General features: G+C 38.4%; 1 protein-coding gene across 3 annotated transcripts; it reads left to right on the top strand.

Moving 5' to 3' along the window:
- Positions 1 to 24,147: 24,147 nt before the first annotated feature.
- PKIA (cAMP-dependent protein kinase inhibitor alpha) lies at positions 24,148 to 68,115 on the top strand. Of its 3 annotated transcripts, none has more exons than XM_056332602.1 (3): positions 24,148 to 24,267; positions 60,325 to 60,502; positions 65,584 to 68,115. In XM_056332602.1, exons 2-3 carry the CDS (start codon positions 60,352 to 60,354, stop codon positions 65,661 to 65,663), a joined length of 231 nt encoding a protein of 76 aa, XP_056188577.1. In that variant the 5' UTR covers positions 24,148 to 24,267; positions 60,325 to 60,351; the 3' UTR covers positions 65,664 to 68,115. The 3 variants fall into 3 exon arrangements, with proteins under 3 accessions (XP_056188577.1, XP_056188575.1, XP_056188576.1); XM_056332600.1 differs by lacking the exon at positions 24,148 to 24,267 and adding an exon at positions 24,409 to 24,630 and having other exon boundaries at positions 65,584 to 67,580; XM_056332601.1 differs by lacking the exon at positions 24,148 to 24,267 and adding an exon at positions 26,432 to 26,601.
- The last annotated feature ends 3,974 nt before the right edge of the window (positions 68,116 to 72,089 follow it).

Genomic DNA, 72,089 nt, shown 5'->3' with positions numbered 1-72,089 from the left:
CATCCTGCCCCCCTCTCTGGCTGAGCAGGGCAGGGATCCACCAGTGAAAAAAGATAAATGCACGTGTGCAAGGTGGATCCCTGCAGTAACTGGGTTCAGACAGTCTCCTGGATCCCAGTCTCCCCAGTTGCTGGCACCTGGGCATACAAGCCCCTGAGGCTGCAGCCCCGCTCCAGTTGCTGGTACAGACCATCACACTCTCCCACATGCACACACACAGAGACACACCGAGCTGGCCAGGGCTCTCCCTGGTCCCATAGCTGATGCCCTGTGCTTTCCCACCTGGAGACGTGCGTAGGCACTCTCAGGCTCACAGCTGGCCCTTGCAGACCCACTCGTCCCTTTGCTCCCAGACCACTTCACCTACGCCCCAGCTCGTCTGGCTGATCATCACTAGCACCATGCACGCATTTGCATACCCGCACTCACTCCGGACACTGCAGCACAGATACACAGGACCTCCAGCCCATGGCCTGACTCCGGGTGCTGCACTCATACGCACAGGGATTTAATAAGAGGACAGGGCAGACTGCACTGCCTGAAGGCACAGGACGTGGCTGGAGAAGTGCACCAACTAGCCAAATCGTATATTTTACCAATCTTTTTTATTCCCTTATCCATCTATTTCCCACACTTGCTCCTCCCCAAGTCACCTAAATCCCTCCCTTTTTCACCTTTGGTTCCTCTCTGAAACCCCATAAGGACTCCTGTGTGATCCCAAGATGTGTCCCACCACCAGGTAGCAACTCCCTCGTTAGTCTGAAAGATGATCTGGAGACTTGCTTCCAAGGACTCATGGTAATGGGTTTCACACCTGGATATCCAGGCTGAGGGTCTCCCGGGGCACTGGGGCAGTCCTGGGGGGGGGTGGGGTGGGGTGGGGGGGGGTGGGGCGCCAAGGCATTTGCTTCTCCAGAATCCTCCTGCCTCCCATTGTGCCTCTGTGCTTCTCCAGGTTTGTGAAGATGGGTCTTTGCTGGGCTGATGGCTCCTGTGATGGGCCTGACAGTAGCCCAGCAGGGTATTATTTGGGGTCCCCCAGCCTACCATGGCCTCTCTGTGATCTTTGTGGGTGGGAAGATGAGTGTCTATCACATAACCTGACATAAAACAGCATAATGGGACATCAAGCCTCTTGGATGCATAACAACATCTGGTGCATAATAGCAGCTTTTGAGTGTCTCAGTACAAAAGACTGTGATTGAAAATCTTACCACCTTAATTTTATTTCCCCCACAAACATATATATACAGTGTTGTTTGCATGCTAATGCCATTTGCCTCATTTCAGTGTTTAGATTACTAGAAACTAGATTTACTGTAATTTTGACCAGGCTATTTCTTAATTACGAATTGATGCTTCTGCAAGGTGTTCTGATGCTATTAGAAATAATACAAATGCAATGAACCCTGAAGTTTTACTTTCTGTTGTTGAAAGTGAGGCGAGGTCCAGAAAGACTAACGTTCAACCATTAGAGACAAGGAAAGCCCACAAAACAGCTTATGCCAGTTTCGAACACAGGTATATTTAACAACGATCGGCTGATAAGAGGAATATGAAGTGAATCTATAATGAATAGATTATTCAATGGACTGCACTTTCTATTGAAGCATTGCTATCTGCTTGGAATCTATTCATTTCTCTAGATTCTGCAACATCATTATTTTTTCTCATGCTTCTACCTAATCTGTGTTGCTCAGCAGTCACAACAAGCTGGAGCAGCCAAGAGCTCTGCTCCACTTGCCAGCCACATTGTAAATGATGAGTTTTATTTAACATATGCTTCAGCAAAGAATAACAACAATTTTTTAATTGGCTTATGGCACAGATACTTAAATTATGGCTCCTTCCAGCTTTCCTTCCCTGCTGATTTAAATTCACGTAAGGCCTGTCAATTCAGTGGGGTCTGTAGCAGTAGGACGAGGGGTTATGGTTTTATACTGAAAGAGAGCAGATTCAAACTAGGTATAAGGAAGACATTTTTTACAGTGAGGGTGGTGAAACACTGGAACAGGTTGCCCAGAGAGGTGGTGGATGCCCCATCGCTGGAAACATTCAAGGTCAGGTTGGACGGGGTTTTGAACAACCTGATTGAGATGAAGATGTCCCTGCTCACTGCAGGGGAGTTGGACTACATGACTTTAAAGGTCCCTTTCAACCCAAACCATTCTATGGTTCTATGAATTAATAAAACCAAATAACTAATATTTGTGACCATACTGTTAGCTGAACTAAAGCGTGCTACAGTGTGGCTTGCAAAGTGCCCTAACTAGCTACCCTTTATTTGAAGGACTCATCCTTATTTCAAGAGATCACTTGTATATCCTTTGTTGGTAGCATGAAGGGAAAAATCACACTTTTCAGGGTAGCATTATACACTATTATAGAGGAAATCAGCCTAAGGAAACCTAGTCCCTTAATAAAAATCAAATGCAAAGCTCTAAAAAATGTTCTCCTTTTATGTTGTCTTAAATCTGTACCTAAAACAAAAACCATTGATGTGGCTCCCTGGTTTGAGACTCTGCATGTAAGAACTTGGTTTTGCCCCAAGGTTCTGGTTTTTTTATATTTGTAACCAAGGTAAGGAAACTGGCATATAAAAAGAAAAAAAAAACTGGAAAGGTTAATAAATCACTGTGTAAACAGCTGGTATGAACAATTGTACATTTCACTACAAATGTGTAGTGAGTATCACATATAGGGTAAAACTTTGAAGAGGCTACAGGAGGACCTCAGTCTCCTGGGACAGCCTCCACCGTCTTGTGTGAAACTACTGAAGAATCAAAGGACTTCAAAACCAGGTACTGGAACCAGGCAAGAGGCGTTCTTTCCTTGGGCTCACAACTAAGACTAAGTGTGTGTTACAAGAGATTTTTAAAGACAATTTGAGATGGAAGACTACTTCCCTCCTACTCTCCACTGTTGCAACTGGTCAAGAACTGACAATCTGGCTGGTGAAGCAAAGAACTAGGGAAAAATGGTGCTGTCTATCTTAAGTGAGGCAGAGGCCCCTCTGACAGGCTGCATCTAGGCTGTTTTAGCCAGTGACTACACCATTTTACAAACAAATATGGTACTCGATATCAAGTACTTCACGTGCATACATCTCTAAAGGACAGGAAACCTTCAATTTCTTTAGCTTTTTTTTTTTTTTAACAGAAATTATTAAATCCATCATTAAAAAAGATTCTTTTAAAGATACATTTCCAGAATACAAATCTGTAAGTGGGATAACCCAATACATTCGGCTAGTTAGTGAGTAAAGATTTCTTTTTTTGTATTTATCATAGGGTAAACGTTATCCATTATAGACTACACTGTCTGGGGACTCTCTCTCTAGTATCAATCAATTACAGAGACTGGCATGGCAGTAAGAATCAAGGTAAAGCCAGTTATTATTTATTTTTATCTCCTCAAGTTACACCATGGATGATGAATATGACGTTGATGAAATATTATGAAGTGATGCCCCAATGAGAAGATATACTTTCACGTGACTATACTTTACTCTTTCAGTAATGACAAACATTTTGTGATGTGTATGGCTATACTTTTTACTGTACTGTATGCAGCAGTTTCACTGTTGCTCACAGGGACTGTTTGGAGTAGGACAGCATGCAGGCAATGCAAATCCTCCAAATAATTCCTACAGCATCAAGGAACAAGCTCTTGGTTTTGTGTGTTGGTTATTGATAAAAAATGTGACAATGCAGAAGCTCACAAGGTGGCTGCTGCAAAAACAACTAAGTTTACCACCATATCATTTGGAGTCATCCATATGAATGACTTGATTATAATAATAAAGTAGCATGGTTTTCTAAGAGCACCCGTGTCCAAAATGTTACCTCTTCATATGACAGAGCTTTCTTTATTGCCAGTTTTCTTTTAACTAAGAAACTCATTTAGAATATTTGAAAAAAAAACCTGTTTTCCTTACTGGATATTGGTACTTCAAACAATAAATCTATCAAAATAATTTCTGATAGTCCTAACTTATTACTATTTAAAAAACCCAAACACCAACAACCAAACCAAAAAAAAAACACACACACACAAAAAAATCCCAAACCAACCACAAATCCACTATTTGATGGATTACTTTCTTAAAAAACTATGAAACTGCAGCTAAAATTTTGAAAAAATAAAAAGCATTGTGCATTCAAATGGTCTACCCTTTGACAGAGAATTATTGTCTCCAGCTGATAGTGGCAATATCAACTCTGTGAGATATCTGCCTGCAAATTAATGGAGAATAAAACCAAATATTCACTTCCAGCTAATTGTCCATTTCCTTCAGAGCAAAATACACCATAAGACGTAAAACGATCCTGACAATGATGCAACAATACATTTCATCTTCCTTTCTCATCTTCCAAATTTTCAGGATAATGGGAGCTACGTCATTTTGTTAGTTTTAGATACTTAGAAATATTGTGCATATCCCTTTATCTCTACGGCTGAAAGCAGCTTAAAAATGTTTTGTCACTTTCTAATATTGCATTTGTGTCATGAGAAGAAACTGTAATTTTAAGTCTTTCTAAAGATTAATAAAACAGATTGGAAGAAACTTTCCATGACTGAGAACTATTCTTATTTCTTTAATGACATAATGTGTTAATTGATGGTTAAGTTCCAAAGGAAAGTTAATGACAAATTATTTTTTCACAAATTTAATACAACTTGAAAAACATACAGAAAAACAGCAACAAGAACAAAAGGCAAAGAGATTTATGTTAGCAATATACAGTAGCTCTCAAACTTAAGATTCAGTTGTTTAGCAAAAAAAAAATTCAAAACCAAACTTTAATATAATGTAACCATATTATTTTAAAAGTATTCAATATTTATTTTACTTCTCATGAAACTATTAGGATTATTATAGGGCTGAAGCCTGACAAAAGGACTTACTATGGATTTTTTGTGTAAGGAATATTTTAACTGTGATTCAGAAGAGTATGAAAATCAGGAAATGAATAATTGTCTATCTTTAAATAAGATTTTCTCAAGTTCTTAAAAAGTTTAAAATTTACATCTATTCCTACCTCAAATGCAGGGCCAAAAATATTTATTTTCCTAGTCAATAGTCCTGGAAAAATTGCAGAAACTTGCTAAATATTAATTGTGTTAAAGCTGAACATCAAACTGATTTCCACTACATGTGAGTTATTAACTATTTTGAGTTTTTAAAGGTTTGAAATATATTACAACTGGAAACCATTTTAAATAGCAATTTGAGAAGTGTGACTTGTATATATAGGAGGAAGAAAAAAATAGATATAAGATAAAAAGTCTTAATACCCTGGAGGAAATGGTGGATTTTCCATAAGGACCTTTTAAACATAATCTAGTCTTCAAATTTCTTTGTATCTTTTCACTTTTTTCTCATCTCCCTGGAAGTCTCCCTGGGACCTCAGCAAGACCTCAGTATCTCTGACAGCAATTCCTAATCACACAGACACTGATTTTCAGTGTTCTGTGAATTAAGAATCAGTCAATGACTCTTCGTTACTGCTATATTGTAACTTAGCAACATTAATTATAGATCAGGAATCTGATTTTACACCTTTTTTTCTCTTTAATACCAATGTCCATCTGCTTACTTGGTTATAGGTAATAGGGATGAGCGTTTTACCTCAAAGGACATGTTCATTGCTCCTTTCAGCCAATACAAACCAACCAATTCAAGTCCAATTTTTCTCAAAGTGCCATCAGTATCAGCTCCTGACTTTGTCTCAGTTTTTGGCATATGCATAGGCATACATGTTTTAGTACCGCCATTCATTTGATGTCACAACAGAAATACTATGAATATTATATTTTTCAATCTTCAAGAAAGTTACAGGAATAAAATCTCATATACCTCCCTGCAACAGTGTAGGGATCTCCAGGCTTGCTCTTTTCAGTAAAGTTGCGGATAATATAAGGAGCTTAAAATGTCAATATGGGCTGAGACCATGCTGAGTGCTTTTGGGTTTATACCTAAATAGACAGCTTTGTCCTCTTTCTGACATTACCTAGGGAGTGTACTGATTCTTTCATTTTTTCACACTTTCTTTGAATACCAAAGGCAGCAGACATCTATCCATTAGTTTCTGCATTACAAAAAAGGAAAACCTCCTGAGAACATGAACTGAGAAATTGGAGGATTTCATCGGCTACACTCTGGGGAAGCAACATTTTCACAGCAAGTCCACTACTCTGCTCTTGCTGTCCTTTTGCAAAAATTGTAATCAAATAGTAACTAAGGTTTTGAGAGTCCAGCTAAATGTTACTTCCTATTACAGCCATACAAGCATATGGACTATGAACACAATAGCAAACTTACTATGTAAGTATATATTTTACCATTAAAAAAAAAATAATCTTGTTAATGAGCAAATAAAACTAATCAAAGCTATGGTGTATTAGGTTTATAACATTTATAAATGTTTATTCAGCACATTTGTAAGCTAACCACTAAGAAAGTTTTCAAATCAATTTTCCATATTAATGAGGTTTGGCTGTATTTTCTATAATTTTCACAAAGGTATATGTTTGAAAATACCACATGCATATTGACAAAGGAGACATAAAACTGAAGTTTAAGGATTACTAAACATGATGCAAGATATATAACCAGTGACTTTAATTTACAAATATATACATCAATTAATTGCCTTGGAATAAATAGATATTTCAAGGCCTTAGTCAGAGAAGAAGGTGGTTTAAAAAGAGGCATTTCAGGCTACACCTAACCCACCAGAGAAAAATCTTGTGATAGAAGAACCACAAAGGCTTTTGCTTTGTTAGAAAGTTAATTTTAGTATACTAGTAAAATATGTAGTATTTTACAACTTACTTCCTAGAATAACTTAGCAAATTTCCTGAAGCAGTGAATGTTATTAAGAAGCAGCTGGCCTGTTTCTATGCTGTCTTTATATAGCTTTCTAAAGTGTGTCTTGTTAATGAGACCAAAAAGAAATTGTCATATTTTAATTCTAAAAGTTGAGTTTCTCTGCTTCTCCCCACCACTGAACTTCTTCATCATTATTTTTCTTTATATTTTGGATATTATATTTATCCACATATTTCATTTAAATGCTCCAATAATATGTGTAACTCTACTGCAATAACAAGCATACCTTTTCCACAGTAAACTGAAAAAGTATTTGTGTTGTGGGTTTTTGTCTTTTACTGCACACATTATATCTCTCTGAGGTAAATAGGATTCTTCTAGCAACATGGGCCCATTAATTAAATATGATTTTTTTAAAGCTAGTCTAATTGCTTTTTGCTGCACTGGTGCTAATCTTCCCAAGGTATCTTCTGAGCTGGAAGATTCTCTTTTGTCTATGGTATACATACTCTGCTGACTCTTGTAGTTATGCTACCATTTCACAGACACCAATATTGGCTGATCTTATGTTGATCGGTGTGATTTTGTCAACAGAACTTTCTTGGACTCCAAATTTGAGTTTTCCTTCCCTTTTTTATTCCTGATTCTCTTTTCTGCTTGGGGATACTTTTTTTTTTTTTTTTTTTTTGTATTCTCTCATATTCATGCTACCCAAGAATTTAACTTTCTTCAGTACATTTTCCTGTGGGTTGACAAATTTCCTTTGCTTGGCAAATTTTAATTACTTCAACAAAAATTGGTTCTTTGTGTTTGAGATCTGGGACAAGTCACAACCTGATCTTTTATAAAACCCCCAGCATTCTTGCATCATTAGGTCAGCTGTATCCCCTTTTTCTATCTTGCTTTTATACAGAGTTTTAAAAGGTTCAATTTTATGTATACCATTCTAGTTTTCCATTACCTGAAAAAAAAAAAAAAAAAAAGAAAAGAAACCCAACCCACCAAAGTGCATATAAACTATTTTTCCATTTTTATATATGGCATTCCTAGAGGAGTCAACAGCTCCATGTATGGCACCTTTGAAGCAGGAACAGATCACAAATGTTACTCTATACCTCCTAACTTTTCTTTGCTGCTGCCTGCTCATTGTGCTCTTTTACACTGCAAGCTGGTGTGAGGGATGCACCCACTCTACGTGAGAGAACAGCGCTGTGGTTCAGTTCATCATCGACACGTAGGCCTGCCTGAAAGCAGCCCTGCTGTGCAAACCAGGAGAACTGTGCTCGGCTGCATCTTCTCAGGAGCTAATGAGTCTAGGCCACATCCACCAGGAGCCAAGAGCAGAAGCCTGAACTGGGACTAGACAGAATTTAAACTGCTACAGCTGCACACCTGCACGTACACCAACGGGCTGGGTGGGGGGTGCCTACAAGTCAGTCGCTTCATGCTACAAAAACCTGCAGCCCCTCCAAGCCCCCTGAGCTCTCCTGTACAGCAGCAGGCTGTACGGTGGCAACCTCCTCCTGAAGCAGGGATACCTCTCAAGGTTACTTCTTGAGGTTGAGAGATCCTGGCATCTGATATCTATAACAAGGTAATCGACATTTTACGTCAGTCCTAGAAGTATATTGTATGCTAGTGACATTTGAATATATACCCAGCTATAGCTTAATTATTAGAAGTCTAGTAAGTAGCAGAGTGTTTGACTGCTGTCTGAATCGTTGTCTCAGTTATCACCTAATCAGTCTAAATTATCATTTAAATCACTGTCAGCTCATTCTCAAAACATTTTTAAATCACTGTTCAACTAACATTATATTATTGCTTAGTGACCATTTCATTACCATTTGATTTTCATTCATTAATCATTGATTAATTACCATTTGATCATCATTCAATCATTAATAAAACCCTTTTCGTTAAAATTGTAACAATGACTTCTCTTAATATTTACCTGCAACAGACATTTTTTTGAAACAGACTGATAATTTAGCTTTTCTTATTTTACTAGATGCCCCAGGCAAAATAAAACCTTTAGCCAAAATATGAATTTATAGTGTGTGTTGCTACCAGACACAAGGTGTTTTTCATGATTATTTTGCTCCTTTCCCTGAGGCTTTTATACAAAGGTTAGCAATAAAATATAGATTCTGATGCATTTTAAACCTTCAGAATAATAAAGCACTGGATCTACAGAGTTCAAGACAGACAAGGCATCCACTGTAAAAATATTCATGCAAAATGTTCAGACAATACATATATTGTAAATCAAACAAGGGAGGAAAGAAATAGAGCTGCCCAGTCCATTCTAAGAGAAAAAACATGCTATTGTTTTCCCATGGCATTGTTAGAGACAAAGAATGCTAAGTGATGAACTTAGCTTTTGTGTGATTAAGTGCACCAGCTGTATTTCCGAATTTCAACAGTCAACTGCATGATTTGCAGAAACTTTTGTAATTAAACATTTGCCTTAATTCTTCGATGATGTTTTCACACAATGTAGATTTGAATAGCCACATAGAGCAGCTACCTATTCTAGAACAAGTGAGAGGTTTTTAATGTTGTGTTGCTTCAAATCAACATCATTTGAGATATCAGGCATCACTGAAATTATGCTTATGGAATATGATACATCATAAATTAATGCAGAACAGCCTAAAAAATATCAGTTTTCTGAGTCTTTTTATTACATGTTACTGGCATTATCAAAATAGGCTAGGACTTTCCTGTATAAAATCAGGAGAAACAGCCCTTCCCAAAGGGCTATTTCTCTGAACAGTAAATAAACAGAGAAATGGAAGAAAACAAACCTGACTACACAGGAGAAATAAAATTGTCAGGGAATGTTCCCCACACAAATAGGGTTCACAAATTATTCACATATACAGGTACACAAATACTGCATAATATTAATTCTATCACAACAATTTTTTTACTTGCTTAGGTTTAGTTTCCTCAGTTGAAGGCATTTCCTGACAAAGGAAAGAAAGAACACCATAAAGCTCCCTGGTAACTTACAGGGAGAAACATCTTTTCTCCAAGGGGAAGAATGGCTACATTTAATTAGCTGAAGGCCTGCTGGTTCCAAGGCTTGTTTTTCATATGCAGAATGAGGATAGAGATCCTTCACTGTAACCCTCTTATATAAATGTTTCCTTCCCTGAGGCAGTATTCAATTTAGAACTGGAATAATGAAAAGCCAATAGAGGTCTGACAGGGACAGGCACACATGGATAAATTTCTGCCCTGACATTATTTTAGTTTTGGTGAAGCTTTGAGAAAGCTTTTGGAAAAGCTTTAAATTCACACCCAGACATCATATCTATTTAGAATAGCAAGCTGAAGCAGACTTTTCCAGCAGATTCCAAACTGCTGAACCCCCATCAAAAACACAGAAGCAATGCGAATGCCAGTTACCTTGTACAAAAATAAGGACTGGTTCAGGCTTGCCTCTGCTTCCTGGGACAGCCTAAATATCTATGCCAATGCCGAAGTGATGCATTTGATGAAAAAAAATCTTTGAATGATGGAAGACACTTTATTAGCAAAAACAACCATTTGGGGGGGTAAAGTGAGGACCTACCTTCTGATTTGCTGTGCCTTGAAATAACACAGTAATATCATGCTTTATCAGAATTACTTCAAATAAAATCAGACACTTATCTAATTCTTAAGATTTACTAACTAAAATTAAAACTCTTCATACACAATTGGATTGCATGAGCTAAATAAAATGAAAGAACTTCCCACATATTCAGGTTTGGTTGCTTTTTCTTTAAAATGAAGTTGATACAAATCTATTCTGCTACTTAGCCATATACTACAAGGGGGGATCTTATTCATAGTAAAAGTCTCACCAATAGAGAAATCTGATATGTGTTGAAAAAAAGTGATTATAGAAGCCTCAAAAGTTGTGTTTTTAGTAGAAGATAACACAGTTCATAATTCTTCCTTCTTTTTGTGAATTGTTAAAAATTTGAGATGAGATTGGTTCAATAAATTATAAATTCCCTCTATAAAAACCACCTCCCAAAGCTATCACCTCTCTCTCAGAACACTGTTTGAACAGCTTTGTATATCATAAGGAACAAGCACTCAACAATCTTTTGATAACTGTTCTCCATCTGGAAATGAAGACCAGCTCCACAATATTGTCTTTCATTGCTGCAAAAACAGCAGCTGTTGAAAAACTCAAATTTAAACAGTAATGCAAATAGAATTTAGGGTGAAGAAGAAAAACAAGTAATCTTTTGACAAGCATGAGAGTGGGGAAAAAAATCACACACTTAACAAAAAATAGAGTGGTTAAGGCACTCAAAACTCTCAGTTAAATTTCCAGCTTCTTCACAGACTTTTTATTTGACCTTGCTCAAATTTCAGTGTGCTCCAGTCCTCTATTTTTGAAGTAGAAAGAAAGAATCATTTTTTCCTTTCTTCTACCCTGCTGTGCATGAATGATTCAGACAAGAAGATATTAGAGAGATACATATACACCTGTATATACATCATACATACACTAATCACTTTGTATAGCTGCATGAGGTGGGTACCATGGTCTACTTTTTAGTGATGTCAGTGCTGTCAGCACCAGTTAGCTGTTCTCCAGGGCGTAAGATTGAATTACTTTAGAGCTAAGAGCTTCCCTCTTAGCAAGGAAATCTTTCTCTTGAAACTGAAGTTTCATAATGAATATATGTTTGCTGAGATAAGGTTTGTGGGAGAACTTTGTTTCATATACTGTTGAAAATACAGCTAGCTGAGCATATTTCAGAGTATTTCCTTTCTCTCTTCAGTGGGGGCAAAGGGTTGAAGTGTTCTCTGTGGAAAAGAAACATAATGTACTTTTTTTTTTTTCCCTCCAGAAGCTCCAGGTGACAAGTCCTTGAAGGATGCAGAAGTAGCTGTGTGCCAGTAGACACAAACTCTAGACTGAGTAGGGCTTAGGCAAAAGCCAAGGATCTCTGAGCTCAGTCAGGGTTTCTCCTAAGTATCTGCAGGCCCTAATTTTAGGTATACAAGGAATTCCAAGGACGGTCAAGGAGGATGAGTAGTCTGTGGAAAGCCACTCCACCTCAGACTTGAGCAAAATTTAGATACTGAGGGTCAAGGTAAGGCAGAATCTAGGTGACATGGATGTCAGTTTTACTATTATGTGTATGTACAACATCCAAGACATTGTGGGGTCCAGACTTCTTTTGAGAACTCCTCACACTGCAAGAAATTAATAGTTCTCACCAACAAAGACTATCAATGTACTTTTACTTTCCGGTGCATATTTTACCTCACATCATGAATATGTGGGGATTTGTAGTTGCACACCAGGAAATTAAATTTATAATTTTGGTTCTATAAATTAAATTGCTTAGACATTGCCTACTCTGAGATTTAGACAATATCTCAAAGTCTGCCCAACACAGTTCTCTCTCAATGAAGATTGCAGCCATAATGTCAAATGTCTACCAATTAGTCTCTTTTTAGATTAAAAGTACAACTAACCATCTATCTTAATGAAGACTGTTGTAGCTACAAAATTAACAAAAGGACATTATCTGTGCAAAACGTTCACATATAACCAGCGTTAAACACTTAAGGTGTAGAAACGTTGCTGTTGCTGTTTGTAAAAGGATTTTTGTAAATGTATTCATTTTCTGATACAGTTCTTTGACATTTCATAATTAAGCATTGTAAAGCCCATACTACAAATATACGCTCCATTTTGGATGTAGTTTTAATTTTGAAAATGTTTTCTACAGTAATTAAGTGGATGATCATAAGTCTCTTAGAGTCATTTGAAATAAAATAAGTGTAAAAATTGAGAGTTTATCCCCATCTAAGGACAGCTTTCAGCTGAAAAGCCCTGCACTATACTGGTAATAGATCTGCTAAATCTCTGAAAACTCCGATTTTAGAGCAAGCTTAAAAACAAATGGTATTATCAATGTATGCAGTAGTTGTTAAGAAACCAAAGGCAGGGAATTTTTAGGGGAAAAAAACCCTAGGAAAGACCAAGCTTCTGCTTTGTCCTCTGACCACTCTACCAAAATCTCAAAAACAGTATTTCCTCATCCCCACTGACTTTTAACCTGCTGCCTGTGCAATCATGTCCTTTCTTCATTTTTGTGAAGCAGTGTTCTTGGTCTCTTCCCAACTTTTATAGGATGTTCTTTAAAGTAGATTGCTTAACTCCTGTCTTTACCTTCCTAGAGTTCTGTCCTTACTCTCCTTCTGTTGTCCTTCTATATCTTATTTCAACCATGGCTCCATGGTCTCTCTTCAAAACATTTCTAAAATACTGGGGGGGTTGGTTGGGTTTTTTTCTCTGCTTAGCCATGCAATCAAAAATTTCATTAATGCTCTTATGAATTACCACAACATTCTTTTTTGGCTTTGGCACATGCCCTGCTTGTTCAAAGTCAGAGTATTGTTAAAATAATAAACTTTCTATCCCATCACCTTGATCGCATCATTAATTTCTCTGCAGTCCTGTATTTGTGGTTTCACATGCAAACCTTCTAGACCTGAGATGGGGCATCTTTACAACTCATCTTATTACCATCCACTTTCCCTTTCTTTTTATGAAGTCTTTAAAAAATGAGTATTTAGGCTTTGTCTATGTTACAATTCTTGCATATTGGGGAAGACCAGGACTGAATTACCCAACTGTGTTCTACTGTCCATTGTCTTGATCCTTTGAATGTAAGCTGCACAAGAAAACATCTTGTTCTGCGGCTGTTTTTGTACTGTGCCTAGCCTAATCAGATCCTGATCTAGGATCAAAGCTTTTTCATGCTATTCTAATTCAAATCACATTTTTATTGATATTTCTAGCAAAATTCCAGTTTCAAAAAGGAGGTAGTTTTGATTATGTGTACTGATTATATTCTGTTTAAAGAATGCTGAGAACTGTAGTTGCTTATGAAACCAGAGTGAATAAAACGGTCACTTTGGACATCAGCTTCAAAGGTCTGCTTTAGCAAAAGCAGAAGTAAGACACATTTGGCCTACAAATTGCAAGTTACAAGTCTGTGCTATTCAGCCACTTATCTACTTAATTAAACTTTTATTGCCTTGAGATAGCTAGCATACACTGTCCAAAGGCTCTTTTCAGATGGAGTATGCTCTGCTGCTCCACTGTCATATAATTGCATACCGCCTCTGGAAGGTGGATATTCAAGAGTCATTTTATATAATTTTATCTGTCTGAGTGTTCATATCTCTACAAGTACAATGAAATTCTACACAGCATAAAATGTCAATGTTTAACCTATTGTACAATTTTATTCCCCTGTTTATCACAATAATATCTGAGCTCATTGGAAAAGCAACTAAATCTCTTACAGGTTCTTCTTTGGTAATACTTTCTTTCTTGACTGAAGAAAATGTTTGCAGAAGGATTTTGTGAAAGTTGTACCTTCCATTTAGTTCTTGCCTAAATTTGTGCTGTTTTTGCAGTCTCCTTTTTCTTCCCATCCTACAAAACAATACCCCATTAACCTATGGTTGAGAAAGTCATCCCTGAAAGATTATTGTTTCTTATGTTTTTTGACTGACACAGTTCTCCCTAGGAACATAAACAGACAAAAAAATCCACAGTCACAACAGAAAATTGACCTGAAAGTGGGATTCCTATGGAGGCATTGAGCTTGTGAGTGGGCAGGCACAAGGAACAGTTACAGAATCTTCCAACATACACTCAGAAATAAAACAGCAAAACTAAACAACAACAACAACAAAAAAATTACTATCAATTACTTCTCATAAAACTAGTTTTTGGAGGAAAAGATTCACTATCATTGATACAGAATCACTAAATTACTTGGTTTAGGAAATAAATATTTTTAAGCAGAAAGCACCAATACCCCAACTGCATTAATCAAAACCACAGACCAGCTTTGGGCACAGCACTTATAAGTAATGAATTTGCTTCTTTTAGACTGTCGGGGAAAAAAAATAATCATCAAATATACACATAGTACAACAATGAAAATATTTCTCAGTAAACAGGCAGCTGACTTAAACTCAAACTCCAAATGTTCAATGTTGCCCTGACTGCACTAGTCAGGAATTACATTCAAACAGGAAAAGGCAGGAGCAGGGACCTAAACAAAAGTTTCAGTAGATGGTATCCAAAGAAAAAACTGAGAACTCTAAATGCCTTGAAAACCAGGAAAACTGCATATGTTTAACTGCCACCTACTCACCAACATTTAAAAAAACTACAAGCAACCCACAAGCTTCTGTTATTTGGAAAACTATAATTAGCCACCATCCAAAATTGAATATTTTTTTTTTAATTCCGAACTGATAATTGTTACCCAAGAATACTGAACAGAAAGAGATACAGAAAGGGAAACAGGAAGTAAAGCTAATATACAGAAACACAACAGGCATTCCTGAGTTTTAGAAATTGCTTTAGAGAAAGTTTTAGAGGTGCTGGCACAATACCGAGAAATCTGCCTAAAACCCAACTCAAGGGTTGTGCTAGATTTGGGATTAGGAAAAGATGTATTTTCTTTGGTTAGACAGACAGGGCTCTTGTGTTTCTTGGCTGGTTAAAACTGCTTTGGCAGTGAAAGATAAAGTACACAGGATGACTGTGGCACATTTTTTCTGTCAAATTCTCTGCATCTGCAAAGGCACCAGGTTTTGGCAACTCTCACAGTCTGCTTCTCTCTTCCCTGCTATACACTGTAAGTTTTGGTAGTAATTTTAGTAAAAAAAAAATAATAAATTAAAGATCTGTGTTGAAAGAAGGTCTCTGCTGCATTGCAGAATGAAGAGCGGAGAGGACAGTTTTTGGACAAATCTCTGCTTAAAGGTTTGTACATAATAGTAAACACCTGGACTTACTGACTCCAGTCTTAGATGGGTTCCACTCAAAGAGGTGTGAAGGAAAAAACCTGAAAGAAAGTCAGGATTAAAACCTTACAAAATTTTAAGTCTGTATCAATGACAGTCAAAGAAATACAGGCTGTACATTAAATACAAAATATGGCTGCAGGCTGAACCCCTGGGAGTATTAGTAAGACAGAAAGGCATCAAACTAAAAATGAAAAGTGGACATTGCACACAGATATATACTGAGAGTAGCCTATCTATTATAGGGGTTACTCACCACTTTGGACAGGACATTTTCAGTCTTGGTTATAACTGCCCATGTTAACCATTTGACCTCTACATTTCAGAATCGTGTGAGCTTCAAAATGTACTTTAATGTCACAAGAAAATTATTTTTTCCAAAAGTTGTCAGGGTAACTCCAACCAGAATAAAAATAAATCTGATGGGATCTCTTTAGTACACATGCTTTGGATGAGGAACTGAACTAGCCACTGAGATTTAAATGTATTCAAAACCTTAAAAGTCTGAAAACTACACATGCTTAGAGAGAACAGGGGAGCTTTAGCAACAACCACTTCTGAGATCTCATTCTCACAAAGCACACTTCAGAGCAGAACCAGTAGGACTTGTCACTAACTACTTAGCTGGTACCAGCCCTGGAAACCCGAAGTTTTCACCTCTTTTGCTCTCTGACAGCCAACTCTATCTGGCACCAGACTGCATGGAAGAGGAAGATGCAAAGTTCAAATGCAAAGGAGACATAAGCAAGGGTAGGGTTCTGCTGAGAGGAGGACATTGGCTCAGGCTGTTCAAAAAGAGATGAAGAGATATGGTGACAAGCCAAAATTACACTTGGCAGTTTTCAAGAGATGAAGTGAGATTGGATTGAGCCTCTGATTTCTTTGTTCCACCATATATTATTAGAAAGCGGCAAATCCCATGATCCAGAGAGGAGCTATGTTGAATACTAGCAGAAAGAATGAAGGACAACTAACATCTGTGGGGACTGCCATGAGAAACGTGAAGACGGGAATTGGGTTGAAGATCCAAGAGGATGAAAAGATGGAGTTAGAAGAGGGCATGAACAACATATGTCAAGATTCTCCAATTTTTGGTTTTCCACTGTTGACAAATAGTTGTGGAATCAAGAGGTAAAATAATATCGTAGTCATAAAGTGGGTTGGGTTGGAATGGCCCTTTATAGATCAACTAGTCCAACCCCTCTGCCATGGGCAGGAACAACTTTCACTAGATCACTAGATATCCATTCACATAAGTAAACACACTGAAGACCTATGTAGGTATCAGAAATGTCACATGACAGTATTTTTTTTTCTTTAAAATGAACAGATTCCATATACCATAAATAAAAAATGTAAAGAAGCTAAGGCTGACAAGTCAAGCACTCAGAAAAAATTATGGTTAATGCCAGAATTCAAGATGTTAGTGCAATCTTAATTTATTCCCTTATGGCATATGCATTATAATAGCATTATATTATTGCAATCTATTTTTCCTACTTGGAAGGAAGCTTTATATTACAACATTAGTAATGTATTTTTAAGCACAGAAAATGCTACTATGGGACTATTATTCCTACAAAGTTTAGAAAATGTATAAGCAAGCAATGAAGCTGACAGTGGAAAATGAGAAAACCCAAACATGTTGCTATTAAAGCGCTAAGAAAATCAGACTTCTTTGTACTAAGACAATGCTAGAAGCCCCAAGGGAGAAAAAAGGAGAACACATCTGTTCCTATTGACGTCAGGAGGCTAAGGGCCAGGCTCTACCCCTGTACACGCACAACTTCCATTACCTTCAGCTGAAACAACTTGTAACTTAGGGTAGAACTGGGTCTGGCACATAAAAGTCAAAACATCATTGTAGAGACACAAGTGTCATAAATTATTATCAGTGCATTTTGCAAGCACCTAACAACATTGTACAAACTGAAACATTGACAGTTCCTGCCCTGAAAACCTGAGTATCCTAGTCTAAGAAAACAGGCAACTAGCATTAAGAGGAGGATCCTGAGAAGCACTGTCAGAGGCTGTCTGCACCCAGAGTTTGGTTATTCTGAATTGTTTACAACAGGATCATGTTACTTGAAAATGCCTGTTGCTGAATATTAGAAACTAATGTACTGAATGCAGCATGACTTGTTTGCTTTTTAATTCATATTATTTTGACAGTTATCAAGTAATCAATCAGAATTTACTTAAATAAATATTCCCTCCCAAATGGTTTGGAAATGATTGTAGATATATTTTCTTGATGATGGTTTTAGTTATAAGAAAGTCTATTGCAGGGGTCCTCAAACTACGGCCGGTGGGCCAGATACGGCCCCCCAGGGTCCTCAATCCGGCCCCCGGTATTTACAGACACACACCCCCGGGGACTGGGGGGGGAAACCAAGCAGCCGCAGATGACTGCCTGCCACTGGATCCGCGCGCCGGCCCCCTGGTTAAAAAGTTTGAGGACACCTGGTCTATTGGGTATTGTTGACATTGCAGTTCCCCTTGCAATGTTCTTCATCATCACACTGCTTTTGGGTCACTACTTCCACCATACACATTGCACCTTATAAATGCAACCAACTGAAAAAAAGGTATTAATTTACTTAATTTACTTAAACGCGTATCTATACATAACAATCTATAATGGCAATGAAAGAATAAAGGAAGAAAGAGTAAGGAATTGAAACACTGGTCATGCAGAGACAGCTTAGTCTGTCTTTAAAAAGTAGCTGTTGAAACAATACTTCAAACACCAACATTTGTAAGCACTGCTTCTGTTTGATTTATTTAATTAATTTTATTAATTAAGGAAATAATTTCATCTGTGGGACCTGAAATTGTTTCATCTAAATGGTGTCAGACGGATGAGGTGGACATTAACTTATTAAGAGGGATAACTTAGCGTTCTTATGATGCATCCTTACATTGCATTTTAGATTAAGATTGTTCTGATATCCAATAGGGACTGTACTTAACTATATTCCCCATGGGAATTGTAAAGCAATGTTCAGTATTACACTTCCATTACACTGCTAGTGACACATGGCAATTGTTTTTTCTGTCAGTTTTTTGTATGCTAATGTAAAATTTTTCCCCAAATCTTTTACAAAAACTTGTAACATTTCATTATGGCAAACTACAATAAATAAATAGAATATATAATGTTCTCCAGGAAACAGCACATTGGCTTGCGCTGCAGAGACTCCAAAAGCATTATAATAATGGAACACACAAAAAGAACCTAACATAGGTAACTGCCACAGGTCCATAGGAGGTAGGTTATTTAGGTGGCAAAAAGTGGATGGGAGATCAGAGCTCTTTTTTATACTCAGTACAATTGTTTTTCTTTGTTTCAGGAATATAAACTTAAAAGAAGCCTTTGTGCAGTGGTCTTCATATCTTCTTATGTTCTTGTATTACTTCTGGCTGGGGTAGAGTTAATTTTCTTCATAATGGCTTGTATGGTGCTATGGTTTGGATTTGAAATCAAAATAGCATCAATACCACAGAGATGCTTTAGTTATTGCTGAGCAGTGCTTATACAGCATCAAGGCCTTTTCTGTTTCTCACCCCACTCCACCAGTGCATAGGCTGAGGGTGCACAAGAAGTTTGGAGGGCACCCAGCCAGGACAGCTGTCCCCAACTGGCCAAAGGGATATTCCTTACCGTATTATGTTGTGCTGAGCAATAAAAGCTGGGAGAAAGAAGGAAGAAGGGATGACGTTTGGAGTTATGGCATTTGTCCTCCTGAGGAACTGTTACATGTGATGGAGCCCGGCTTTCCTGGAGATGGCTGTACACCTGCCTGTCATTGGCAAGTAGTGAACGAATTCCTTGTTTTGCTTTGCTTGCATGCACAACTTTTGCTTTACTGTCTTTATCTCAACTGTCAAGTTGCTTCACTTTTACCCTTTCAATTCTCGTAAGAGAATCCCATTGTGAGGGGTCGTGAGTGAACACTGTGTGGGGCTGAGCTGCCTACCTGGGCCCAACCACAACAGATCTCCACATAATATATGTACTTCATTAGTACAACGTCTTGTAAATCAGATCTACTTTTACCAACTTTCATGGTCTGTGCTGCTTTTACCACCGATACCAAGCAAAGTGGTAAAAAAGCAAAGTCAGCTCCAGGAGACTTCTTTTTATTAGGAACTTCCTGGAGCTCCTAATGCTCATGAAAAGTCTGACATACTTTCTACATAAGTATATGCTCACATATGTATATGTGAGCAAGAGTATGATGAAGTATTTCCTAACAGGAGAGCTTCAGAAAGCACCCACAAGCTATTAAATACTGCTATACAATCTAGGGCATATATTTTTGATGCATTAAATGCCTAGGTAAAATTGAAATGAAAAGTAGGCCCATGGGAGTTTTACTTTACTCTGTCTCTGAACAAAGACCAAGAACTGAGGAAATAGACACACATTCTCTAAGTTACAAAGACACTGAAGTCAAACCCAGAGGCAATATAAATGAAGGGATCTTCTCCACTTTACTGTTAAAATTCACGGCTCATGTATACATGCATACTTGTCCTGTTTACACACTTCCTACGAATTATTCTGTGAATGGACTTGCTTCTTGCCATTTTTTCTTATTTTTCAAATTAGTGTACAGCTGGCCACATATTTACCATTTGGCCACTTGATCTAAGTGTGTGCAAGCCACTGTTTAATCCCCCCAAAAAATAGCTTTCTGTAAAGCTATTTGTTAATTGTAACACACTTTCTACTGAGAAGTGTCACTGCAGCAAACTCAAACAGGTAAGCAGAGATACAGCTAGGTCAACAGAATTCCGTATCTACACTAGCCTCAGTTGATACGTGAGAAAAATACATTTTCCTTTCCCAACACTTACGACACAGCTAGCTCAGAATCATCCTATGATCATGTAATAGTTCTGAATCTTTCTTTCTTTTCCTTTGTGATTTCCATCTGATGAGTCTCTAGTGTATAGTTAATATTTCTGGCTTTTTTTTCCCATTAAAACTTCATCCCAGTCCTGTGATTTTACTCCTCACCCAGTTAGTATGTTATTCAGAACATCCTGTAGATTGATAGCGTTTCTTAACCAAATTTAATTAATTTCTACTTACTTGCCAAGACTACTATGGCAATGCTAAATAAAATCAAATCCAAGATCACTCTTTCTGAAATGCTACCCCTGATTTTTCTCCAGGATGATATCTTGCCTTAAGAGGACAACTTTTTGCCATCCCTCGTATTCTTTTACTCGTACACTATACCTGCCTCACACCTATCCCTATATTCTGTACCTTATCAAATGAGTTCCATAGTAAAAGCATCCCTGAATTTCAAGGTTACATGCTACCACCAACTACCTCATGTAAATGAAATTTCCTATGTCCGTTCTCATTTCTTAAATACTGGTACTGTCTGACAATTTCCAGGAATAGGCTTACAAAATTTTCTTGAGATTTCATACCATATTTTTTCCATTACATTTAGATGGAGATTTACTCCTCTGACTTGAACACCCTCTTTTAATTTCACTGTGAAAACACTAACATCCATTTTTAGACATTCATTCATTCACCTCTACCCTTTACTACAGCCAGCAATTATCAGGAAAGCAAACTACTCCATTTGAGGGATAGAGCCTAGATTTTTTCACCCTATCCTCACTAAGAAAGACTCAACCTTCTTTATATTTTTACAAGTGATGCACTTTTTACTATTTATTATTTATTTTCACAAGCTAATCTAATTTGAATGTCGGCAAATCTCACCCCACCCTTGCTATTTCTAACCTCTAAGACACAATTTTCTCTTCATTTGTTGGTTGACAGCCTAACTCTAACATTTTGTTTGAAGTCACCCCCTTTGCACTTGTCTGGAGTTCTTCTCACTTATTAAAGAAATTTCCAAGCCTTCCCCATACTCAGCTCTTCAATTGATTTCACTAACTAGTTCCTTCCATTTCCCCGGCAGAGTACCTTTTTATGGTTGAAATGCTTAGATTTCAATCAGTTTGAATTTATATTTGCATTTATTTTAAACTATTGAATCCATGATTAATAAATTTAAGATTATATTCTCTGAGCAAAACAGGGTCTCTGAATGTTGCTAAATGATGCACACCTATATGTTTTTCTACTAAGATAAAATTCTATACGTCTCACCTGTGTCCTTCCTTTTTTTTTTTTAATTATGTATATGGAATAGTGCTAATCAAAATTCTTAGGCCAGGAGCATTTACTTCTCTTAACTCTGGAATTTAGTGCTACCAAAGAAATAATAATAATTTAATAAATTTTTTTTTAAATTTGCACTTTTTGCATAGATCAAGGATTTTCTAGCACATTAATCATTTAATGGATTGTGTTAGGAGTTGCTGAACCATGTAACCCAACAGAAGAGAGGCTGCCATGTCTCCATTTTCCTAGGTCTAGTCAGTAGCAAGTCTGAGCACATATTCGAAAAAGGCACACACACACAGTGTATGTATACACAAATATATATACACATATAAATATGCACATGGCCAACCACACAGATCAACATAGACACAAACCTTCAAGCAAACACAGATGGCATGAATGGTGTAGTCCTGTCCTCCTCTCTGGCATGCATCCCTATGACTTGAGGTGTGACTCTTGCTGCTGGCACTTACTACCCCATACACACACATGCAGTGAGAACAGGGAGTACTCTTACCGAGTAAGTCAGAAACACAGTTTAGGAAGAAGACAGAAGAGTCTGTGCTGACCAGGCACAGGGCATAGCCAGACAAGAGTACTGACCAGCAGCCTGTTTACACAGGGCTAGCCCTATTTACCTCCTCATCCCACTGTTTCTCACACTGGCTCGTTCCCATATCACCTTGATCCCTTCCCTTCCTCAACTTTTCTTCCCCCCAATAAGCCTTGTACAATCCCCAAACGCTCTTCCTATTATGCGTTCAACAACATGTCCTGTACCCTTGGGCAGTAACCCCCTCAATCTGTGAGGCGACAGACACACAGAGCTTTTTGGTTGACTGCTGGGTGTGTGGCCCCCGTCCCCTGGGAGGGGCTTCAGGGGGTCCCTTTCTCCTCTGACCTGGTTATTGGAGCTCCCCCACCTGTCCACATGCCCCTGAGCTCCTCTGTGTATGTGGAGATAAGCCTTTCATCACCTAACCTAACACACTGTAAACAGAGATTAAATACCACTGCTGAAATGCTGCCAGTGCTGTGCATCCAGGTCTGCAATGCCAATCAACAGAAGAGGTTCCAGGCAGGGAGTAAACAGGAGCAGCCCAAAATTAGTGCAACTGTAGGACTGCACAGGCAGGAATCAAATCAAAGACACTGGCACAGTTTGAAGCCTTACCATAAACACTACAAAAATAAACACAATGACTTTCCAAAAAGGAACTCAGGCTCTGAGGGTTTATATTTCATCTCAGAGACAGAAACTAAGATCCTTACCTTAACAGACATTACCCTCCCCTTTCCTGCTTTCCTCCAACACCACAGGCGACCTTCCCATCCATGCCCAGGCCACTGTAGCAGCCTTTCTCCCGTTTCAGACCCCATCACCATGGAAAATACCAAAGTTTCCAACTCGGGTCTACTCCAAAATCTTGCTCAGGCACCACTGGCCTACCCAGTCAACAGAGCAGGTGCAACACCTTGGAAACACCTCTGCTCACAGCATCTGAGTTTTCCCAGGTTGTCCAGTAGGATTTTTCTTGAACAGACACAACCCTGCCTTGCCTGTGAAATACGAAGAGCTCTGAGAGGACAACAATTTGGTGACAGGCTTTATCTATCTGATCGGGCCTGCCTGGTGTTATTTATGCAGCAGCATAGCTGTGCTCGTCCTGCACACGGGATGGGTACATGGGATTGTAAACTGTGACAGGAATCCAGCCTTCTTTATGAGCCTGTCAGTTACCCAGCGCATGCACAGCGCTCTGTGAGTAACAAAAATAGACATGCTGCCTTCTGGTGGACCTTAAAAATATCAGGACGCCCTTGGTAAGGGAAAAGTGTGTCCTGGTGACCTTGAACGCCGTGCCTTTCCCATGGTCTCCCCTCCCAGGCACAGAGCAAGAGCCACCGGCAAAGAAACTCCCCCCCCCCCCCCCAACCCTGGAACAGCTGCATTTTTCAGGGCGACATGCTGCGGAGGGCTTGCCCGCCCCGAGGCCGGGAGGGGAGGGGGAGAGCTGGGCGCCCACACACCAGCACGGAGCTTTACAGCGGATTTTCCTTCATAACAGACCCCCACCCCCGGGGGGAGGCTCTCCTCTGACTCCGGCCTTGCGGCGCTGCGGGACCCGGCCGGCCCCCCCGTTCCTCGCCGCTTAGCCCGGTACGCCCAGGTGGTGCAGGGCGGCCAGGCCTCGGTCCGGGACACCGGGACGGCGGTTGGCGCTGGCCGTACGCCACGGGCCGTTGAGCGGCAGCACCGCGCTGCCCGCTGAGGGGACTCCCGGGAGGGGAAGGCTGGCGCGGGGCGGAGCGGCCCATCACGCTGCTGCGCCCAGGGAGAGACCCCCGGCCCGCAGCCGCGCCGCCGCGGGTCTGTGCCGCCCCTCGCGGCCTCCCGGGCAGCAGGGTACGTGTAGAGCAGCGGGAGCGCCGGTCCCTGCGGCGAGAGCGGAGCGCCAGGGCCCTGCGGGGCTCGGCCGGGCGGGCGGCGGGGCCGTCCCCCCCTCCGCGGCGGGAGCGGAGTGCGGCGGCCCGGGGAGGGGGCGGGGAGGATGACTTCATGCCGCCGGAGCGCCGTGAATTTAGTAGCAGCAGCTGCCGCCGCGGCCGGCGGCGGGATGTGGGGGTGAGGTGACAGCGGGAGCCGCCGCCGGCTGAGGGAGGGGCAGCGCCGGGCATCCCGCTCCGCCGAGCCCAGGGGCTCTGGGCCGCCACAAGCAGCCGCTGCGGGAGGGAGGGAGGAAAATGCGCTGAGCCGGTCACTGGAAAGGTGAGCGGGAGCTGCCGCGGGCGTGTGCGGGGGCAGGCGGCGAGCGCTGCGGTGCTGCCCGGCTGGGGGGCCGCGATGTTGCCGCCTTCAGCCGCCCGCCCCGGCTCGCCCGGCCGCCGGGGCCGCTGCCCGCCCGCTGCGAGCGCGGGCAAGGCCGAGCTGGGGAGGCAGCCGCCGTGCTGCCTGCGCGCAGGCAGGCTCTGGAGCCGTGCTGGGGCATGTAGCTGCCTTCTCCTGCGGTTCCCTCCTAAAGCAGAAGGGCTGCCCTCCAGGAGCGCCACGGCGTTGCGTTTTATCTCATATTGCCAGGATGTGCAGTGGCTCGGCGCCAGCGCTCCGCTCAGGGCCGGGCTGCTGGCTCTGCGCCGGCTGGAGGGGTTCGCCGCCGCGGCGGGGCCGTTCGCCTGTGGCGTAGCGCAGGCCGGGCGCCAGCGCGGGAAGGAGCGCGGCGACAGGTGCGGGACCGCGCTCCCGCGGCCCTCTTGCTCCACCCGGCCCGATGTGCGTCCCTCAGGTGGCGGGGAAGACATCTTAGGGCAGACGGGTTTCGAGGAACGGAAGCAAAAAAGCATGTCGTCTCCTTCGCGTTTCTGGATTTGGAAGTCGCTTCGCAGAAAACTGAAGGGAATGTAGAAGTTGGAGGACCAGCCCTTATACCAGAATGGATTCTGTTGACTTTTTGGGGGGACTTCTGTGTCTGTGTGTTTTCCCTTTTTCCGTTTTTATCATCTAGCACAAGGTTTGGGGCAAACAAAATAGCAGCAAAGTTCAAATGCCTTTTTGTGCTAAATGAAAGAATTAGTAAGTTGCTCTTCCACCATATCACCTGTAGAAGTGGAAAAATTAGTACTTGCAGCATTGTAGCTTGGCCATTGACATTGCACATTGTTTGTGGTATGTACACAGGTCTTAACATTAGAGGAATGGTCTTTTGAAATTGAGTAGAAGGGAAGAATCTGCCTGGCCTATGTCCCTGTCTAATACGCTGGTGATGTTTGGGTCTGTTTTTCTAGAGCAGAACAAAGAAAAAGGTTGTTTTAAAGCAGGCATGTCAATACAGGAGGCTAGGGTTGGCATGCAGAGGCAGATCATTAGAACAAGCACTATTTGCGTGTAGTAATGGTTAACGGCTCTATGTGGTTTGGATTGGAAGCAAAAACTGGTTGTGCCTTTGTAAGAAAAGGATAGGGTATTAATGTGTCTTTAATGAAAAAGGAAGCAGGATATTGGAAGCTGAAGGTTATTTTATTCAGTGTCTTATTTGCTTATATGTTCGTCTTAAAGGATCCTGTTATCCCATACATTCACAGAGCAGCTCATGTAGTTGTGGGATCCCCAGTTGCGGTTGAAGCCTCTGGTCATGGTGCTAGAGCAATAGAAGTAATACTTGAGGAGGTAACTAGCAGCTGTCTGGCCTGTTGTCGTTATTTATGGGAAGATTTTTAATTCATTTATTTGCCTCAGTACTGTTGCTGGGGATACAGAAGGCAAATGATGGCTACAGAGGCAGGAAATATGTATAAAAGACAACTGAGGCTTCACAAGGCTGAAACAGAGTGAGTGGTGAATTGCAGTGTCAGGAATCAGTTCAACAGACAGATCTTTGCTCATTAACTATGAGCCTATATAAGCTTGTTCCTTTTAAGCGCTCTAGGGCACATCCTATGTATTCATTTCAAGCTAGAAAAAAAATCTCTTCTATCAAACCTGTATCTTTTCTCTACCAAAGATTTACTTTGTTCCTGTAAAACACATGGGAGTGTGAGGTAGGACATCTCTACCACTGTTTTTTCCCTCCTAGAAGAGAGCGTGACTGGATGTCTCCGCAGTTGCAACGTTGTAGTCATTTGCTGATTTCTCCTCCAATTGCCTTTGCCTGGAAAAAGAAACAATGTAGCTGACTTCAGATACTTCTCAAATTAGTCCACCCATTTTATATAAAGTAAATTTCTTCACTGAAGACTGCATCAGGTAATTGTCTCCCATTCTACTGTTGCAAATACAGGGTAGTATCAACAACTAATGTTGATGCAACGTTAGCCCAGTAAAGTTAGCTGTTTGGGCTTCCTGGCAAACCTAAATAATGTTTCAAAAGACTGTTGGTTAACAGTTTTTAAAACAAGGTAGTGGCAGGGGTAAAGGAGGAGTTGACCAAGAGCCATGCATTATCATAGATACGACTGTACCCCTGATCGGTTTGACACTGAAAACTTGAATTGCTTTTGTTTTTATCTTATCTGTCCTCCAAAGATAGATGGTATAGTCATGTAAAATGCAGGACATGTGCACGTGTCCATAGAAAAAAGTATATATCTAATTATCAGTGTGAATTTAATTCAATGGAATAACTGATGTAAATCCACTTCCTGCAGACTTCTCTCTCAGAACTCCTCTTCCTCCTGTTACAGTAACTTCCATACCTCTGCCAGGCAAAGTGTCTTTATTGTGGTTAATCTGGGGCAACAGCCCCGCTGACTGGAGGAACAGCCTAGTTGGCCAGCTGGTTGAAGCCAGACAGACTGGGTAGCAGCTGAGATTTAGTTGCCTTTTCCTCAGAGGGTCTGCTATTTTGGAACTCTTCATCTGGGTTACTACTTCAAATTTGTAAGAGCTTAATTATATTTGAGAATTCTAGACTGCAGTCAGCCTTTGAACCATCAGGTTAATTTGACCAAATTTATGAGTGGGGGCCAGATGGGTATATTTGCGTAAGGCTTGTTTCCTTAGGAGAACAAACTGGAAAACCCAGTAACCTTGAATGCACTTAAAGTTGCAGAGATTTGATTTCACTTGTGGTCCTTTCCAAGGGTTGAAACAAAACAGTTCAGTTAAATATATTTTCTATTATTATGAGAATGTTTAAAGTTGATGTTTCTAAGCGCTGGTTGAACTAGCTGAAACAACCACATTCCAGAGCAAGCATGTAATTTTTCAGTTTTGTTGTTACTAGGTTTTGAGTTGGAGTGTTTTCCCTAAATTAAGAATTCCTTAAAGGAAGGCTTGAGCAGGGTGTGAGTGGATAGATATTATACAGTGAACTTAAAACTATGTACTTCAGCATGTGCAAACAATCAAGAGTATTTTAGCAGTAGTGACACCATTTTTTCCTTCTGAAGAGCAAGTGTATTGACACTTTCCAAATGCATGGCCTTTATGTGCAGTAGCTAATATTTCTAGGTAAGAAAATTTCTGAGAAATAAATGCCAGGCATAAACTTAAATTTCGGCTCCTACTATCAAATGGATTTCATGTTGGACTCTTTCGTTATTGTCACTAGAAGATCTTTGTGTGAGTGGCCAGTCAACTGCAAAGGTAGCAATTGTTAAGGAGAACTAAGGGTTTTATCCATTTATAATGTATTAGTGGTGAGAACAAGACAGGCATTGAGTATCTTTTTATCTTGAATTCAATCTAATCAAGTAAGTCAGCACTACAACCAAAGTAATGAGCCCCTGAGTTGAATACCTGAAGTCTGGAGATAGAAGGGCAGAGTTCAAGTATGCTTCCTGCAAAAGCAAGCTGATTTAAGCCCTCCTCTTGAAGAGGACTGCATGTGACAGCAACACAAGCATGAACCCATTTATATGTATTAGTTTCATGATGCATTGAGAGACTAGTTTCAAGACAGTCATCATATTGTATATTCTTACAAAATGACTGTATTAAAACATGATAAAAGAAAGGATCTGATTCTTCAAGAACTGTAAGCTAATAGTATATTTCCCTGTCTTTAAATATGAACATATCAAAGGAGAAAGTAACACAAAATGGACCGTCTCATAGGAGAATTGCTGCAACTATCCCACCGAAGTGACAGATCAAATAATTCCATTTTTTTTCCTTTAATTTTTATGGTAGAACCAATAAGATATGATAGTGGGTTTTGTCCTCCCTAACATACTGATGGTACGCTGCATTTCTGCATTGCTGCAGTGGTAAAATAATTCCAGGGTATCTCTGCCCTTCTTCCCTGGGTGAACCAATCACAAAGCGTGAACTCCGCAGAAGAGCTGTAGTGGAAGAATTTCCAGTCAGCCAGGGTGTAGTTCTCTCTAGTATAATATGTTTTGTTTTCTGACCTTTATTAAAATTTTAAAATTGGCTACTTTGCCCATGAGTCCTGTAAAGCCAAAGAACAGCAATTTAACCTGCCTTGTGTTCAGAAGTACTTTAAAGCGACTGGTAGGTCTTTGCACAGTTATGCATCCCTTTATGCACTCATGTCCCAGTGATTCATCAGATGTGATAGGCAAATAGGTCTAATTCCAACATGCAATTTTTGTTTCGCTGACTACTTTTTTTGTCACATCTTTGTTCTAGCAACTATTCCAAAGGTATATCAAAGTTATATTGGCAGCTGTTAACTAGCCTGTAAAATGTGCTGCAGCTTTAATGAGATCATATACATCTTAATATATCTATATAATTATATATATTATATAATATATATATATTTGCTAACTATTCACTCATTTGCCTTCTACCTCCTACAGAATTTCCACTTACACATATGGTGAGCACATAACTGTGGTGAAACGATCTCACCACCTGTTGTTTTAAAATAGCACAGATGCTTATTAATGGTCCTTCCATGATACTGTTTATAGTACATGTTAAACCTCACTGAAAATACTGTGGATCATATTGGTAAGGGATATTATTACTCCAGGAACAGCCTTAAATTGGTTCTTGTTGAGCATCTCTACTTGTTGATTGTTTGTAGATAGGAGAGAGGTAAACTTCATAGGAGAGTCAAAGCTATGATGCTTAGTGAGAAAGCTGTCAGTGAATCCTGTATAAGGTGTTCCGTGAAAATGGCTGCTGCTGTTTGGATAGCTGATCAACCTGAAGAACCTGAAAAAGTATGAGTGCATAGATTCTTTACACTCAGAAGTCTTGAGCTCAGTTGATGTGAACTCCTTGAGGCCAAGGCTCAAAAGCAGTTTTCTCACACTTCAAAGCAAGGGAAAGTAAATAATAGCAGAAATTGAACCTTGATCAAGTGTGCCTCCTAGTACTTTTCTTTTTTTTTTTTTTTTAATGGAAAACTCAGTTTTAAAATGACTAAACTAAATTTAAGTAAACAAATGTTCTATTAGTTACTGGGGGTTTTTGTCCAATTTAAAGAGTGATTTGGATTCTCAGCTTTGCTTTCGAAGGATTTCTAGAGTTCTGCCTAATATTTCTGGACTGTAACTCTGGATTTGTCTTCAAGTTATTTTTGGTTTTTTTGTCTACCCTGGTCAAAGTAGAAATTAAAAATGTATTTCTACTTTGAAATAGTCTGTCCACAAGTGGACCAAGAAAAACAAAGACAAATTATTGATGTTAAGTGGCAGTTCACTATCATTGTCACTTCACTGACATGTAAATTTAAAAGGGCAATCAGGATAAACAGAGTCCACTACTTCTAAACTTCCCAAGTGCTTCCATGAAGCTGAGAAAGTTCTTGATATCTGCCTGTTGCTATTGAATTCTAAGAAAACACTATTATACACTGCAAAAAATACATAACAAAAAAAGGAATGAAAGATGTGTCTTATTTAAGTTTTTAAGTTTAGCAAAAGCTCTTAGGAGCATTTTTTTGTGATTTTTTTTTTTTAATGAAATACGTGTAGAGACTTTATAATTTTTTCCTGTGGTCCATGGAAAGTGTCATTGGTCAGTTTTGTTTAGTGTAGCTAGTAAGTTAAAAAAGTAGTTGCTTGCACTGGAATGATGACTGTCAGATGCCTATTAAAACTGTACAGAATGGACAAAACCCTCTTATTCAGAAAAGATATGTGGCATATTACAGATGTAGCCTGTAAGAATATAATCTGCTATTAAAATAAAACCACTGGTGAAATTCCAGTAAAGGAAGCTTAGAGAAATAATGCATAAATTAAATGGAGTCATCATCTGTTAATAGAGTCTCCCAGTGTTTGGTGCTCTGCATTGCTTAGGAGTTCCCTGAGCATAATGTTTGCGCAATTATGTTTAATTGCAGGGGGCATTGTGTCCTCACTGAATGTGTTCGGTTGATCTTATTTATATTCTCAGCCTCCACTGTACCTTTGGCAGTTATATGATTCAGTGTATGTGGAGCACATGTCTCTTTGTTTTGCCTTAAAATTTGTTGCCTAATGATTTAATTGGGCACCCTTTTAATTGTCATCATGTGAGAAATCTTAAACAACTGTTTCCTTTTCAGTTTCTCACAGGTCATGATTTCACATATGTATCACATTCTCTTTTTCTTCAACAACAGAGTTGTCTTGGTCTACTTACTCTTTCTGTATATATAGACTCTGTTCCATGTCTAATCCATTCTTTGCCACTTTTTTATATACTTCCTACAAATTTTTCTGATGTGCAATGGTCAGAACTTAGGAACTCGGTTTAGTAGTATTATGATTTCTATTTCTCTTCCATTAGTTTCCCAGGTTTCTTACTATGCATGTTTTTTCCAGTTACTAATTACATGTTTCATTTGGGCTGATCTGTTGTGTCCCTGTAAGGTTAATTTTCATTGTAGGATCAGTACAATAATGTGTTTGTATGACTGGAATGAACTGGTGTCATTAGCAGGAGACATAAATGTTGATAGCTGGGTATAAAAAAAATGTGTAATTTAAATAGAAGAAAGACCAAACTATAGTATGTAGCTTTATAGATCAAGAGGGATTCAGTCATAAACCCTTCCTTTGTTTTGTGTTACTCTTGTTTTAAAATAATGGGATGATGGCAGCTTTACTGACTTGGGCTAGTGTTTGTGAGTTCAGACATGGCAAGTAGAAAATAAAAGAGAATAGGATTTGTTAATGTATATAAGAATTGGAGCATGTGAAAAAATTTCAGACTCTAAAAGGCAGGCATAATGTGAAACACTTTGTTTTGTTGGGTATTTTTTCTAATAGAAACAACAAAACAAACAAAAACCTCAACCCGAAAAACAGACTGCTGCATTTTGAGTAACTGTTACTTGTAAGGTCTCATGGGGTCAAATCGTGATAAGAGATGTGAGTGGAGCATGCATGAATATAGAAGCTGTGTGACTTGAGAAAGAGGCATAGTTTATCAAAATTGATTACAGCATGCCTTAAAAGCCTAAGGAAACCACAGCTTTTTGTCAGTGAAGTAAGCCCATTTTATCATATATTTGTTTATGTACAGGCTGCTAATGTTTATGTTCAGTTCTTAGAAAAACCTTTCCAAGCAAAATATTTATCCTGAGTGGGGGGTCCTCTAAGTTATCCTGAATAGCTAGAGGTGTTGTTGAACACCGTTTTAGTTTTTCTTTTTCTTTTTTTTTTTTTTTAATGTTTATTTGCCTACAGGGAGTTCAGGTGTTTATCTGTTGAATAGCAAAGGTAGTAAAGAATTGTATAATAGCACTGTCATTCACTCTTGAATGACAATGTGCAAAAATAATGCCACCACTGCTGCGTGTCCTTTTAGAGTGTAATTTTTGTAACTATACCTAATGTGGTACTACTAGGACCTGACTGGGGCAATGACAATGTTCTCTTTAATTTTACAAAAGCAAACCCACTCATAAATGGTGAAAAACAGATGCAAAGCCTTCACCCGTCCCCAACACACACACAAAGCATCTCCAGAACAAATGAAGTCTGCATGGGTATTTATAGAATATGAACATGATAACCACGCACTCAAAGGAACACAGATACTGTATAAAAAATTTAAGCATGTCACATCACTTCCTCACTGATACTTCGGTATTCATTATATGTTCGTGTAACAATAGATTTTTAATACATAGAAAGCTAATCATGAGGAATGATTTCATTAGCACATAAGGAAGGAATTGCATGAGAGTATTTTGCATGGTATGATACATTACCTAATTGTCACTCTAGAAAAAGATACTTTTCAATTGTACACTCTGCACATTTATACAATTGCCGTACAGCCCAAAGAGCAAGAAGCAGCATTTCTGTTACCCTCTTTTTCTCAGATACTGGGGAAATTTATTATTTACGTAGCACCTTCCATCATGGAAGACCTCAAAACACTTTAAAGCACTTCCATATTCATTGACAACATTTGCAAGTAAGGATGAAAGCTGTTATTTTTGTGTAGCTGATAAGACTGCAGATAAGGGAGTTACTTGTTTATGCTAATCTCTAGAAAAAGTTACTGGTTTCTGATCACTGCTGCAGCACACTGAACCATGCTGTTCCCTTCCAAGCAGAAAATTCCATTTCCTGTCACTTTTGTGCCTCATAGAAGCAATTTTTGAAGGCTGTTCATCCGTTACAGACTGCAGCCCTGCTTCTTAAGCAGTGTTTCTAGTGGGACAACACACTGTGCTGTAAGTCCACTCTTTGTTAGCATTTCTGTTCTTCCATCCTCCTCTAGCCATCTTGGTCTAATTAAGCCATGCATTTTGCAAGTTTTGCAAGTGTATTTTTTTTTTTTTACTGAATTTTGTCGGTTTATAGTTTGATGTCTCTTGGTAGCACAGTATTTTATAAATATGTGTTCTTAAATACTGTCATATGTTTATTTGTAGACTTAACAGGTTGCATACCTTAAACAAATGCATGTGACTTCTTAAGCAAAGTACAAGTCAGAATCTAGAAAGAAAATTTTAGCACTGTTCAGGGTTCAGCATCCACATGACAGTCTGTCTTCTTGTGGTGGTATGTTGCATTGATTTCCTACTGCAATGGGAGGAAAAAGTGTCAAAAACATTCCAGTTCTCCCCTGCTTTCCAAGCAGTGTAATATGAGCCAATTACTGAACATGGTGTGTTCTTTGAGCCTTAGGCAGCACTTGAGCACCTTGTTTTGGTGTCTAGGCATACTTTGGGCAAGTATGCTCTTATATCCAGCTCCTCCTGAGAGGAGCAGTTGCATGTGTCTCTGCACTTAGTAGTGACGCGTTACATTTTCCTCTCAGGGCTGCTTTTCAGCATCTTCTTTAATAATTCTATTCTTGTATGAATTTTGTTGACAAGTGTGGGGGATTTGGGGGTTTTTTGTTTCTATGGAATGGGTATCGGCAGGATCAAACTTGCAGTCTTCGCTTTAAGGTAAAACAGTGTCTGTGAATACTACTGAGCACTGGAACAGTTTCATATACAACTTGTTAAACCATTGCCAAGGATTTTGGCACATTTTTGGCTTGTGTCAACTCATTCTTCTGACCAAGTCCAAAACTTGGTCTGGGAATTGGTATGGGTTAGGTGCTACTTCCTGGGGGGTAATTTGACTGTTGTTTAGAAAATAAATTCTTCTATTGGAAGGTTTTTAGTTTACCTGACTTTCCCTTGATGTAATTGCCATTGAGGTAGGCCAGATTTTCAGTGAATTTATCTGACTTTTCTCTGTTCAAAGTGATGGAAACAGTGGAAGCTTTCTATGTGTCCTGTGAGAGATGTTCCTTCTGTGACGCTCTTCTTGAACATGTACTAATCACATCTGCTGTTTGTTCTGTTGAAGAAATTTCGGTTTCCCATCCCCCTTTCTGAAGTATTCCTGTCCTGCTCAGAGAGCAGTAATTCTAGTGAAGTGTTCTAATTTAACTCTAATCTCTGAGCACATTTGAAGGCCTTGTCAAAGAAGGCAGATATACAGAAATAATTTGGAGTATCGTGGCTTTCATAGTAACCATTGTAGAGGCTTTCAATAGTTTTACTGTCTACACATGTTAGTTTTATGTTAAGGATGATGGGAAAATCCAAGAGAAGTCATAGTTTAGCACCTCGGTTTTGTTGATTCTCCCTTTGTAGTGGTAATTTATAAAAGTAATTAACATTCTGATAACAGTGGCCAGAATATACTAGGCTTTTATTTTCACCAAGGGTTGTCTCAAGAGATTCATGTCTAAGTAAGGACATAGATATGGACAAGTTGGAAAGGATAACACAAATAGGAGTTAACTGCTACCACAAGAATGGGAGGGTGGATCTAGTGAGGGTCTTTCTTGGTAAGTCAAATACAGAACTTACCAATATTAGTATGGATATACAAATAAGATGGTTTTATGTCAGTTGTTTGTTCAGTGGATAAGTTTTTCCCTCTTCCACACAAAGTGCCTTCTGTGTGGAGCTAATGACTGTGAGACCAGTATAAGGGAGTAGTAGTTCCTTTTATAAAGATTAGTAATAGCAAAATTCCAGTAACCAAAAGTAAAGGTAGCTGTGATCTCTACTCTGAACTTTTCTTCTCCTTTTTCTTTTCTGCATGTGCATGTACTTGGGTAATAGTCAGGTTCTTCTATCTTACAGTTTAAGGATTTCTTTACAAACTGAGGAACAAAGGCTTCTGTGTTGGACTTTGTTTTGTTTTGTTTTTTTCTTTTAGTTTCCCACTTTCCTCCCCAACTAGCCAGCTCATTTAAAGCTAAAGTCTTACACTTGGCATGGAGGCTGTTTATATTCAACTCAGCTGATGTATTGCTAAATCAAAAAGTATTCAGGGAAGCATGAAAATATTCAGTAGGATTAAATAGAAAAGCATAAGTGTTTATTCCGTGCAGGAGCAGCCTTTGAAAGCTAAAAAGTAAGCTAAAGAAAGGCATTAATTGTGAGAGGTTAACATGTAAAATGGGAATCAGAAGAGAAGATTCTTCAAATCCTTTCAGCTACTGAAAGCATTGAACCGGAGGTCTTCAGTTTACAAGTGATCAAGTGTAAAGAGAGACAGAAAAGAAGCCTAATAAGGGTAGAGCAAAGAGAAATTGCTGAAGTCGCTATTAGGTACCTCCCCATAATCATTTGTCTGTGAAAAGGGTCTCTTCTTTCTTACCCTGTGGTGTGGTTTTAGACATATTTGATGAAAATTGTTTGTTATTTAAGGTGGTATGGATGACAACTGAGAGTGAGACACAGATGAAGTCAGTATCCATGTGCTTCTATAAATAAAGATTGCATGCAAGGCCTTGCTGAAGGCTGTCTTGTCTGTCAACTGAAAGGGCTAACTAATCACAAGTTTGATCCAAGTCTTCTTCCTTCAAGTGCTTTTGGTTGTTCAAAACCTAACCAAAGCAGAACATAGGTCACTTTCTCTTTGTTTCTCTCCTTCTGTATTTACTGACTGCTTTGAGACCTTCACATAGAACTTAATGAAAACACATTCTGTTTTTTGTAGTCATGCACACAACTATATCTGATAAGAACCAGTTACTCCTGAAGGATCCTTTTTTGTCCTCTAGAAATCCTTTTGTCTCTGAACACAAGAGCAATAACCCAAGACTGGAATAGGCTGTAAAATGCCAAGCAGAGTGCCTCACCATCTGCACTTGAATCGTCCACAGCACACCTACTTGGACTGCACAAGTAAATTTCCTTTCCATGGAAACTGGAATGGTGATGCAGAGAATGGGAATATCTAGGGCTCATCCTGACATTTAATCATGACAAATCTGCAAAGTACTTGTGAAACATACAACTTCAGTGTAACTAGGATCTCTTTTTTTGGTTTCGCTAACTGGCATGTTTTGCTGCTTTTTCTACGGGCAAGGTTTTTTTTAGTTTCTTCTCATCTCAAAATGACAGGAGCTACTCTACTACCTGCACCGAGCAATTAGCCCTTTTATTTGCAGGAGCAGCTGCAGCAGGATCTATCAGACAGTATGGCTTAGCCCTAGCCTTCTGATGAAAATACCTGTTTTGGCAAGTGTTTTCTATTTCTGCAGTTGCTTGGAAGAGGATGTGCTTGGTGTTTTCTCATCTGTCTAAAGCAGAAGGAAAAGTACATACACATGTGAGGCTTGTCTCAACATGCAAATGTTCTGCCAAGTGCTTTGAGGGAGCTAAAATAGCTTTACTTCAGATAACTGATTTTGGAAAGAAACTGGTTTACCAACTTGTCATTTATAGTCATCACTATTTGAAGTGCCTTTCTGACAAGATACTTCATGTAATAACTGAAATAATTTTGACTCCCTCATTAAGCTTCTTAGGAGAAGGCATAGGCAAGAAAGAATTTTTATCTCCAAGGGGGACTTTTCTACAAGCCTTTGATGAAGTCCATTTATTTTTGTGGAACTTCTATGGCATCCTTCTTATTTTCTAATGACAATCTGCTAGTCTATTTCTGTTAACTATGCTTGTATAAGCTACCAAAAGAGTGGAATTAGTTTGTCCCACATTGTTGGGTACAACTTGTTCCAAAACAGCCAACAATGCCACTCAAATTTAAATTAAACCTTTCAGCATTCCTTCTTCCATGTTCCTGTACTCTTCGCTCAAATATTTTGGAATAGCAGGGGAATTACAGCAGTCAAAAGAAAGCTAATATATATCCTTTAATAAAAAGGATAAATATAGTGACTTAGTTACTGAGGTCTATTGATCTGTTATGAGTCCCAGGCAAAACAGTTGAAAGTGTGATATACTTTTCACTTATAGCTTTGAAGGACAGGATTATAATTAATGCAAACCACTGATGATTAATGGAAAAGAAAGGTCCTGTCAGAGACTCTGACATGCTGGATTTATCTAGTTTGGAGGTTACAAGTTTTGCTAAAGGAAATAGGCTTAATAGTGTGTTTGACTCAATGAAAACTGAAGTTAATGAGATTTCATGCCTGCCAACTGAAACACCTTTTGTATGTTACCTGCCAGGTTTGCTAGTCAGTTCCAAATGCCAAGCAACATGGTCATAGATAGTCACAGCAGAACATATGTGTTGAGTTCATACCTACATCTTACCCACTGGAACTGTTTTGTACCTGTCATATAGATAGGTGTGATGAATGTTTTTCCCAACAAAATCATGGTAGTGTTTAGATCAGTACTGGCCCAGACTGTAAGCAGCTGCTTCTGAGTTCGCTGTGAAAAGGTTTCTAAAAGATGGAGTAGTTACAAGAGTTTTACCTGCTCAGAAAATGCCAAAAATCTTGTGACAAGTATCTATCTGACAAAGAGTATCTGGTATTCCCTTTCTTGCTCAGTCTCTGCAATGGTCTGCAATACTTGTGGGTGTTCTCTTACCTTCCTCTGTCCTCCCTGACCTCCCCACACACCAAGAAAGGCAAGGGTGAAGTTTTTCCTATAGTTGAAAGTAGAAATGGAATCCAGAAGTGCTCTAAAGAGCTGTGAGTTTCTGGAAAACTACATGATTTCATGCAGTTTCCATATTTTGCCAATGGAAAAATTTGTTTTCCTATTGATAACTTACCTTGACACATAAACATTCAGTCTTTCTCCTAAAATAAAACTTTGAAACCAAAGAAATGCAAATTAAATTTACTTGTTCAAAAGAATTGGTAGTCAGAACGTTGTTTATATGTAGCAAATTTGTTAACAGTACCCTGGAATACCTCTTCATAAGGCTCTTAGATTAATTCAAAGACAGGACAAAGAGGATTAAGGGTTCTACCATGCCATCTTAAAGACCTTTCTGACTAGTGCTTTTTTGGCTGTTTATATGCAAGGCATCTGTCTTCATGTTCACTGCAAATTTATGTGTGAAATCCACTGAAATGATCACTTTCTTGCTGGAAGACTATGAAACTGTTGAAACACTGAAACTGGGCATTCCTGTTTCTTTCCGTATGACTCATCACTTTTGTTTGCCTCATTTAAATGAGGCAAAACCTCATTCATTCCTTGTGATTACATTGTGTGTCTTGGTTCTTTCTACTTTGTTTGTATTGGACAATATGAACTTTGTCTTTTTGCATTTTGAACTTTGGTACATACTGTTCTCCGTTACAGCTCCTTTTTCCATCTACAACAGGGTAAGGTTCTTCCAGAAATCAGCATGTTGCCTGATAATCGAGAAGGGAGGTTTAATGTGACATTTTCTTCCCTACTTCTCTTGTGGTAGATATAATGAAGACTTGACTGCTGTGAAAACAGAAGACTGCCAGCTGTGCCATGTGCATGTTACCTAGTAGCATTAAAAGAATATCTTGTATAAGTTTCAGTCAGAGGATGCTTTCAAGTTAATGTCTTTCAAGTTAATTATTGAAAATGACATGAGAAACACAAGGTGAAGAAATGCAAAAAGAGGCCACCTACTGTAATGAGTAAGATCTTTTGAGGAGTCTCTGAGAAGCAGCTTTTAAATATAAAACAACAACAAAAAAACCCACTCTAATTTATAAACCACTTGTTTTTCAATGCTGTGGCAAGAACTCCATGTGTGACTTGCCTTTGTAGTATCCTTTGTCTTCAGCCTCTAGCAGTTCCATCTCACTCTGTTCTTGTACCACTCCCCTTTCTTTTTGTTTTCTCTCAAAGGACAGATGTGAAAGTCAGCTCTGTGCTCTGGACCATATGTCTGAGTGGTTGCTTCATACTATACATCTGTTGGGTTTTTTCCTAGTTTATTTACAAATTCATGGTTTAAAAACAAACTCAGAGGCTTTAAAAGTTCATAATTGCAATATATTGATGAGGAAACATCACTGCGAAAATGCATTATGATATCACTTTTTCCAGATGCTGCTAACAGATAGAATTTCTTACTGCTTTTTTATTTTACTACTTCAAAAATTGATTTAAAACTAAGATCTTATCTCAATGACTGCCTGCCCTGTGTATTCCTAAGGCTTTCTCCTGTGTGCCCATTTATAATGGAAATCATCATTCTGCCTCCTGTAGTATGGTACCCAGCTTCTAGATAAGGTATGCATATAAGACTTTATTAGATACAATATGTATATGTGTTAGTAGCAAAGTACATAGCAGTGTTTCTCTTTCGGCTGTCATCAAGCTCAAGGCCAAAGAATGTGTGTTCTTGCAAATCTAGAAGTTAAATATGCAAATCTTCATTTTCTCTTGAGAAATTAAGTATTTTTGACTGTATGGATAGAATCTGATGAGAATTCAACCAGTGAAAATTCTCCAGTAAAGTTAATTAAAGCTGGTATCCTGAGAATGCTCTGCATTAATTTTGTATCAGATTATACTTCTACTTTCTGCAACATTAATTAATCAAATCTTATTGGTTACTTAATCTGTAGCACTATTTTGAGCTTAAAAAATATCAAGGGACGTGTTCCTAATTGAATATTCGTATCTGGGGATGGGAGGAGTAGATATTGGTCCCCGTCTCCAAAGGGGAAATAGACTGAAGTCTGAGCAGGGGGGAGAGAAAGAAGGAAAGGGTGGCTTGTCCCTCAGGACAAGAAATAGCAGCAGAAGGCAGGCAGGAAAGTAATTAACAGGTCTTTCTCCAGAAGAAAAGGTGATCTTTACTGTGCCCAATTACAAAGACTTTAATTTAAAACACGCTGTCTCAATTGCACAGATGGATCTTTCAGTGCCTGGTTCATGCAAGGTTTAGGCCTGTGAGCAGCTATCTAGGTAGTCTTTACCTGAGATCACAAGCTGAGAGGACAGATTGCCTTGTGAAGAGTCAGAACTCTCATCCTTTGGATTAGTGTTGTGAATTAATCCTTTGTAGATTAATGGCTTTGGCCTGTAATGTTAACATCTTGATTTGTACCAGGATACGAAGGAGTATCAACTTTAGACTAAACCTGAACTGTTTTCCTCCAGCAATTAGAGCTAAAATCTGATTTTATAAGCTCTGTGCAGATGTGTGATTAAAAGGAAAATATTTGGTTACTTGTATTATATATGTTGGGAACAAGCAAGTCTAGAGTAGGCTAAACTAATGTCAGGGAATCATCTTGGCAAGACTCCGCTGTGTAAGTTGAGGACTGTATTTCACCTACGACATGGTGATAGTGACAACTTTTTAAACTCACTCATCATGGATTAGACAATGTTTCTGTCAACCAGTACCCTCTGTTTCTACAGTGCTTTTAATGAGACTGGGCTCTTGAGCCAAGAAAATATCTGGGAACTACACATACCTTTTAGGAGACTGAATTCAAGACTCTAATCTTTCCAGTTACTTAAAAGCTATAAGCATCTAGAACTGCTGGCCAGACTTTTTATGCACGTACTGTCTGTCACCTAAGACTGTTTATGGTATGGTAACTAGAACTCTCTGATCCTAAACTCACTGACAATGAGGCAGCAATGTGCCATTGCAATCATTTGAACCACTGGGTATGAAAGGGGTATTGACACACCAGCTCAGGTTTAGTGGAGGCTACCAAAGCCAATATGAGGCTGGAGCACATGATGTATGAGCAGGGACTGGGGGAAATGTATTTGTTGAGTATGGAGAAGATGCTACAAGGAGATAAAATGGTACTCCGTAAGGAGGAGTTATGGAGATGATGTAGACTTTTTCTTGGAGGTGTACAACAAAAGGGTAGGTGGCAATGGTCACTAGTTGCAATGAGAGAAATTCTGACTACATGAAAGGGAAATCTTTCACTGCGAGAATGGTTTAGCACTGGTACAGGTTCTCCAAAGTGCCTGGGGAACCTCCGTCCTTGTGAAAGATTCAAAATTTATCTGGAGTCCCTGAGTAACCAGACTGAAGTTTGAAGTTAGCCTAGCTTTGAGCAGGTGGTTGTTGGACTTGATGGCCTCCAGATGTCACTTCCAGCCAAAGTTTTTTCTATGATTCAGTGGGATTTGTTGACTTACTAGCTGTGCCTATACAGACCTATCAGTCCTGACTCAAGTCCTGAGTTGAGCTTAATACCTTCTGTGTAGAGCTAGGGAAGAAGAGAATCTCATTGCTCATCTTCCACATAATAGTCTCATGTCAAGGAAGGAGGAGACCTTGACTGCAGACTTTCCTGAACCTCAGAAAACCTGAACCCCTGTCCAAGCAGAGGACAGAACCACAGTATTAAAAGTATGTTGAAACTGGTTCATTGTGTACAAGCACAACTTCTTTCCTTCTGGTCCTGTGCCGTTTTGCAGAGAAGAGGATGCCCAACTCTGTAGTCTTATGATTTGTATGCTAAAAAATAGGAAGCCTCCATTTCTGGATCACGAGCCTGGATTACTTCTCTTGGTTTTAATTGACTCTGGAGTGAAATATGTGAGCGGTTCTGAAAGTCCTTCTAGCTCTCGGTGTTACGTACAAGACAAGCTTCTCTGTCACTGAGTGCTTATTTCACCAGAATAAGCTAATCTAAGATCATGCAAGAGACAGAGCTTCGGTTAGACCTGCCCCACAGAAAGTGTCCAAATTCAGCAGAACAATACTCAGGTGCCTAGACAATATGGTTCTCAAACTTCCACTTGAGGAACTGAGCTATGCCAAGCTGGTATTCCACTGAACCTGTAAGACATGAGCACAGTGTTCTTTGTGAAGAAGTGTCTTCTGTTTTCCTTATGCCGCTACGTGAAATGAAATTCTAACTAAGACAATGAGATGCAAACAAAATAAGCAATTCCATATTTAGGTGTTAATGATTTTGTCATTGTTTAATGTACCTTACTCTGGTGCAGAAAAACACAGATATGTGGCAACAGGCACTGAAAACTAAACTTACCCTTCTATCAAATCCACCCACGTAGAAGGTATTCAAGGAAAACTCCTATCACATGGTGCAATCTGAAGCAAACCTGGGAAGTAAATTTATTTAAATTAATAACTGTATATCATTCAAACTGTACTGGTGTGGGACAAGAAACTACAGAAATCAAGCGGAATGTAGAAGTTCACAGCTTTTGCTGGCTTTGGTGTTGGATGTTTTAAAACTGTCAGTGTTGCAAACACTGTACTCTAGGAGACTTTGTAGCTTCCTCTTCTGAAACATATTCATTTTCAACAACTGCCAAGTCTTTCTGCGCAGGCTTGTTAAGGAAAGCTGGTGAAAAATATTTGCTCTGGAGAGGAAAAATAACTTTTTTTTTCCTGAGAATCAGAAAAGAAGGTATATTTGCCAGTATTGTTCCTAGTGTCACAACATGAAGTAATCACTTTATATAAAGCACAGTCTGTCTAATCATCCTGCACTATAATAGTTTATACTTTGCTTATAAATATTTAAAATTCTTACTTTCTTGTAACAAAACTAGCATAGGATTGTAGCTGCTAAATTCTATGCCAATCTGTTTGGTGTTAACTGTGATCAATACAATATTTTTAAGATTTCTTCACAGCCAATAGAAATAGCCTTGCAACATAGCATTTTTTTGCTGTTTTAAGGAAAAAGATGTTTAGCCTTGTAGTATACGGAGAGTAATTTTCCTAGTGAAGCGTGTGAGTTGACTTAAAGCTACTTATTCTTCTAGATGTACCTCATCAGCCTTTTGTTTCTAAGAAAAAAACTTCTCTTTATGCAGTATCAGGCATGGTTCTGCCTCTGGAGCTCCTTTGCCCTGTCACTGTTTCTTGGAGTGCCAAAGATCAATAGGAAAAATGCAGAAGAAAGAACCTAGTACAAAGCTGAATGGAGGCAAAATTGTCTGAGTCATAAAGTTTAGCTCTGAAATTATTGATGTGTCCAAACAACTGAAAAATGTAATGCTGTGGACCTTCAGAAAAACTTTATATGGTTAACATTAGAGCTCACTGGAGTATTTGATTTCATGCTTAATAATCAGACTAAAACAGTTTACCTTTGTTGACAACATTATCACCGTCTGTACTTCATCAAATTAGAGTGGTAGTTTGTTTTGCTTAACTTATCTGGGTTGTTGGGGGTTTTTTTGTGTGGTGATCTTTTTGTTTCTTTAAGTTATTTGACTGGAAAGTTGAAACTTTCAGATAAGCTTCATTGGATAAGAAGCTTTGGTGTGTGTGTGAGTGGGAGAGGTGTGCTTGTGTTTTTACGGGGAGTGTGGGAGTTTTGTTTGTTTGTTTTTAAAAAACAAACCAACCCCCTTCTTTCTGCTTATATTCCTAAGGCGAATATGTTGTCTGCCTTTTTCTATACTACTATTATTCACATGAGGATGGTATGGCTCTTCATTTTAATCCTGTCTTCAAACAATATCCTCTTTGAATTGTCAGACTTGGAGAATCTGCACAGCATTCGATATATGTTCTCTGCAGTCCAGTTGTATGTTTTTCAAGAAAAAAAAATATCTTCTCTATCTTTTTGTGGGGGAAATTTGATTAAGTTTGGTTTTACTCACTGTTGAACCCATTAGCTTTGGTAGTCCTTTAAATGGCATACTGAGGTATGCCAAACAGGAGAACAATTTACTTTAAAATAGCTTTAAATGTGATGTATGTGGAGTTTCAGGCAAATAGCCAAATTCCCATTGACTTTACAGATAAGTTTGCCTCGTTTGGCATACAAGTCAAATGGCTAAAAAATCTGTAGTGATTCCCAGAAAACATCTTGGCACATGTAGATCATTGCCGTCTGGATACAAATGTGCTATTGCAATAATGACATCGTGCAAAATAGCTCTGTGGAAATGAGGGAACACATGTCAAGACATGGATTCAGCAGTGCTTCACACAGAGTTGAAGTGCCTAGCATGTGTGAGTTTTCAACCAAAGGTCAGCTCTTGGGGAAATAGTTTTCTATTTCAATTAGCCCTCCAGATTTTTGATTATTCTTTTCCTTTCAGTGTTTCCCATGTTTAAACTTTTTTAAAAGTTTGTATTTAACAGTTAATAATAGAATTAAATATTTTAAGTCTTGATTTATCTTTATATATGAATAATCTCTGTAGGGGGTTGAGCAAGAAGAGTGGCAAAATACAAAAGGGGGGGAATATCGCTTGATTCTGAAAATCATGCTTAAAGATGTTCCTGACAAAGCGTTAACAAGCACATTGCTTAGGAGGAGGAGCTTTTTAGAAAGCCTTAGAACAGAAAGACACTGAGGCTGAGCAGGGTATAGTTAAGATCTCTCTCATCTGAATGTTATTTCACTCAGACTGTGCTGAAAAGCTTTTCTGAAATGAAGATACCTCTTCTCTTTCTGTTTTTAGTTCAGCTGTGACTTCATTGGAGTCTGTGGTGAAAACAAATATAGAATATTATCTGTTATGCAATTATCAGTACTGTTTGAAAATACTGGTGCTGTTTTTGTTGGCTCATGATGAGGAGGCTGTAGGTATAAGGTATGTAGTAGCAATGGAAAATTTTAAGGGAAGGATAGAAAAGATAATTTTTGGTGGTTGGGATGGCAAATCTAAAAGATATTGCAATAAAAGTTAAAATTTACTTACAAAGATTGGCTATGAAGCACATGTTCAGTGAAGATTTTAATCCAATGTAAACAGTCATATTGGAGAATGTAGGCATTAACTGCTGAGTATTAGAAAGAAAAATGTCTTTGTCTTTCCCCCCCAACCTTTCTTCCCTTAATGTTCTTTACGGTATGGGTAGATTTCTGACTCTGCTGAAATAAACGTGTTTTTTTCATCAACTTCAGGTCTTGAAGTTTGCGCTGCATCCTCAAATTTCTAGTGTCTTACATTTCAATAATGCATTAAGTAAAATTTTCAGAAGTGATAAGAGGCTTGGGTTTGCTGGTTTCTTTCTGTACTTATCCCAAGATACTTTTTAAAAAGGTTGGTTCTTACTAATTTCTGAAGCATGATGTCCTTTGTGGTATCTCAGGTTGGTCAACTGAAGCTGAAAATGAGTGTCTACTTGGTATGTCACTTGCATATGAGCACATCTTTTTGCCTGTGGTTCTTCTCTGTTACTTTTTAAACAAGCTAATCCATGCTTAGGGTAAATCCACAAACAAACATGTCACCTCTTGCAACATGCTTGCATCCTTACTATTTGCTCTTCTGGAAGGCATTAATTCAACTGAATAATGCGGTGTGATCTTGAAAAAAATTCATTATTTTCTTTATAAGGCAAATGCTTTCTTGGAAGTAGTCTATAGGCTTGAAATGCTGGTATATACTCCTCTTCTACCTTTCTTGGTACAGAAACCTAAAAATGCCAAAGCTAATCTCATGTTTAATTATTTAAAATAACAGAGAAAAGATTCCTTGTCCTGTGTTATGGAAAAGAAGGGCTTCAGTCTTGGGGAAAAGCACATTGCTTCTGCTGTCTAAAAGTCATGGCTAAGTGATCGTGATCTTTGAGAGCACTGAGATTTTCTTGGTCTGTGATGTGAAGAATGGTGGGTAGAGAATAGTGCCTATTATCCATCTCTCACGGTATTAACATACTTGACATATATAGCCTTTGCTTGGAAGGAGACTGCCTCATATCAGCTGTGGATATCAGAGATGGGTAATGGAGGAGATCATCACATGCCTGCAACTTCCCAGTCTTAAGTGAAAAAGGGCAGTCTCAGCAATTAAAAAGTTTAAGGAAGACACTGGAAAGCATAGTAAGTGCTTCACCTTGCCATTTATGTCCACCTAGTACATTTGATGAATGTGAATTTTATTGGTGGGTATATCAGATGTTGGTGTCCAAGTGTTGGCAGCGGGGGCTGCAGGGCAGTCTCTGTGAGGGGCTACAGGGGCTGCCCCGTGCTGGGAACTGCCAGCACCAACAGACTTATCACAGGGCACAGCTGAGCCCCTCAGCCGGGATGGTGGTGGTGCCTCTGGGAAAACATACTTAAGCAAGTGGAAAAAACCCACCACAAAGGTAGAGGAGGAGGAAACAGAGTGAGAACCAGTAGAGGGAACACAAAGGTTGAAGGAGGAGGAAGAGGAGGCGGTGCTCCAGGCACCGGAGCATAGATTCCCCTGCACCCTGTGGAGAAGACAGCAGTGGAATGCCTGCCAGTATGTGCACACCAGAGCTGCCTGCTATTTCCTGAAGGACCTGCAGCCTGGGGAGAGCCCACATTGAAGCATGTGGGAAGAGCCCATGGGAAAGGACCATGCTGGAGCAGGGGAAAAGTGGCAGTGAGGAAGAAGGAGCAGCAGAGAGAAACTGTTATGGACTGACCTGACTGCACCCTCCCATTCCCCATCCCTCTGGGCTGCTGGGTGGTGGGGAGGAGGTAAAGCAGTAAGGAACTGAAGGAGTGAAGTTGAGCCTGGGAAAAAGACAGGGTGGCAGGAAGGTGCTGTTTTAACTTGTCTTTGTATCTCGCTATACAAACTTAATTTAACTGGCAGTAAATTAATTTTCCCTAAATCAGTTCTGTTTTGCCACTTCTGGTAATTGGTAACAGGTCTCCCTGTCTTTAGCTTGATCCACTGGCTCTTTCATCTTATTTATTCCTTCTGTCCTGTTGAGGGGTAGTGAGAGAGCAGCTGGGTGGGCATGTGCTAGCCAGCCACATTCAACACACTACAGGTGTTCTTTGAAACTCATTATTTTGGGTACCAAAAGATTTTTTTTATATATATATTTTTTTAATAGACAAACATTTGGAATATAAGGCAGTTCTTGTACAGCTTACAGAAAATCTACTAAGCTCACAGACTCTACTAGTAAGTATGTCTACATGCAAGTTGTTATGCAGATGGAATGAATATTTAATGGTACCCATCTTGGCAGGTATATTTTCCATGGATAGATGAAGTAATTTTCAAAGTTCCCTGACCAGTCACTGTTGTACAGGAAACCTTCCTGGTATCTACTAATTTTCTCTGGTGTTATGGTCATTCTCATGTTGATCTAAGTCCAAGGATGGGCAGTTTTAGTTGGGATGAGGTAAGGCTTACAGCTAGCTGTCAGCATCCTAAGGTCTTTGCCAGGAGGAATAGCAGTTATAAAGGTTTCTTTCTCTTCTTTGCCAGGAGGCACTTAACTGATTGTTTGTTTCTTCCTGCTCAGTCTTAAGAGTCCACTTGAGTTTATTTTTATGCACTTTCTTACCATGGTCTGCCTATATGTCTTTTCTCTTCATTGGTTTTCAATTACGTAATTTTTTTCTTCTATTTCCAAACTTTAGATTTTTTTTGAACAAGGCACTTCTGTAGTGACTATGAGATGTATGTGTGTTTTTCTGTTGCTTTAGATTTGGAGCAACATCTTTTATATACTTCTTCCTCTTTGAGGTTATACCTGCAGCTTGCTTTTTATGGAAAAAGTGCTATCTAGAAACCTCACATCTGTGGGTGATTCTTGAGAGATTTTTTTTCCTTTTGCCAGGATTTCAGAATTGGAAGACAGGAAATATTTTGTCCATGAATACATTCTACCTGTAAGCAGACAGCTGCTACTTCCTTTCATTATCCATAACACACCAGCAGATAGAAAGAAGGAAGGATTCTATGCTTTGCACAGCCTCTGAAGGATCAGGTAAGGTATTCAAGCCAAGTATGGAAGTACTCAGGTAGTCTGACAACATGGAATTCTTCTCAGTAACTTTGTTACAGGAGTAAGGGTTTCTGTAATTTCTTATGTTTCTGCTCATACCTGTGTGTTTATGCTCATATCCAGAAAACATGGCTTGTACTTTATTCCATTTTGTTGTTTTTATGCATGTATGAAGAAAGAACTGTATATTCAGCATCTTCTTAGGCTCTTCTAACATTTCTTAGTACTCAGCAACTGCTGTGAAAGGGAGAGTTATGAGCTAGATTTAAGAGTTTGAGCTGCAGAAAATATGTGTTTGGTTGGATAACTTTTCTTGGCATGATTATAAAATGTCTACTGTATGCTTTTTTAATAGGCCATCACTTAAAGTGATTGAGCAATTTGTTATGGTTGGCTGAAATCAACGAGCTCTGTGTGAGAGCCAAGGAATTTCTGCTTTATGTGCTTCCACCACCCCCTCTTGTAAGTTACCCACCTGTTACTTTCCTCCATTTGGCCCCTTCTTCTCTTAGATGAAGAATTGGGACATTAGAGAGATAAGAATTAAGTATTTGAGCTTTAGTTTGGCTTGAAATTGGGGACAAAAGCAGTATTTGACCCTCAGATTCAAAGCTGTAACTAGCACTGATTTTAAGTAGCTTTGGTTTGCAGAGCCTGTATCTTCCTCAGTTGCTGTTGGGTATCATATTCATCAGGGTACCTGCGTTTGCATCTAGAAATTAATCTTAAATCTGAGTGTCATGGACAGATTTTGTAATGCAGCACAATTGCTAATTAAATATTATTATATGCAAGCCATTTTTTAGTTTCCATCTGGTACCAGCACATGGAAACTTGTCAGCATTGTTAAGGACAGCTCTTTGAAGTTCACGTTTTTCAGTCCCGAGTGTTCAAAATGATCCTAAGTCACAAACGATTATTCAGGAAGAAGGGTTGTTTTCTGTTTTGCTTTTTTCCTCTTTGGTTAATTAGATTATTTTTTAAATGAGGACATGCAAAAGAGGTTGGTAAGGTTCCAGTCTTCGAACTTATGGCAAATGTGAGGGCTTTCTTTTTGTCTTTCTGTGTTATAAATTATTTGACCTGTCTTTTAAATGTCCATAAATACTGCAAAGTATAAAATGCAAACCAAACATACTAAAGGATCTCCTCATAAAAATTCCCTTATTAATGCTTTTCTCTCCTCTAGCTGATAATGCATCAGTTTCAGCTTTCAGACTGTTTGCTTACCATAAAGGAGATTATTCCAAATGTTGCTGTTATCCAGGTCTTGACCTCTTTGCTTTCAAAACAGTATTGATACTGATTTGAGTCTGAGCTGTACTTTTTATGTGGTTTTAAAGAGTAGAGACTTGAAATGCATCACTCCGGGAAAGTCATACTCATTAAACCTTGCTGAATCATATTCTTGGATAGCTTGGCTACTATGCATATATGTGGCTACACATACGGATATGGAAAACAACCCCTTTACACCACCTCATGCATTTGTTTTTGAGAAGCCCATTCCTGTGTCCACCACAGTCTACTCAGTTTAAGAAAAAGTCATCTTTAAGATTTAGGATCTTAACAATATAAAATTGCTGCTCTCTTCCTGCTCTGCCTTTAAAAGACTGCAGGTGGACTTGCCTCTGCAAAGGCCTTAATTCAAACCTTGTTCCTATTTTTTCTGAGTCTGGGAAGCATCCTTCCTCTCTCTACCTCAATTCTGGCCTGACACACAACTCTCCATATACACAGCTGCTGCTGAGCATGCTAAGGTAGACAAGGAAAAGAAAAAAGCATGAGGTAAAATACTTCCCTTCATTAAAATCTCTTTTGTACTATTAGATCTCCTTTCTTTGATCCCTCATCCTGGCTGCATAGAGGCCATTTGGCCCTCTACTGTTGATGAATGCTTTAACAAGAGCCTTGTTGTTTATATTGCTATACATATTGTTACAGAAATGAATTAACTTAAGATTCTCAAATAAGTCAGAAATAAGAAAACACACATTGGTCCATCCTTGTAGCAGCAGCACTACAAGGTTGTTAGAAGAAGAATGCTGTCTGAGGCTGGAAAGACTGAATGTTTCACAGAATAGTTTCTCAAGGGCTGCTCGAAGGTATCTCAAAAAGCAAATGCAGCCTCAGTTCATGGCATCTGTAAATGATTTTAAAAATGTGGAACGTTGTCCTAAAGAGTTCTGAAATCAACTTATTTTATACTGAATTGCAGCATAGAATATTTGCATATAAGTTCCTTCTGTTGAGCTGATTAAATTTATGATAGACTTTCTATAAAGAGGGTTTGTTTTTTCCTGACTGGCGGCATATTCTACATCAGATAGATAACTTTTTTCTTTTTTTTTTTTCTTTTCCCCTTAAATCAAGTTGAGTAAGACAAATAACAATTAAGATATTTGTTCCTTATAAATACATGGCAAACATGTAGCAATATTTGAGATATTTACCTCTCTGTGCTAGTGCAGGAGCTATGTCCTTAAATGTGCAAGCAGTAACGTCGTTTTTTGCCATCTTAGGTAGCTACCAAAACTTCCCAGGTGAACACTGTCTAATATTGTGGTAAGATCATCTGTGGTCCATTATAAAGAAACAGCGAAGTATTCCTTCTGGAAGCAAGTCTAAAAAAAGCACGTTTGAGACAATTATTTCAGGAAGCCCTAAGTAGGCTATGCTGTTGCATAGCAACGCAGCCAGGCAGTCCTTAGGCTTTAAAGTAGTCAGTGTACACATGGGAACAGAATGCAAAAATGGTGGAAACCTTGAAAAATGTGAGGCTGAGACTAAGAGAATCTGAAGTGAAATGGTATGCAATATAAAATGTGAATTTATCATATGAGGTATAATGTATTGAACTGCTTTTAAGTTACAAAACCTGAAAGGTGTCAGCCAAATTGTGCCTTTTTTGTAGCTTCTAGATTATAATCAGAAGAAAGGCAGAATGTCTGGTAGCTGGAAAAACAAATTCAAATGTAAAGTAGATGTTAAATACCTACCACAGGAAAAAATTTGCATGGAAAATTAATTTATTATTTATGAGGCAAAAAGCTGACCATGAATGAAAAGCTGATTAATGTATTGTGACACAGTTTCAAATACTTACATTATTTAAAAGCTGCTTGTCTTATATTTATGGGTCTCCAGGCTGGCCCAGTGGTATTTATCTTTGTAAACAGTGAGAGGTATGGTGTGATTTGGTCTATTATTGGCGAACTCCAAGTTTGCACATGAAATGTGAGATCTTAACAGAAGCATATTATACTATAGCAGCTTTTTTTTTGCAAGAGGTAATTGATTTTATTAGAAGCAAACACAGGAACCAATATTTGGTAATACACAGTTGTGGATGATCTTGCTATCAAAAAAGGCAAATCCCTTCCTTCCAGTACTGTTTTTGCCACTGCCAAAGAAGAAACAGTAATAAGCTCAAGCTTTTCTGTTCTGGATGCTGCAACACATGATGAGTCATGACTGCATGATTTTAAAAGGTAGTCACATGCAGACAGTTGAGCTATTCCACCAGAACTGCTGAAAAGATACGTAATACAATAAATATTGTGTCTGTCCAGTACCTTACAACGTCTTAAAGATTTGAGGAAGGTATCCTGGAGGGGACTTTTTTTTATTAAATACTAAGGAATAGTTTAAGGCTAGCTAAACTGTGGAGATACCTTGAATACTTGATAGATAGACTACATGTTGCACTGAAATATTGAACAGTCCTGGCACATAGGTCCGGAAGAAACCTCGTGAAAATGCTGCTGCATCCTCCTGTCCACACAGAATAATGTATAACCTGAGTTTTAAATGTTCTCATGATACTGTTATCTAGACACTTCTTTTTGCTGTTCTAACTGCATGCTTTCCCTTTGAAATGCCTTTGTTACCTACAAACTGCTGTTGTAGATGCTGTAAACATATCAATCAAATTGTCAGCATGCAGAACATTACAAAATACAAACTTTAGTTAACTTGGTAATGGGAACAGTGTAATAGCAAGGATAAGTCTATTAAGCCAAATCTCTTGCAGTGAGATAAGAAGAAAGGAGGTCTTCTAAGACAGCCTCATGCATTGCAATTTCAGAGGAAAATGAGTAATGTAGTGGGAGGAGTATTGCCTGGAAACAAAGTATGCACCATAATTGTGTTACATATTGGTTCAGCAGCAAGTGGTGGAAATACTTGCTGTTCCAAGGATAGAGAATTAAAATGTTTAAGATGGAATCCTTCAGGAGGAGTAAAGTGATACCTGTTTTCTTAGTAAATAAGCTCCACAAAAGCAGTGTTTTTAGTGACTAGTAAATACAAAGATGCCACACAAAGAATTAGTATACTATATTTTTGAGCTAACCAAGTTATCTTTCCATTGTAAGATGTCTGAGGCTTTCATCTCCTTCCCATAAAATGTCTTTTCAGTGAGCCAAACCCCTCATTCAGATCAATGGCCCTGTGTGAAGTCATTGAGTTCAAGTTAGCCCACCTCTTGGTAGAGCAGCTCCACCACAGTGGAAGCTGCCTTTCCGTTTGTACAGGCTCAACTGGTTTCTGTAACTGAACTGAGTTCTCTAAGGCAATTGCTGCTTCCTCCACGTCTCCATCTGCTTTTTTTCTTCCTGGTCTTGTCTTTCAGACAGAGTACCCTTTTTGGATGATATCTCCCCACCTGAAATCTGATTCTTCATGCCCATATTGTGGTTTTGTAATTCCATCATATTCCCCCAACCCACCACATGCATAGATAAGTCTTGGCAGCGCTAGCTAATACCTTCTTGCTAACATTACCTTTACTCACATTTTAAAACAATGAAGAGCAAGGCTTACATTAGTTCTTATCCTAGCATAAAAAAGCCAACGTATTTTATCAGATTGGGCATGTATTAACATGGAAGAGCTGGTGTCTATGTTTCTTGGCTTGTAGCTGGCTAAAGATCATGAATCTTCACGTTAGTTTTGTAGTTTGCTGTTAGGAATTGCAGCAACTATAATAAATTACTTAAGGACGCTTAGCAATTGAAATCTATAGTTCAGTTGAGTATTTCATCCCTTTTACATGAGTGGAGGTTGCCTTGCACCATGGAGCTATTTCTTAAAGACACAGCTGGTTCCCATTTAACTGGAAAAGTATACGACAATGTACTGCATACTGTCAGTGTGCCATTTCTTGTTTGATTTTTTTTCTTTTGAGAATGAAGTCTTACTTTGCTCTGACCTTGAAAGCATTAGTACTACTAAAGTAGTATCTATGAAGATGTTTACCTGCAGGGAAAAAAATAATGCTGAGGGGAATAGGTCTTACATGGATAAGAATTTTATATATGCTGAATTTAAAAATTCATTGGGCCAGAATCCTTTTAGGTCATCTAGAGTAGGATTAATGTCACCTAACTTAATGTATGTATAATTAAGATCTCTGCTCACCTTCTAGACTTTTCTTTCCTATTCAGTAGGAAGAGATAAACACATTGAAGTTGCTAGTTGTGTTCATTCTAAAACAAATCCCTAATGTGGATTGGATGATTCATCTCATATAGTTACCTACCTACATATGTGTACACAGGGATTTAAAATTACTCCAATGAATCTCATTCTTAGTCCCTTCCATAGCATTAAGCTTCTGCCAAAAATTGGAAATCTGTCTTTATCCAAGTGGCTTCCACAATTATTGCCTTTGTACCACTTAATTGTTTAGAAGGCTCATACTGGTATGCAGGTAGTTGACAGAACTATTCTGGTATCACGCCTTAAAAGTTGACTAAATCTATAATTTTTTTCAGTTGAAAGTTTTCTATGAAGATTACAGTGGCTTACAGCAGTTTGGCCCAAAACTTTTTCAGACTATTGATTGTGACTGTTCAGTTTTTTGTTCTTTTTTTTGCCGTTAAGCCATATACATGCTGTTGTACGTAGCAGTGAATAGACATGGTTGTTACAAAAAATCACTACAGTGCTTATAACAAGTTCTCTAAAGAACAGACATCAGAGGCCCAGCTGTATTTTCTAATAAGTACTGTGTTGATCAGTACCTTTAAAGCACTAGCTGTGCAGGCTGGTGCTTGTTGACAGAAGTGTCTGAGAGAAGAAACTTGCTTATAGCATGAACCCTGAAAAGGGCAAGGCTAGGAACATAGAGATGCTTTGTGAACAAAGCCCACATAGCTTCCCCCCCACCACACACCCCTACTAAATGTCCTGATGCTTAAGCAAACATCTACTCAACATTTCTGCAGAAGGCTTCTCATTTTTGCGCTACACATTTCCAAACTGCTAGTCCATTGTGAATCCTCAATAGACTGGGCTTTTCCAGTAATTCAACATTTGAGGAAGAACTCCTCTTTCCTGTTGAGGGGTGTATTTTGTGTCTTCATCCCCTTCTATGGACTTGCCTCTCATGTCATCTCTCTGTTCTGAAAGGAGTGAACAAATGTATTTGTTCAGTGTTGTATTAACCCTGCTCCTTCATTCAGAGCACCACACCATCCTAACCAATTAAATTACAATGCTGCATACCTAGCCTCATCCTCCCAGAACCCTATAACATTAGTCACCCCACAGCTCAGATGGATGTGGGAATGCTCAGCTGGTTGCCAGATGTGTGTCACATGAGGAGCTTGACAGCTCCCATCTCGCTTGAGGCCCTTCTCCGTCTTTATGGTTACAAGGTGCTATAGCAATAGATTTTATCGTTCATAGAGAGTATCAGTGCATCCTGAAAAGTGATGACTTGACTCCCTCCTTTCCTTCAGAAGCCAAGAGGTCCATTCACCAACTGCAAATGAAAAAGTCACACAGCATTAGGTACCTCTTTTCTCAAACACATTTTGTCTGCCATTCAGTATTCTCTTTAGGTTGAGCGGTGACTAGTGATGGTATGTGGTAGCTCACCCTCTTCCATTCCCTAACATAGAGTCCCCATGTGGACACTTGCAATGTTGTGATTTGTTTCCTCCATAGGGTGTTAATTTCGAAATAACAGAACGTTTATTGTTACTTACAATTAATTCCAATAACCTCAATAGTTGTCTGGGAATGACAACTTCTGTACTGTATCTTTTCAAAGAACCAAGGTCTCTGTAGTATTGCTTCATTGATTATGTTTGCTTTTTTTTTTATTGTTTGCTACTGTAATTTCACTGCTCATTTTTATGCAATAATGGAAGATAAAACTGAATTATTGAACTAAAATTAAGTAGTAGATGAGATAAATCCTTATGGTCATGGGCATAATGAAATTTGCCTGAGCAAGGACTTGGTAAGAATTTAACTATTTGGCTTTTGGTTCTTTAGATCTCTTTAGGTAAAATATAATTTAGATAATGCAGAAAAAACATATTAACTGTCTTAGTGAATGATCTCTTTGTATAGGTTATGAGCTGAAGGATAGCCAACTTTATAGTGCCTTTTTTAATGCATATTTAAAGCAGCTGCTTAATTTTTTTTCTAGTTAAAAAAAATCTTAGGTTGTTATTTTCTTTGTTCTGCTTCATTGTTAAACCAGTTGAATTTCTCACTAATTTCCATTAAGATCTTACTGGTACTAGGGGTACTACATATACTGTGTTCACAGTAAAAATATATTAACTGTCAGAAGGTGCCCTGTTCTACATAATTATTTTATAGAGCTGGTCACTTCAAAACATCAGACAGACAAAAGTACATAAGGGATTTTCAAAGTGCAGATTGAAATACTGTTCAACTTGCTAGCTGGCATGAACATTTATATTTCCTTTAATTGGCTTTCAAGAGTTAACGCTATTTTTTTGCTCATCTGTGTCTGTGCAAAAGCAATACTGTTGAATAGCACAACAGACATATTCTCCTGTGGAAGAATACATTGTAAAAATGATTCCTCTGTTTCTGCTTTCAACATAGCAGACCATGCATAAGGTGGGAATTTTAGGTACAGGTTGCTGTGGAATAGAGCAATCTCCTCACTGGAAAGAGCCCTCCCTCTAAGCTAAGCCTAGATTTGGAACTGAAATTTATTTTAACAGCATAATTATACACCTTCTCTAAAATAGACATGCTATTAAATGGCAAGTTCTCTTTTTTTTTTTCTTCCTCTTTTGTTCCCTTATGAAAGCTGAATATAGATAATTATATTTAAATAATGTGCTGATCGTGATACAACATTTAGCAGCCAAAGCCTGGGAGAGTTTTATTTGAAAATCCCTTGTTCAATGTCACCATTAAGCACATATGGAGAAAAAGGGGGAGTAAACATTGAAGGATCATGCCTCTTAGTTTTACACTGCAGGTCTGCCAAGAAAATGGCAGCTCTCCTGTACTAGCCAGCAACATATGCCAAATCCCATAGACCAGTCATGCATCAAGTGCCCATTCTTATTCTGTCTTCCTTTTAAAATTGTAATAAATTCCAATTAGTGAAAGTACTTTAAATGTGTTTGGGCTTCTTTTAGGTAGCTAGACCCTTAAATAAGGTAAATGCAATAACCCTAGGTACCTTTAGCCCCTAAACTATGTGTAGACACTGATTTTTAATTCATGCTGGTATGCCACATAATTTCTGTACTTTCACTTCCAAACTCCTAAGAATTATGGCACTGTGTAACGCTTGGTTTCACTGAATGACTATGGAACGCTGTCTAATTGGGATTTTATTTGTGAAGCCATCACTAACTTTTTAGGTTTTTTGAAGAGTTCTTTCAATAAAACAGAAGTACGTAGAAGGAAAACAGAGAAATTTGACAGTTACCTTCAGGAACTTGGGGGATAGGATTTTTTATATACATCATGGAAATGGAAAATTTAACACAGAAATTGGATTGTGGAGACCAAGGAGTATTCCAGGAATTCTGATTCTTTTTGTACGTATTACATTATACTGTTCTTGTCATCCTTATTTTCTCTTGTATTCTCTGGGTACTAATTTACTCCTTATGATGCTTACCTGTAAAACTTATTCAGTTGCATTAGATACAGAAGTAGGCCTTTTGTAGGTGTAGCAGTATATGTTATCCAGAATATTCATTAATAATACAGATATCTTGTTAGACTCGATAAAATCCAAGATAGCAACTGTGCCTACCAACCTTCCTCATCCGTGCTTTCAACAAATTTTCAGCACAACTTTCTTTGGGAAGAAGGAGTTGGGAGGGGGAAGAGACAGGAATATAAGATACCCACATTTCTAGAGGTTTCATGAAACTTTAGAAGCTGAGGAAAGGAAAGGTGCCGTATGAGAATCCCCAGGGCTGTATTGCAAACTCTAACCCATTATCAGGCAGAGTGACTCTACATGGGGGGAAAAGACAAAGCACAGCTGGGGGAGACTTCAGATGGGATAGTATCTTACCAGTTACCAAGGAATCCAATCCTGCAACAGCAGGTTTCATTAGTTCTTATGGTCACAGAACTTCTTTCTTGAGTTTGCTGATTAAGTTGGCAGAAGCAGTAAGGTTTGCAGCTGCCTTATTTCAGTTTAATACCATGTAGCAGAGTACTGGTTTTGCAATTAAAAAGAAGAAAAATAAATTAGTAGAACTAGAGGGACTGCAACCACAGCCTTGAATGCAGGAATATCCTTTGATGCAATTAGTTAAGAAATTCAAATTCTCTTTCACAGAATTATTAGCAAATTCCACTCCTTCCACAGAGACTGAAGGAAAAAAGGTTTTTTGGAGTGAATGGTAATTTCTTAATGACTGGTTCAGTGAATAAGTACAGACTGCTGGGCACTGAGCCATTCATTGGAAGGGGAGCTCTCGGGTGATGTCAGTGGAGTTCCATATTTATGTAGTAATGTCTCAAGATAATGCCAATACAAAACAGAATGGTGTTTGATATTTAGGAGAAGATGCAGAGAGGAAAACTTGGAAGTGTTAATAAATGGATGTTTGGTAACATTCTTTTTTGATCAAAAAGTTGTTAGTAATGCCATATTGAGCCTATAGAAAATGAACATTTAAAGTTCAACACAAACTCACATTCCTGTGGCTTTATAGGTTGTTTCATAGCTAAAATTAAATAAGCTTGAGAATTTCCCCTGGTGCTGTCCGTGTTTTGTGGAATGTTTCAAGAACAATATAATGTTACAGAGGAGTATTCTGTGGAGTGCAGTTTGTACAGTCCAGGAAATTGCTCATGGAGTACAACATTGCTCATTTTGCCAGTCTTACAGCCCTGTAGCAGTTCCACCTTGGTGATAGTCTTCTCTGCTTATTCTGTTCCTGATGCACTGATATATAGCTTCCAAAGTAGCAAAAGAATATTTTTTTTCTCCGTGGTGTTTTTTCTATGCTAAGATGAAATTAATGTCTCTGTAGGAGTGATAGCTATAATGACTTTGGAGTGGTGCTACACTAATGAAAAAATCCAAGCCTGTACATTGATGACTTTCAGGTTTTGCACTTCCTTTTCTACAGGCCCATTGCAATAACAGGCATGAACAAATTTAACTCATTGAAGTTTCACTTAAAATCTTTTTTCTTCTGATCTTGCTGTGAACAGATCAGATAAGAAAACAGCACAAGTTTCCAGACTTACCTTATAACATATGTGTGTGTGTGTGTGTGTATATATATACACACACCTTATAACTGTCCTCATTGTTACCTTTGCAAGTTATGCGTCATTACTACATGGTTGATACACTTGGCCTTGTGATGTCTGCACCTTGGGCAAAGAACAAATGGTTGACTTCTCATTTGCTTCAGTAGTCTTGCAGCGTTTCAACAAGAGGGCAGGCATTTCATGGGAAGAAGTGCACGTGCTCTTATGTAACATTTGTTAATTGAGAGGCAATGTACCATTTCATGTGTCAGGCAGGCTTTCTGACCTCTTTCCATTCCCTAGGTGTTTTTTGTTAGGTTCTGTGGGTTGTTTTTTGGGTTATGTTTTGGTTGGGTGTTTTTTTTATTTTGGGTGTATTTTTGGGGTGGGTTGTTTGTTTGTTGTTGTTTTTTTGAAGTAGTTTCCTGTTTCATAGTGGTTGTTCATAGGAGTCAAATTATCCTGTCATCTATTCAGCATTTGGCATGGACACCGCAGTTTGATAGTAGTGAACTTACCTTAAGTTAGTCATTCTTGTAATGATACTTGATATAGTTATATTTAGACTAAATAAAATATGGTGTAGAACCCTTTTCTTGGCTTCTCAGATATATTATACAAACACCCTCATATAGCTGACTGAAGATGGGAAGGTGAGGACTAGAATGAAAATGGACAGGATTTCTGAAGTTATTCAGAACTGAGGGTGGGGAAGGGTTAGCTGTTGTCTAACCGAGTATGTATCTACTTTTAAAATAAAAAGTGTTTATTAAAGGTGTGGTGGTTTTATTTTTATTTAAAGAGAGAAAGCTGAATCTCTTGCTGCTTTTAAGTGTTTGTGATGACTTCAGCAGTTTCCTCGGTGTCCAGCAACTGCAGTAGGAACTGATTAAAAGATGTGTACACTATACAAATGTGAAGGTTCAGCTACTTTAGCAATGATAGCTAAAGCTTCTCACTGGATGCTGCTGTGCAATGTCACCCTTATGGCCACGTCCTCTCTTTGCAGTGTGCAAACCCACAGAAATACTGCTTAGAAAAATGAAAGAATGGAAGCAGCATACAACAGGGGGGTGCTGGCTTTGTTTAGTGGTTCCCTAGTGCTGCTTTTTGTTGTAGTACTGCCCTAGCAGAAAGCTTCCCAGATTCCCCTACTACATCCAAACGTAAAAACATAAGGGAAGCTACACTGGAAGGATGGTAGCCTAGCTTTCTGCAGGAAATCTTAGATGAGTACAAATAGAACTACAATAAAAGCAGTGAGATCAGCAGGAGAAAGTGTGCCCTGCCCCCCACCCTGCCCTGTTTACAGTTCTATAAATTAAGAAAAAGAAAACAAAATCCAAATGAGGTAAGATCTATAGCAGATACAGCAGATCTTCAGCAGGGATCTTTCCCTTACTGAGGTCAAAATAGGAGTTTCCTTGTATCATTGGCAGATCTTACATTAATGTATTTTATCATGTTCTTCCATCATAGCATGAGAAATATTTTTTTTCTAATGAAAAAAAAATTCTGAGTTTATATCTAGCTTACCAAGCACTGCTTTTCTAAACTCTGCATTACAGTTTAGCCGTTCTGCTTGCTGTGTTTAGCATGTCACTCATTTCAGTGACTATGGTAATGCATTTGCTTTGGTGCAACAGCCATACCAAAATAAATTAGTTGAGTCTGAAGAGGGCTATATACAATACCAAAACTAATCATACTAACAGAAACATAGCTGTGCCTGTGTATGAGCACGGTGCTCTGCATGCAAAGCATTATCAATTTGTACTTTCTTACTCCTTATGCTGTGGTTTTTGTGCAGAACTTTGTTCCACCCCCTACCTACCTCCTACTTCCTAGCTAATATTAAAAGCAGAGATGGCTCTATAAAGAAATTATGTTGCTGAGGTCATTGCTTTTATGAAGTACTCACTAGTGCTTTATGAAGTATGAAAAATGAAGTTGTTTAAAATACTGTTGAATACAGATTGCATAAAATCCATATACCTTTTTTTACTCTCTACTCTGTTTCTTCTCTACTTTCTCCAAATTTTGAGACTGAGGCATCTTTTGCTGCTTACTGCTATCTACTCCACAAGAACTTTTTATTTATATTCCTGTTCTATAATGTCATCTGTTTTTCTAGTGGTCTAAGTGTTGTTGTTGGTTTTGTTTTTTTCTCTCCCCCCACCCCATCCAGGTACTGCTATGTGGATATTTGTTAGCAATGACTGATGTGGAATCTACATATGCAGACTTTATTGCTTCAGGAAGAACAGGTAGAAGAAATGCGTTACATGACATACTTGTGTCCTCTCCGGGTGGGAACTCTAGTGAACTAGCCTTAAAGTTATCAGAGCTTGATATAAACAAAGCAGGTGAGTATGTTTTGGTCTTTTATTATACTTATTTAAAATTAAAAGTATAGTACACAAAACATGGTTATATGCACACATTATTCCCTTGTCCCTCAACAACAATAATACTTTTTTCTGATCAGCAGGGGCTGCCTGCAATAAGCAGCCCAGACTTCATAAATGGCAAGGGTGGTTATTTGCAAGTAGAACATACATACTACTGAAAAAAGAAAAGTCATTCTGCAGTGAGTGCCTAGTGGCAGGATCTATATCAGGATAAATTTTATGGAAAATCAAGTATAAGGAAGAAAATAAGGAAGTTTTTATTAAAATCCAGCTCTTTGTAATATCCTCTTATGGAAGCTCTGGTTTGAAGCCTGTAGGAGAAGCCATGTGTCTGCTTGAAAGCTTATTGTGGAGATGAATTTTGTTTTCAGCTGCCACAGGACAAAGCAATAGCAATTAACTGTTGTTTGTTTTACTTGGATCTTTTTTTCTGGGCAGATTGTCTCTTTCCCCTTTCTGCTGATACTTCGTCCTTCTTTTGAGGTGACTAGCACTAATGCAATCATAAATCTTACTTCATCTCTAATATTACTAAAATTTTAGCTAGTTGTGCACCTTCAGTTGAGAGGAAGGAAGGACATTGTATGATAAAGAGCCGTACGTTAAATAAAAACAGTAATATGACTATGTAATTATTTTCATGTTATGTGGGTGGGGATTTAATAAATGGATGTTAGAGATATTTGAAAGCCCTTTTCAGATCTTAGGAAAGAGGTCTTATGCTTATTTTAATAATAGCAGAAGAAAACAAATGCAGCAAAGAGCAAACTTTGTGCCCTGATTGTCCACAGATTTTTCTCAGAAACGAGTTCTGAGAGGCAGTCTCATCACTGGACAATTGGATGGGAGCAGTGTGATGTTTGGGTGGTTGTAGTGCTGTTTGGAGGGGATGATTCTTTTTTTGGCTTTCAAACTAATGTACATCCTAAGCCTTTCCTTCTGCAGTTGCCAGTTTGGGGCCTATAGCTTCTAGATGTGTGCAGTTCTAGCTGTGCAGGATCTTAATTTTTTTTTCTATTTAAAAATAAAAGCTTTATTAGTATGTGTGTAGATGTGTCTATTTTAATGTGGATATACATGTAAAATGTTGCAAAAATATAAAGTAGGTGGCATTTGAAATGCATAATGCCAGCCTTCCTTCTTGCTTTAATTTTCTTCAGTCTCAGATTTACACTTATCAAAATTATCTTTGATCTTGTCCATTTAGAAGATATAAACAATCCCTATTTTTAAGTTAAGCTGTGGTGTGACTGTAAGCCAGAACTGTTATCTTTTGTAAGCTATAAAAAGAATGTGACTTTGTGCTTGTGATATATGTTGGTATACATTTTATATGTGCAGTTAGTTCTGCAGCAATGAGAATAGTTTAAATTATCGTTAGCCTAGTTTTTAATACATAATTCAGGAGTTTTACTTGGTTTTTCTTGAAGACCTCTTTTGCAGCTTGGTAGATTAATCATTGCAGAAAAATGTACAGAGTTGCTTACCTTAGGTAGTAGATACATAAAAATGCCTGCATAGTTCGTCAGGAGATTATGCAGTTTGAATTAGATATACTGAAAATATATTTAAATTTTGTATTATTAGTACACCTAGGTGCCAGATAAAAGCCTCCAAACCACAACTACTGGAAAACGCATTGTGTTATCATTCATTTATTAGTGTTGGTGTATTATCCTGTCACATCTTTCCAAACCAAAGAGAGGCTAAAAAATATTTTGCATTCCAAATTCCAGTTGAGAATATACTAGTGCTTGTGGGATGCATATATGCATCACACCTGATGGGATTAAGAGGAGAACACATGTTTGGAGTTTATATGGTATTTCTTGCAAGGTGCATGTCAAATAATTTATGCTAAGTACTACATAATTATACAAATATGACATCACATTTAAATTATTTTTTTTTCCTCCTCGTTACAGCTATATGCATTTTCTTGCAAAAGTACAAATACATTTGCTTTCAACTGCTTGGTGTAATGACACAGTGAGATAATGCAGATTAAAAAAAAGTTTTTTATAAAACGTGTAAATTAAGCTACCCAAGCATATTTAGTATTTTGATTTTGAAAATCTGCAGATACATTTCCTGTAAAGAACAGGAACAGCTTGGAACAGCACTAGGCAGTGAGACCTTGTTCAAAGACCATATATTTTCTGTCATGCACTATTTGATACCTGAAGTGAGTGCTGGTTAATCCCCTCGTTGATGAGCCAAAGACAGATAATCAAGAGTTTACTGCAATGTTATGTATAATACGTATAATTACTGTATAACACTCTCCCGTAAAAATAACTGCTCAGAGTTTTTGTTTTTGGGTTGTTTTTTTTGTCCATAATAAACTAATAACTTGCTAATATCTATGGAATGGATATATTCACCAAACTTGAAAATACAGGTTCCAAGTACTCTGTGGCAACTCATTTTATCTAAATTTAGTAAAAGCAACACTGTGTACATCAGATAAGTAGAAAACTTCAACAGAAATTGTAAGACAAGAAAGCAAAAGAAAGATTTTTAGTACAAAAACCCGCAGGTGTATCACCTGCTCAACCTTCTCAAGGTAACCAATGCAATTCCAAGAAACTTTATATTCAGATCATCTTTCAGGTGATTGTAGCTAAATAAAGTAGTAAGGAAAAAGGATGATGAAGAACGAGGACCAGTCTCCTCTGCAAGTCTAGTTTCTAAAACAAAATGCTGCTTTCCTAGGTGTCTGTAGATACGCCACAGATTCAGTGCTGAGTGGAAAGGAGACTTCTCTGTCAAAGTTGTAACAGTCCAACCATCTACAAAAACCTGGGGATAGGAGAATCATGGAAGTCATACAGAACTGGAATGAAAGACTGATTATAGAAATTTTTGATTAAAAGTTATTTTAATTCATAGAAATGTTTTAGGTGTAAGTATTGGGAACAGTGATAGACAACAGTCAGTGATGTTACAGGAAGAATAATGAGAATAAAAGATGCATGTTAGCAGAACATGTAACTGTTGCTACCTTACCAACTCACACAACTGTATGCTATGTAAGAATCACAGCTCTTAAGAGCTTTTAGCCATCATGTTTTGAAAGAAGAATAGTTCTTGAGTGTGCGTAGGCAATTTTAGGAGTCTCAGAGCTTAGAAGAAAAGTTATTTCCGTAAACATATTTTAAGGCCTTTGGTAGGAAAGCTCTGCCAGCAGAAAGACAAAGTCTGTAGTAACAAGACAGGGTGTTATAGATTAAATGGGTTTAGGCTGGCGAGTTTTTTTCAGTGAGTTGAGAATTCTTTTAAGAAGTAGTATTAGAACTTCAGTGTGCTTTCTCTGAATCTTTGTGTGCTGTATTTAACATTTAAGTAGTGAAATGTTTGGGCTTCGTGTCCAGGGTGATTTTTCTTTTAAACGCAAATACCTTGCAAGGTTTTTCTCATCAGTTCTGTCCTTTTTTTGTCTCTCTCTTTGTTTGTTTGTTTGTTTGGTAAGAATTATTTCAGGAAAACTTGACTTGCCCTGGTAGTATGAGGGGATATTAAAGACTTTCTAGTAGTCAGAATAAATGGAGTGCAGAGCAGGCAAAAAAGGAATAAAAAAAATCAGATTCTACTCATGTGGATTTTTGCAGCATCAGAACAAATGTAGGAGGCTTTGAGGAAAGCGTTTGGATGACTTGGGGCTTCTGTTCAATAGGAAATAACTGCATGTAGATCCATCCTGATAGCATCCTTCATAATGTGGGAGATAAAACTGAGAAATAAAGAGTTTTCTGAGAAAGTGCCTTGCAAAACAAATTTTTATTTATTCTTCAACCCATAATGAACAGAACAAACCTCACTGTTTAGTATGTTAATCAACCTTTCGTACAAATTTTATCAGGTTGAATTTGGTAATTACCAATACCCTCGGAGGCATTTTGCTGCCTAAATACTCAGTGCTTGCACAAAACACAGCTATCACGTCTGAGCTTTTTGCAGTATTCATTGCAATGCAAAGAACTTTTTTTCATTAGCAATGTGCCATTTCTTCTAGATAGAGAAGAGAAGGTGTTTATGGTGCTTATTTCTATAAACAGAAATAAAGCTGCAGATGTATGGTGTCATCTGAAATGGGGGGAACAATAAATATCTGTATTGAGAACCCTTTATTCTTAACATCTGTAGATTAAAGTTAAGAGGCACTCCATCTGCTTAGACCTTTACAACTTAGTACATGGAATTTTCTTTTCTTTACTGTGTCAAGCCACAAGTTCAATACAAGTTACTCAGAAGGCTTGCAAGTTACAAGAAGCAACTCTATGTTTTAACATTATTCCTTACCTAACGTTATTGCTTATTATGTACCTATAGCTAATTAGTCAGTGTTCAGGGACTTCTGTCTTCCTTGCCCTTAGCTTCCAGCTGTCTGAACCTGTTAGCTCTGTAATCGTTAGGTGAAGTACAATACTTTGCATATAGGTACTAACAGACCATTGTCAGTGAGCTTCTTGGCCTTCTTTAAACAGGCTTTATGAGTTGTTTACTCACTGTGCCACTGCAACATGTTTTCTATTCCTCTGATGGTTCTGTGGTTTGCAGTGAGACAGCTGGACTTAATACCATAGGGCATGGTACTGAAAATGGATGTACAGAACAAACACAGCTTTAACAAACTATTGCTTTTATTGGAGTTGCACCTCTTTATAGTAAACTCTGTTCAGGCTTGGTGTAATGAGCTTTTTTTTCTTATATTGTCATAGTGAATAAATTGTAAAAAATACTGTACCATTTTTGTTAAATTCTTAAATTAAAATTTAAGAATTAACTTTTATCTTAACTTTTGTTAAATACTTAAAATGATAGTGAAGATTGCATCTAGGAATTTGTTTTTGAAGATGTCTTTTGAGATGCCAGGTCTGGCTAACAGTAGTAAAAGTTTTCATATTTAATGTAAGATTTCAGTTTCAATTTCTTTTTACTTTGTTTTTGAGACTGGTAGATGAACAGTTGGGATTCTGGGAGTAAAACCTCTTTGTTTTAGGGTACATCACTCATCGTTTTCTTGTATGTTATAGAAGGAGAAGGAGATGCACAACGAAATCCAAGTGAGCAAACTGGGGAGGCCCAAGGGGAGGCAGCAAAGCAAGAAAGCTGACATCCGACTTTGACCGACTGAAGCAGCTGCTGGATGTTTTCAGACTACGAGAGCATGCTGGAACAAATCTGTTTCCATGAGCAGGCTGGTGGAAAAGAAAGTGCATGTGTCTTCACTGCTGGAACTCACTCAACACAATGCTAAAAATGGGGGTACAAGCTGTGGCAGAAGACAGAATTTTCTCTACCTCTGTCATTAGCAATGGTTGAACATGTATTGATTTTTTTGGGATAGTGTCATCAGATGGATCCCTTCGTAATGACTACTTGATGGGAACACTTCTAGAAAGTAGAACAGGTAAATCTTGTAGCAAATGGCCTTTGAATTGTCAGAGGATCTAATTGTGTATCTTAAGCAAAGGCTTGTGTGATCCTCAGAGTTTAGAATTCTGTGGCCAAAGTGTTCACCCATTAAAAGAACTGTAAAGAAAGCACTGTTTTTAGAACTTTGCGTCTGTTTTACAGCTCTGTTATTTACAGTGTTTTTTGTATTGTACAACTTAAATGCTCCACACTGCCCCTTCTCAACTGCTTATGAAGAATATTTCTGTTACTGTGAATTTTTCTACCACACGTTTTGAAAGGGCTGGTTTTTTGCATAATGTGGTGATGTGCACATGATGGATTTAAAACGTCAACTGCTAAATTGATTATGCCTAAACCTAAATGACTCAGCAACACTCTAATTTGTTACTAGATGAGCCTTCAAAACGATTTGTTAATGTGAATATTTCAGCGTGTTTTGTGTCCTTGGTACAGTTTTGCCACTTGCCTGTAGTTAGTTGCATATCAGAGACTCAAATTGAATCTTTTATGTTACTCTTCCCCATTTTTCTAATTTTGCTCCCAATTTCTTAATCTTTCTCCAAGATATTTTTTAAAAATGTTAGTCCAAGTATTTTATTGTTATGGTAGTTTTAAGAATACATTTATAACCTTATATGGGTTAAAATTCAAACAAATTCCATGGTGCTAGAGATTTTCCTGGTTCACATTGTTAAAGATGGGCCTTGTTTACACACGGGAAAACAACTGGCATAAGTTATTGCCAGTTATGTGTTCTGGAATGAGTTTGAGATTGCAGGATAGTCCAACTAGTGGATCATGGACTGGATCCAGCCAGGGGGCCTATTTTTTCTATTCCTTGCCTTTGCCTCAGTTGATCAGGCTGTTGACTGCACGTAGCCAGTAGCTTGTTACAGATGCACCAGGTACATCCAAGTGCTAGAAGCTGCTACAGCAGCCTTTTGGCTAGGAGGTGGAAAGGGAAGTGAGACTTGGCATCTAGCACCCAAAAGACTGAATTTTTCCTATTTCAACTATTTCAAAATGACAGTGCAAACTGAACCTTCATCAAAATACCAGGATAGCTTGTCCATCCAGGAGATTACTTAAAATATCTACAAGTTAATAAGCTATTCTGCAGTAGCTATGCTGATTGATTTCCTTGCCCCAATAGACAAGGCCACATGTAAGGCGGAACACTGCAAAACGGGGCAGCCACATCTCTGTGTGACTAAGGTGAGTAAAGAGAGTGACTGACTAGTAAACCATGGCAATCACATAAATACCAATCACAAAGTCAGAATATTTGTTTTCTTTTATTAACAGGAGGTGATGCCACTTTATATATAGTATATATATTATATATATTTTTGTGTTGTTGTTGGTTTCAAATGTTATGCACTTTTTAATGTTTGTAAACTTTTATTAATGAATAGTGTGATTGCTTCCTGAATATATTAATCATCAGTTAACAAAACATCTTTGTGGCTGCAGCTGTTTGTTTCTACCATATGTACCATAGTACTTGTCACCTGAAATTCTTTTGTGAGATGTGTGGAGAAAAAACCCCAAACACTTCTGATCAGTATTATGAGCTCATTTATTAGTGTTAATAAAAAACAAGCCAGCAGTATGCTTGTGGCTCATTAGTGTAATATTAGCCCTCACCTTTTATTGTTTGGAAGCTGAATGCCTCGCTGTCTTATTAGCTGTCAAATGCCCTATCTTCTTGGTAACAGTAGTCCGTTTGCTTTGAAAATACTGTTACCCTTAAACTAATTATTTATTCATTTGTTTCACTTTGTGTTCCTTTCAAAGTTAACACATTATTATTGATCTTTTTTTAATTATTCCCCTGGCCCCGCTCTTGCTCTTGCATCAGGTCTTCAAGCTGAACTGATTGCCCATTTGTCATGGACTAGTTACTGTCAATCTGGCATAAACAGCAGAAGGAAATAAGATTCTAAGGCTTTTTGTAGTCTTACTATATTGATGATCCATGAAACATCAGTAAAAAGTTGTGGGAAAAGGCAATGGTGGAATAAGTAATTACAGTACATTAATATGTTGGTTTTCCTTGTTTTCCTTCAGTGCTTTTCTTTATTTCAATATTTTCCTTCTTAATTCTTCTGTGTTGTGAAATAAAATTCATTTCAGCCTTTCCTCTCTATTTTGTACCCGTTTCTTCTATTCCTCCTCCTCTTTTCTTTTGATTTAAAGGAATTATGAAGGCCTCTACTGGTTTATTGAAACACATCTCTCTGTGATTAAAAAATAGTACTGTTAATTATAGTAGAGTAAAAGGCTGTTTATGTTCCTCATCCCCCCAGAAGTGGGAGTGCTTGCTTTATCACTTGAATTTTGCTTTCTATCTTTATTTGGGATATTTCTGTAGCATCTGTAGCTAGGTGTGGTTAGTCTGTGCCAAATCACAGCACTGTATCTTGAGCACTGTTATTACCCAAGCAATTACAAAAAAGCTAGTTCAATTACACCTTCATGTCTGTGTAATTGCATCATGTAAGAGGGACACTGATGCCAAAGTTGGACTTTGACTGGGTTATTTTTCATTTGCTAGTTACATTTTTCAGTAAGCCTGCCACTGGCGTGTGTTCCAGTATTTTATTTACATTTTGTTGTCATGATAGGTAAAATATTTAAGTGTTTGTTTAATCCAGGATTATCTTAGAAAGAGCTTTCCAAAAGCTATATAAATTCAATAAAGTTAGGTCTGGACTATCAGCTCAAGGTTTGGCTTTATGGGCGGGGGGGGGGGGGGGGGGGGGGGGGGGGGGGGCGGGGAAGGGGGGTAGTGGTGGCATTTTGTCTCTCTTACTTTTTAGTTGTATGCTTTCAGTGCTTCCTTCAGCCTGCCAGTCCTGTCACTTCAAAAAATAGTCCCTTTACTTACGTTCTTGTCGCCCATAATAAAGTCTGTGACTGTGTTCGCAAGCATTGGACTTGCAGGGTTTAGATTCTCCATCCACTTGAAACACAAAGAATTAGAACTAGAATTGAACAGATATATTGGCATTTCTTTCTTCTGCTCATTTCCATTAATTGTTGTCTGTGTGCTTCAATAAGCTACTAAAAGACAACAGTAAGCACACATATACCATTATTTCATCAAACTATCATTTTAAGCCAAAACTTCACCATGGCCTTCCATACAGCCATTATTATATAAACATGAAAAAAAAAAAAAGTCATTGTACCTGCTACTTGTCCCTGCCGTTTCCTTTGCCATGTCTTTTCTACAATTTTAAAGTGGGAAAAAGTGTATCTTGGTATGAAAGACAGGTCCTAAGGAGTTAGATTTCATGCAAATGGATAATGAAATTGTCTGGTGCCCAGGAGGAAAACTACCAAAGAGGTTAAGCTGGAACTTGTACAGTATGAATGCCTTCCTCAGCTACGCAGTGAAGAATTCCAGGTGTGCTTAATATTTGCATTTTATGTTTCAGAAACATCAATTAATTTTGTACAAAGAAAGAAAGACTGAGAGCTGCTGTTGAGACTGAGCACAGTAACGTAACCTCAACTGACAAAGTTTGCCTTACCTCAGCGTTATCCCTATGTTAAACTGTTATTTTTACTCTGACTTGTTTCTTTGTTTTGCTCTGTCTCTCTTCCTGCTGGTTTATTTTCTGTGCTGTGCTTCCCTCCTGTAAAGTCATACCCTAGAAATACATGGATATGGAGTGCTGTATTGGATTTTTTTTATATTTAACTGACTAAAACCTTGTAGTGGGAAGGTTGTTTCTCCTCATCTTTTTGATCAATGCACAAAGGGGGATCTGCTTCAAAGTTCTCAGGGCAAGAGAAGCAGTAGAGCTAGGAAGGAAGTGTGAGTTTAAGGTGGTAAGCTAGCAATGTAAGGAGGATATCTTTTCTTACTATTAAGGCAGGTAGAGCCCAATGCAGAAAATAGCTTCCTCATTTGATGGACAGTCAGGATGTATTGATCTTAGTTAAAAAGAAGTTCAACTTAGGCGGTATTTTGACCTCAGAACCAACTTCAGGTTTTCAACAGTGATCTAGGACAGAAGCATGCATAGATCTGTGGCACTTACCCTTGAGACAAATGGGAATCACCAGGGTTTAATAAATGAGAATGAGAGATTTCTTAGATCGCTTAGAACACAGGATACCCTGAAAAGCAGAAACCTCTAACAGCTATGAGGAAACGATAGAAATCAAGGTAGGAACAGGCTCAGGCTGAGCTCTTAGTCTTTCCTGCAAGAGAAGACACAGAGGTGGTCAATATGGAAGTTTGGTCCATTTCCACTATTATTTTATTTATGTAACATACTGTCAATAACTGTCAGAGAAAAAGTAATAGTCAAAGAAAGGTCTGGATAAGTAGGTTAACAGGGTATTGAATCGGTTCCTATTGTGTGTAACTAATAAATATAATACTGAGTTAACAAAATATAAGCAAATCTTAAAAGCAGAGAGTAAAGCTAAACACATACATCCCCATCATCTGAAAGCAGCAGGACTTCACATTCTACCCTTTTACATTGATTCTTACATTATGGCTTGGAGCTGCTGATGTTTTAAGATGGAGGGCAGGAGAGGCTGGTCAACTCATGACATGTGTGTACAAATGGTTTCTTGATATTTTCAGGCAACACATGTTTCAGTACCCTGAAACCAAGTGTTCATAAAAGAAACCAGTGCTAGGGATGACTTGCTTATGAGTTCTTAAGTAAGCTTTTAGCAAATAAGCCATCAGTATACATTTCCAATCCTCTTTGCTATTAAGAAATTCTTTGGTGCTGATCCATGAGTGTAATGTAATAATAGGTGATAGCCTGATACAGGCTTGACCAAGGCAGATCCTCTTGAGTGCTCCCATAATGTCTGAAACAAAAATGTTTGCAAAAACTCCGCGCTACTTTCTTGAACTAACGAAGACAGGTGATAACAGGGTTTTGTATTTGTTAAATAAGAAACCTATTGTATCAATGATTAATCAGATAATGCTTAGATCTACTTCCATGAAAAAAACCCACCACCTTTTGATCCTAAAAATTAGTCAGTTTTTAACATAAAAAAGGATGACAGATGAATTATTTTTTTTAAAAAAAAGTAACTCAGCAGTAAATTATAGGAAGTAGTGATATATCATCTGAGAGTACTCGTAGGGAGATCAAATCTTGATCAGCTCTGCAAACCACTATTGAGGGAATTAAAGCTATCTGTCATTCAATCAGTACTAGTGTGATCCAAATAACCCATGTGTGAGTCGATCTATTCTGCATCTTTTTTGTTGCATTAGCATTTAAATTGTCTCATTGTGTTCATCAAACATGGACATTGCAAACATACACAGAAGCAGTTTTTAAGTATGAACACATAAACAGTGGCTTCCAAGGCAGTAAAGGAGAAAACTGTTTTTTACCATGTAGCATTCTGACAGATCTATTTCATTTACTACTATGCTTCCATTTGTAAGTCCCATCTTCATTAAAAAAGAGCAGTGCAGGTGTGATTGTGCAAAGAAATTCAGCATTGCAATATGCACATCAGCAAAACCTTGCATTTGTCTTAGAGTTCAGTTATTCAGACTTCAAATGGCAAATACCTAGCCAATGTATTAGCCATGTCATCCATTTTCAGTGGCATTTCACTGTGTTTCCTACTAGTTCAGTCAACTCACCTATGAAATTATTTCTATTGTCCATGTTCTTTGCAGTTCAGTGATTTAGCTGGCTATTCATGTAAGAACGCTTACTGTGAAAGTTAAAAACTCATGTACAGTAATAATACCTATCTACTGCTTTAATATTTCTCTTTATCAATACCACAGGACGTATATGAGTCACTGGGGTCAGGAGCTACTCAGAAACATCCTGGGATGGCCATCACTGGTGAGAATCCAATAACTACTGGAAGAGGCCATGCTAGGTTTTTGGTGGAATAGCATTATAGTTACAGATGCATCTAAAAGATCAAGGCTAAGAGTAAATATGGGGAGGGAGGTGTTCGGGCCAGGGGTGTGGTTTTTTGCAGTTTTACACAGGTAGCTTGAAAACCATACCCTCAGTGAAATGTGACTACTAAATTTAATTTGGCAAATTTATAAATCTCTTGGCATTTAAATGAGTTTGGCCATAACCCATACAACATGCCATTG

Source organism: Falco biarmicus, chromosome 3 (genome assembly GCF_023638135.1).
Source record: "Falco biarmicus isolate bFalBia1 chromosome 3, bFalBia1.pri, whole genome shotgun sequence".
Taxonomy (NCBI): domain Eukaryota; kingdom Metazoa; phylum Chordata; class Aves; order Falconiformes; family Falconidae; genus Falco; species Falco biarmicus.
Note: the sequence above shows the minus strand (reverse complement) of the source record. Positions and strands in the feature narration are given on the sequence as shown.

Excerpts from the sequence above, each read along its gene's own strand:
- PKIA (XM_056332602.1), top strand. The coding sequence starts at position 60,352 with ATGACTGATGTGGAATCTACATATGCAGACTTTATTGCTTCAGGAAGA. Across the intron at positions 60,503-65,583 it reads GCTTGATATAAACAAAGCAG|AAGGAGAAGGAGATGCACAA; the intron begins GTGAGTATGTTT and ends TGTATGTTATAG.